Source organism: Amphiura filiformis, chromosome 18, assembly GCF_039555335.1.
Source record: "Amphiura filiformis chromosome 18, Afil_fr2py, whole genome shotgun sequence".
NCBI lineage: Eukaryota > Metazoa > Echinodermata > Ophiuroidea > Amphilepidida > Amphiuridae > Amphiura > Amphiura filiformis.
In genome coordinates this window covers 27,801,472-27,865,373 of record NC_092645.1, presented here as the reverse complement: position 1 = coordinate 27,865,373, position 63,902 = coordinate 27,801,472, and the positions used below count along the sequence as shown (strand labels likewise).

At 36.8% G+C, this 63,902-nt stretch overlaps 2 protein-coding genes across 2 annotated transcripts; both read right to left on the bottom strand.

The window, feature by feature from the left end:
* Nucleotides 1-10,923: 10,923 nt before the first annotated feature.
* LOC140140082 (protein EFR3 homolog B-like) lies at nucleotides 10,924-45,706 on the bottom strand. Its single transcript, XM_072161901.1, has 21 exons — nucleotides 45,567-45,706; nucleotides 40,034-40,203; nucleotides 38,826-38,953; nucleotides 38,219-38,369; nucleotides 37,073-37,194; nucleotides 35,399-35,542; nucleotides 32,828-32,953; nucleotides 31,788-31,866; nucleotides 30,690-30,825; nucleotides 28,758-28,913; nucleotides 27,471-27,603; nucleotides 25,766-25,908; nucleotides 24,936-25,093; nucleotides 24,146-24,307; nucleotides 16,492-16,623; nucleotides 15,841-15,923; nucleotides 15,033-15,157; nucleotides 13,676-13,761; nucleotides 11,885-12,049; nucleotides 11,470-11,519; nucleotides 10,924-11,313 (listed from the first exon to the last, which is right to left on the bottom strand). Exons 2-21 carry the CDS (start codon nucleotides 40,130-40,132, stop codon nucleotides 11,202-11,204), a joined length of 2,490 nt encoding a protein of 829 aa, XP_072018002.1. The 5' UTR covers nucleotides 40,133-40,203; nucleotides 45,567-45,706; the 3' UTR covers nucleotides 10,924-11,201.
* A 5,570-nt stretch (nucleotides 45,707-51,276) lies between these two features.
* Nucleotides 51,277-52,137, bottom strand: LOC140139422 (uncharacterized). Its single transcript, XM_072161182.1, has 2 exons — nucleotides 51,878-52,137; nucleotides 51,277-51,497 (listed from the first exon to the last, which is right to left on the bottom strand). Exons 1-2 carry the CDS (start codon nucleotides 52,041-52,043, stop codon nucleotides 51,361-51,363), a joined length of 303 nt encoding a protein of 100 aa, XP_072017283.1. The 5' UTR covers nucleotides 52,044-52,137; the 3' UTR covers nucleotides 51,277-51,360.
* Between the last annotated feature and the right edge of the window lie 11,765 nt (nucleotides 52,138-63,902).

Genomic DNA, 63,902 nt, shown 5'->3' with positions numbered 1-63,902 from the left:
TAGGCCCCGAGTACCGGCCCTGTATTGGCCCATGTTGCATTAATGTGGGCGTGGTCTTGAAACTCTGACATTTTTTACCATCAAAATACAATATTTGATCATTATCATCTTCATTTTGAAGGGCCACATGTTATTATTATTATAAAGAAGAGGCAGCGAGTTTGCGCTTGTTCCGAATATTTCATTTAATGCCTTGTAAAGAATCTACGTGAGCAAGGCATAATTGTTATCTGATGACACCATAGAATATATATTTCCTTTATCAATGGTACAGTTTTGTGAGCTTAGTTTGTTATCGAACTTTAATACTTTGCACATCAGGTAATACCAATTCACTTATGCTGAGTGCAAGTAAGTTTCCTTTTCAAAGGAAATATCTGGTTGAACAGGTGAAACTGACCAATAATGCCTGAACCGGGTAAAAAAGGAATAGAAGAACACTGCACAGCTAGACGTGGACCAAAAAAAAATAAAATAAAATAAAAAGGACCAAAATTGGACCATTGCCGTTTACTTACGGTTTCATAATGGGAATATATTGGCAATATTATATTGGCCCCGTACAGTATTGAATAAATTGGACCTGTAATGGGCCAATTTCAACCCATTTTGGCCCAGTGCTGGCAATATCTATTGGGCCAGTCGAATGCCCGTGTGCACGACCGTACCGGACCAATACAGGCTGCCATCCTTGGTCCATTATAGCAGCTTTTATAGAGCCAGTATCGGGCCGATTGTATAATGTTTGCTGGGATGTGTTTCCTTTTTGTTATTCATTTTCTAAAACCGCCCTTTTTTGTTTTTAAACTTTACGATGCTTTTCAGCCTGATACGCGCGAGCCTAGTCAATGCGAAGTAGGCCAAGGCCTGTCCTTTTTTTAAATGGAAAACGCATAGGTTTTATTTTGGTTATAAGAATAAATTGTTTTAATTCTTTCTAAATTGGCCTACATTTTCTAAAAATGGGGTTTTTTTGCACGAAGGCGCTTATAGCGGCCCGCCGCGCGGGATAGGCCCAGCAAAGAAACTCAAGTAAATTTTAAAAAGATTCTTAATGTCTCATTACTTATAAACATGCATCACATTGGTTTGCCGTTTTTGTTATTATTGTAATTGTTTGATTTGTCCTTATTTTATTTTTAGCCTAAATTTGTATTTTTAATTAGGCCTATAGGCCTATTACTATCAAACATTAAAAAAATTACGATCGCAATAAAAACACTTTGTAGGCATAGCCTACCGCATAAAAATAACATTTATTTTTTGTTAATATTTCAATTTGAGACTTTAATGCATAAGTTCAATAATACCTCATAGAGTTCTAGCATTATAATAAAGATGAAGAAAATTTCTAACTGCAAAAGACTACATGAATTTTAAAAGATCATTATTTTAAGGCATATCAAGAAAATATGCATTAAAAACTTCATAACTTTAGAACCAAGTATGTCTGAGCCGCCAGCCCCCGGTTCATAAGCCTATGTAATTTGGTTGACAGAATTGCACCACGAGAGTTTATTTTAAAAATTAACAGGTTGATTTGTTTAGTGCAAGTATATATTTTCTCCCGACATTATACATTGGGGACCGTAAAAGTGTTTTGTTTACAGGGCTATAAGAAGGAAATGGCTTCTAAATTTACGACCTTTCGTGATCATACAGTAGGCCTACATCATGCTACAAAGAGCGTTTCAAAACGTCATCCCGGAACGTCACACGAAAAATGCTTTAAAACAATTCATTCATATCTATTCAAGTTTGTAAAAAGGTTATAAATGTAAAACATCTAGGCTAGGCCTATAAAAATAAGACAAGCGTTCAAAACATTTACATGATTTATGAAAACCAAAAGCTTTTATCTTAATCATGTATCACGCATGGTAATAATTATGGGAAAAGATATCCAAACAAGAAATAAAAAAAGGCACGAATTTGCGTTTTAGATTTAATTTCCTGTTTGAAATTGTCTTGCATCAAAAGCATTTGCTTTTATAGGCCTACCCAAATTCGAAAATTGACATTTTGACATCGGGTTTATAGGCCTAGATGGTCGATCAGAGACATCAACATTTTTGACATCGAGTTTTAACCGTAGATGGTTGACTAGGAATAGAGTAGGCCCTACATTTGAAATAATATTCGAAAACGTTTTAATCGTAGGCCTATTAAACAAAATATGCTTTACGCTGTCCATGCTGTTAAAATATGTATTGAATATTTCGTTATTCTAAATATTGAGGATTAGGCCTACTTTACTTTAAACAAACAAGGTTTAAAATTGGGGTTTTTTGTAAAGGATATATTCATGGGTTTAAGTAGGCCTATCCCCAATCATGTTTTTCAGTGTTTTCTTTTCTTGTAAACGAGAGCCTAAAGTATTGTCCCAAGCGCCTCGGATCGGGTTCGGAAAAGTTTGAAAATAAGGGTTTAATGCCCATTATTTTGTCTGGGAATAGGCCTAACACTCTGAACATTCACAGAGGTAGGCCTAAACCATAACTGTCGAAATTAACTTTAAAAAGGAGGCAGAAAAAAAAACTTTCCGCTGTCCATGCTGTTAAAATATGCATTGAATACTAGTATTTCGTTATTCTAAATATTGAGAATTAGGCCTACCTTAAACAAACAAGGTTTAAAAATTCAAGTCTATTAGTATTATAGGCCTACTTACAACAAAGCTTAAAGACCTGAAAGTGTTTTCTTTTTTTGTAAACGAGAGCCTAAAGTAGGCTATTTTCCCAAGCGCCTCGGAAAGCCGGTCGATGGTTAACATCGTCGACGCGCCATGGATGTCGACTTTTACCCATGATGCTCTGCGCGAAGTAGATCAGCCAGGCGTGATCGTAGGTGGCGCGCTGTATTTGGAATCGCGTCAATTAATTAAACAAATTTCGCGTCATCAGACATCCAGTCACGTGTGAGTTTGTAGTAAGCGCGAGAGCGCGAGTCATCGGACACGCGGTGCGCACTGACCTCGCAGTACGGTGTGCGCGACAAGAATACCAAAAATGTGGCCCGATTTCAGCACACAATGCATAAAGTGAGAAGATCCAAAGTTACCGTACGCATGATTTGTAAGCATCTAAATCTTGCTCTGATGTTCTTTGTCGGTAATAAATCAGCAGAAGCTTCGTCGGCCAGCTATGATGAAGTAGCCTACAATGATATCAGTATTGAGGCGCAACTACCAATTGAAAAACCACAGGGGAATACTGGAAGATGTAAATTAAGTGTCGAACCGGGTGTCGAGCCGCCTGATCTTACCAAGCCTGAAAAAGAGGCTTCATTTTGGAGTCTTTGTGAGTGTGATCCTAGTTGGGGATCGAACCCGGGTCTTTCACAAGACGACGACGACGGTGACTTGACAACGGAGTATTCGTAAGTTCGTCTACCGTTTGATGATAATGAAAAGTTAGCGAGCCTCGCTACATGTATAGCCTACTGGCCATGCTATGCAGATTGTGACTCAATTGTGTTTTCAATTCTTTAAACTACCCGCACTTTCAATATTTCGAAAGTATTCATTATTCAGTGTCTTGATAAAGAAATGATAAACATTTAACAATTAACAATTTTTGCATCGATTATATACTTCTCTTGATAATACCTATATTGAAAGACAGAGATAAAAAGACTAGTTCGCGTCTGACGTCAGGGCAAAGGCGCGCCGTGATTGGTTGCCGACCTGCGTAGTACGACATTTTCTGTCTAGTTGTCAGAATTTTAGACGCGATTTAGTCTTTTTATCTCTATCTTAGTTAATACTACTGATATTGGTATTGTTGAAGTAGCTAACTACTGCTGATATTGGTATTGATGAAGTAGCCATTTACTGCTGATATTGGCATTGATGAAGTAGCTGTATATCTACTGCTGATATTGGTATTGATGAAGTAGCTATCTGCTCATTGTATTGATGAAGTAGCTGTCTACTACTGATATTGGTATAGATGAAGTATCTATCTACTGCTGATATTGGTATTGACGAAGTAGCTATCTACTGCTGATATTGTTATTGATGAAGTATTTATCTAGGCTAGTAATTGCTATTGATGAAGTAGCTGTCTACGGCTGATAGTGGCATTATTATTAATGAAGTAGCTATCTTCTGCTGATATTGGTATTGATGAAGTAGGTATCTACTGCTGATATTGACATTGATGAAGTAGATATAGATACTGATATTGGTATTGATGAAGTAGCTATAATATTGCTGACATTGGTATTGAAGAAGTAGCTATCTACTGCTGATATTGGTATTGATGAAGTAGCTATCTACTGTTGATATTGGTATTGATGAAGTAGCTATCCATTGCTGATATTGGCATTGATGAACTAGCTATCTACTGTTGATATTGGCATTATTGATGAAGTAGCTAACTACTGCTGATATTGGTATTGATGAAGTAGCTAACTACTGCTGATATTGGTATTGATGAAGTAGCTATCTACTGCTGATAGTGGTATTGATGAAGTAGCTATCTACTGCTGATAGTAGTATTGATGAAGTAGCTATCTACTGCTGATAGTGGCATTGATGAAGTAGCTATCTACTGTTGATATTGGTATTGATGAAGTAGCTATCTACTGCTGATATTGGTATTGATGAAGTAGCTATCTACTGCTGATATTGGTATTGATGAAGTAGCTATCTACGGCTGATATTGGTATTGATGAAGCAGCTATCTACTACTGATATTGGTATTGATGAAATAGCTATCTACTGCTGATATTGGTATTGATGAAGTAGTTATCTAGGCTTACTGCTGATTTTGTGTATTGATGACGTAGTTGTCTACTGCTGATACCGGTCTTGATGAAGTAGCTATCTAAGGCTGAGTGATAGTGGTATTGATGAAGTAGCTATCTACTGCTGATAGTGGTATTGATGAAGTAACTACCAAGGCCTACGGCGCGGCTGACAGTGGTATTGATGAAGTAGCTATCTACGACTGATATTGGTATTGATGAAGTAGCTACCCAGCAAAATACAGAAAACGTTTAAATATCGGATTATATGAAGGGTATAAAACGGTTTAATAACATTTGAAACTTGAAGTAAAACATTTTAATATGTTATTCAGTATTGACAAAATGTTGTGCAAAAAGTCTTACCAGAAAACATTTTGCAAAAGCATTAATTTTTGGCAACATGTTTAAAATGTTGTTGTGGTGTTGTTTTGTATGAACATTTTTTTAAATATTTCCCTGACCTTTTTATAACCCGACATTTAAATGTTATTAAAACCAAATCGTGCTGTTGATACTGGTCTCGATGAAGTAGCTTTCTACTGCTGATAGTGGTATTGATGAAATAGCTATCTACTGCTGATAGTGGTATTGATGAAGTAGCTATCTACTGCTGATAGTGGTATTGATGAAGTAGCTATCTACTGCTGATAGTGGTATTGACGAAATAGCTATCTACTGCTGATAGTGGTATTGACAAAGTACAGGTAGCTATCTACTGCTGATATTGGTATTGATGAAGTAGTTACCTACTGCTGATAGTGGTATTGACGAAGTAGCTATCTACTGCTGATAGTGGTATTGACGAAGTAGCTATCTACTGATGATAGTGGTATTGATGTAGTAGCTGTACTGCAGGATACTGGTCTTGATGATGTAGCTATCCAGGCCTACTGCTGATACTGGTCTTGATGAAGTAGCTATCTATGGCTGATATTGGTATTGATGAAGTAGCTATCTACAGCTGATATTGGTATTGACGAAGTAGCTATCTACTGCTGATAGTGGTATTGATGAAGTAGCTATCTACTGCTGATAGTGTTATTGATGAAGTAGCTATCTACTGCTGATAGTGGTATTGATGAAGTAGCCATCTACTGCTGATAGTGGTATTGACGAAGTAGCTATCTACTGCTGATAGTGTTATTGATGAAGTAGCTATCTACTGCTGATAGTGGTATTGATGAAGTAGCCATCTACTGCTGATAGTGGTATTGACGAAGTAGCTATCTACTGCTGATAGTGGTATTGATGAAGTAGCTGTACTGCAGGATACTGGTCTTGATGAAGTAGCTATCTACAGCTGAACATGGCACTGAACATGAATTAGCTATCTACTGCTGATATTGGTATTGATGAAGTAGACATGTATTCCAATGCAGATGTTTCTTATTCATGAAATAGCTCCGCTGATACTGGTTTTTATGACGTAGCTGCTTAGATACTGCTGATCTTGGTATTGATGAAGCAGCCATCAATAAGGATGATCTTGGTATGATAGGCCTACTCGAGGGAAAAAGCTCTAATAAAGGCAGGTCCCAAAGATCTAATTGGAATGAAATAATGGATCTCAAGGATCTGACTGCCTGATGAACTGGAACAAAAGTTTTTAGAAATTAGGCCATGAAATGAATGATGGCCGTATAGTATATAAGCTAACAGATATAATATTTAAATCAAGAACATGTATGGAACTAAAAAGTTATGACATTATCATTTCAGCGTAATACATTTTCATAAACTTAAGATATTAATGCTAAATTCAACACAATGGATTGGACAATTTCTTGAAGTAATCCACTTGAATCTTTTTTCCAACAGATATCGCACTGCAAAAGAAACACAGAATGAAGACGACACTTTAAGCGTCGACAGCGGTAGCACCCTGCACGACTCGCACCACAAACCTCGCCCCTCCGTGGATCAGTTACTCAAACGAGTGGACCTGCTAACAAGCGATGTTGACCAAATGAGGAGTCGAGCTCGATGCTTAGCTAATGATATGGACACTATGAATAGGAAATTGGACTTGATGGAGGAGGAAGTGAAGGAGTGTCGATTATTAGATGACTTGATTAACAGACTAAGACTCGAAGGGCAGGTGGAGGATGATTGCATATTGAGAGACGGAGCAGTGACAAGTGCATGGACAGGGACAAGTGTATGACCAGACCCATAGGCAGAATTTGTAGGGGGAGGGTGTGTGTCGAATTTCCAAAATGTGGACCTTCACCCCCCCCCCAAGAAAAAAAATGCTTGAATGTAGAAAGTGGACTTCACCCCTAAACATGGACCTTCAGGGCTATATTGAACAGCTAAACATAAGAAAGTGGTCAGTTTGTTAAAAATGTTCTTTCTAATTTGGTCTTTCTTGGCTACTTTTACTCTGGAAAGTGGACTTCTTTTTTGCAGGGCTTTTGAGCTGTGTATGACAAACACTTTATGTGTACAATTAAATATGGACACCATCATTTATGGCTGGGTCAAATTTGTGTATAATATCCTAAGTCATAAAGGGTGTGATAGCTGTGTTTTTACAAACAACCAAGCAGCCATGCGGAACATGGACAGACTAAGATGTAACTTTTGATATTGTTTTGATTATTTGGCCCCTGCACTCTAAATTTTACAACGGTTAATGTAGCTGTGAACAAATAGTTGAACCGTTTGTTGCACTCTCTACATACTTTGAATAAACATGTGTACATGCAGTGCTTATCATAATAGTAAACATAGTGTCCATCCGTCCGCGCGCTATCGCGTATGCGCGGTGCGCGATATCGCGTACGCGCGGTGCGATATCGCGTGCTTGCGGTGTGCTGGGTACCGAATTTAGCGTCACAGCTACAAGCGTCACAGCTACAAAACAGAGTTGATTAAGTTGTGTCTTAATCATTGAGAGACGTATATATATCGCAGTTTAAAAGGTCAGGACAAGTATTATGGGTAACGGGTGTTGGGTAATTAGAGATAGGCCTATCACGAGAACCGCCCAACCCGAGAACCGTGAAATCTAGTATCACATAATTACCATTACATGGGCACATGAGTCAAATTAGTCTTTTAGTAAAGGGCTTGTGATTGTTAGAAGACAATTTATACAAATTACAACATGTATTTTCGGGACAAAGTGCACTAACACATACATGTAGTTGTACCAAAAGTATGCGTTTGTATTTTCGGGACAAGTATGTGTTAGTACAGTATAAATAACCAAGAAATTACTTTTACCAATTACGAGTCTTTTTCCAAAAGACAATTGACACCTATGGCTGCTTTATTGGATTTATATTGTAATATTATAGGCACTATATGTACACAGGTTTATTCAAAGTACGTAGCATCAAGACAGTGCAACAATCGGTTCAACCATTTGTCACAACTACATTATCCGTTGCAAAATTTAACGTGTAATCATGTTTAAAAAAATGATACTGAACGAAGTCTTTTCATATTCGCTCTGCAAAGGAATTTTCAAATTGAAATCACATGCATGTCAGCTACTAAATTTTCATATACCCTTGTACAAATTACAATAAAGGTGAGAATGGCTAGTAAAAATAAATTCCATGACCATTTAATAACTTTCTTCAGATGCACTATATATCATGATTATATACTGACGCAATTATATGTGTTTATAATAGAGGGTTCCTTCTGTTCTGTTGCACATTTACACCACAAGCATATCATATTTATCATAATTGCACTGATACTATAATATTTTAATCAATATTTATTCATATACGTCACATCAAAATCATGGACTTAGCTGGAAAATGAAATATTGAGATATATTTTCATGTTAACCCCCTGAGCACTACCTGCCGGTCTAACATTGCCTCTGATTGGTCGATTACATGATATCTTTACTTTAATCACCAATCAGAATGGAGCTCTGCAAATAATTCACCCCAATTTTGAAATTATTCTAACAATGTTGCTGATTGGTCCAATTGAAAATGAAAACTTCTTTTTGGCCAATCGGCAGGTAGTTCTCATGGGGTTAAGTAAAATTTGATCACCTTGATTTTGAGACATCACTTGTTAAAATGAGCTATTCTAGTTGAAATCCATACACCCCCTATGGAAGACATGACCTTAATCTCCCACACATGTACAGGGGTGTAGATTTCAAATGGGAGTCACCCATTCAGGTAACCCTGGTCTGGATTTTAACTGGAATAGCCCAATTGATCAAGGTTTTCAGATTTTATAAGTGAAAATAATGATTTCTTTTTTTGTTCTTTTTTTATCACAATTTCATCCATAATCTGAAAAACAGTTTGCTGCAAAGTCTACTCTTTTGATGTGACTGGTCACATACATAATTCTGTAAACTCATACTTTACAATTAAAAATTCTCATATGTGAGTCTACACTACAAGATATAATAGACTAGAAACACATGTGACAATTTCAAAGGAAATAAATAATCTACACAAAACCTTCAATAGTGTTCACTAAATAATATGTGCTGTACCATTTTTCACTGCGACGTGGCAGTGATGTCTGCGCGCATTTCATTGAGTGCAGCCTCAAATCGCTAGCATTCCCTCAAAGCGCTGGTGTACACACACATAAAGACCCCACATACATGTAGATGCATGAGCGAAACAGATGTTTCAACACATTGACGTTGTCACTACCACATCAGAATGCAAAATGGTATAGCCTCATACCATGGGAATGTTAGAAAATCATCAAAAGAATGCACTTGTCGGTTGCTACATGTGTCTCATTTTACATAATAGCTAGGAATAAATACCAGACTCATCTCAAGTGGGGGTCACTTCAACTTATACCCATGTCATATGATTCAGGAAAACAGAGAACATGCCTGAAACCATTTGATTTGGTGACGATTTGAAGTGACCTCCACTCTAAATGAGTCAAGTATTTATTCCTAGCTATCATGTAAAATGAGACACATGTAGCAGCCGACAAGTGCATCCTTTTGATATGGATGCACACAAATAACATGTGTATCAAAATGTAATAACTTTGGTGCAGGTACGCATAATGGAAATATAAAATCTTGCGGACTCCCAATCCACCCTGTACAATAACACCGCAAGGCTCGGGGGAAATTAGGCTTGAGTCTTGGCTAAAAACAAATCAAAACAATTTCACATCAAATGTTTTGATATAAATCTTGCTTGTTTACATCCCTTTTTATGCAAGTTGTGCCTCGCCCCATGAAACAGTCAGTGGTGTACCTATGCCTGGCATTATGTCAATCATGCGCGTGCGTAGCTCACAGAAACTCGGACCTCAGTGACAAGCTGCTTAGTATCATTGCGTAACATTATTGGATTTTTTTTTTGAGTTGTGCGTAATTTACATCATCCGCTTATGGGGTGCACACCTTGCTTTGAAATGTATTATGTTAATTGAGAGAAATATAGGATTAGTAGACCCTTACATCAGGGCAGTACTTTCACTTTGTGGGTAGTCATTGGGGGAAACATTTTGCATCCACTAAAAAGTTTGTAGTGGCCACATAATTAGAGAAGGAGAAGCGGGACTTGACTGCTATCTTGATATACAGACATGGAGCTAAAACTGGGGGTATTCGGTTTCCCATAGAATGCGTTCAAGGCATTCGTTGTCATGCAAGCACAACATAGATGATGGGCTCATTTGAGAGATGCACTTGATGTGACTTGCACGTGAGTACCAAGACGCTTCAGATGAGACGCAGGCTTGTTTTGGTTAGTCTCCACGCACCGTCGGCAAGGACCCGAATACCCCAGATTTTATATCCATAGCTGCCGGCGCGATTGTATGTGGCAGTATAGGGAGTCCCTGTTCTCCTTCTCTGTGGTAGTGGCCCATAAGGGATGGCTTCATAATACAACTGGTAGAATTGGCTTTTTGCAGATGGGTTTTGAAGCCGTCCGTAACATAAGTACATGTACAGCCAAGATTTTTGTGCTTTACCTTCAGAACTTTAGAACTTCTTCTTCATGACTACACTGCCTTAAATGTTGATTGATCAAACAACAAGCATACGTCTACTCATTTTACATTCACTGTACTATCTTTGGTAGCTGACACGTTTTGGTAAATATATAATTCACTATTAACCACTGTAAGACCACCTACAAGTTATTGGATCTCAGTAACATTTACAGCAGTTCATTGCTGTCTTGACACTCACATCTAATTTGCAGTAAATTAGTAGTTGTGTAGTAAATTGGATTGGGTTAACAAAACTAAGTTTTAAATACATCACAGTTAACATTAAATAAATGATAGCACATAAGATCATATGAAACAAACTGACCTAAAGAATGGGGCATTGTTATACCAGAGAGCCATATTTGCAACACATCTTAGTGTAGTAATTTGTACGGAGTCTGTGGGAGCTAGCTAGCGGACTAACAGCAAGCTGAAAAAACTCCTGAGACTTGACCTAATAAGTTAATATAAATCTTGCACCTCGCTTATTAGAAGACACAAAGTTCAGGGAATTTCATTTCATATGTTGGTACTGACTGAAGCTGCAATGGAGCGGTTGGATCTGGTCTTGTTGGGCTACCGGCTGGCGTGACTGGAGTGCTGTATAGGAGAGAAAATATCAACAAAATGGTATTATACAACCACTTATTGGTTTTAACAGAGTTCAAATTACTATAATTGAGAAATAAATAGAGAATCCAGATATACATGTAAGCCTTTTAAACCCCTGGTCACTAGAATATTGCTTTTACTTACTTGATAACCATATCCAAGATTTCATTCAATTTCTTCTGCCACCTCTCATTCTAATAAACAAAGCAAACACAAATGATACATTATAATGACAGTTGAATAGCGATTATTGAATTGATGATTGTACATGTTATACTACTTTCTTTCTTGGCCAGGCAGTGAATATGCATTTCAATGGGCGCAGCTTCAAATCGCAAGTACACAGTCACACATTTAAAGACCTTTAGAACTACTTCTCTTAAATGTTGAATGATTAAACAATGTGCATTAAGTCTAATCATGATTACATTCATTCAGACTTCAAAATACATTTGCGGGGCAATTTTTTGAAAAGACCACTTATGAGTTATTGGATCACTTGGACATACTGCATGAGACATCTTAGCCAACACACTGGCCATCTTTATTCACAATGTACCTTTTGTTCCGCAGCAGATGCCAATTCTTCCAAAGTTGAGTTCTGGAAACTATGCAGTATGTCCAACCGTTTGTCCCTGTCGTCTTCTGGCTCATTCCCGTCGATGGCATTGGATATCAGGATCCTCTTGAGAGACTCAAATGTGATTTGTTCCTGCATTTGTTTCTGTTTTGGAAAAGTTGTATATATTTGAAAAGTTAGCTAATCGGATACTGGTAACAAAGTGATGTAATTGCTAACTCACTTTGATACGATCAGAGGGCACAGGCTCAGCACCCCTCAATCTACAATCTATGTGTTATGGGTCACCTTTATATTTTTTTCCTTCCAGACAGTAGGATCTGGCAGACTTCTAGAATTTAGGGGCATTACGGTTAGTAAAGATCACAGGTTGAGCCAGGTTGTGAGGCTCTGCCCCCATGCCTGGACACAGGACAAAAATAAAGAGTGCCCATGTGATCAGGAGCACTCATGAGAGCCAATTCATTGCAGGACAGGGTTGGTGAACGTCATAAGTGGGAAGCAGGGGCCCAGTGTAGGCCTCTCCCTGTGAATATAGCTCAGGGCGCATTGTGCTAGCCCTATTATATAGCCCATCCTTCTAGATGCATTACAAAATGGTAGACATCTTATATGGCCATGGATTAGGACAAGCAAGCAGAATGGCAGCTACCGTACTGTTTATAATAAATGTTCCCCCTCTAATAAACACCCCCCCTCCAATATTTCTGTGAAAAATTGACAAAAATGCAAACATTTCTATGTCATATTGTGTGAGTGAGCTTAAAAAAAAATTACATGTACAAACCCTATTATGGCTCGCCAGAAACCTTCTGGATTTCTCAAAGCGATTGATGTTGTTATTGATCTATCTGCTTGGAGGGGGAATCTCGGCCGGATGTTATTGAAGATTTCTAGCGAAACTGTCAGCAGAAAAACGTAAGTTTTTGCCTACTAATGGTAGAATTTCACCATCTTGCTTGATGATGCACTTACAGATGTAATTCTTTTGTATTTACCACAAAAATGTCATTTTCCACTCAATTTCTGTATGTGGGCAGCGCCATGAAAATAGCATTAGTATAGTACTAAATCCCTCCTGTCTACAGGAGCACCATCGGGAAATTGAACCAGATTTTCAAGTTTGTTCATTGACAACTCACTTGCAATAAATGCCCCCCCCCCTTTGGAAAAATGCAATGCCCCCGGGGCATTTATTACAAACAATACAGTATATGTAAATAAGGACATTGATGTTTACATCTGTGATGTCATTTCCCCACAGAAGAGATGGTTAAATATGTAATATCAGCCAGTTTCACTCTCTTATCTCATATCTTGATTTCACCTTTTTACAAAATCCATGTTCAGCAGATGTTAATGATAGGCCTAAAATTAACCTACTGTAGCTGAGACTTAGGGAAGCTTGTGGATTACAAGTCGATATGAATATAATAATATATTTCAAGCCTGCTTCAATGTGTCTATGAGGGTTGTGCGCCAGCCCCATAGAATTAGAGAAGGAGAGGCGGTACTCCCTATACCGATACGTTCAATCGCATCATCAGCTATGGGCAGAAGATTGGGGGTTAGGGTCTTTGCCGACAGTGCGCGGAGATCAACAAAAACAATTCTCATCTCATCTTTAACGTCCTGGTATCGCATGCATGTCGCATCAAATGCGCCCACCATCCATGTCGCTTTTGCATGACAACCATTGCCTCGAGCGCATTCCAAGGGAAACCGAATACCCCTAAGCCCTCACACACCACCCATGAGGATGCAACTTACCCTTGCAGCAGTTGGGGAAGACTGTGCAGACTCTGCTAAGTCAATATGAATAGATCCCAAGTCGGCTGCACTGTGTGGACGAGGCTCTGAAAAAGAAAATAACCTCAATGAAGTAAAAAATAGGGAAACAACAGCTTCATAAAGGCTATCTGCTTGCTTTGCAATATTATGAAGAATAGGAGTTCAAATGGAAAGTCGATGAATGCCATTTTCAACCTTTTAAGTTGAAGACCATCAACATCTGCGCTATAATGCTAGCTTAACTGACACCCTACTTTAAAAATTCTGAAGTAGATTAATAAAACTATGATCAAAAGTAACACATATTTTTTTATCATTATCTTTATATTTCATCAGTTATATTTTCCTATAATATTTCAAATTGAGAAAAATGGATATATTGGTTTTTGCATCAGAACTTTTCATGTGAATTCACATTTTTGTAGAAAAATATGATATTTCAGCACCATTAATTGTTTTGAACAACAAGATGATATTAAATCATAATAATAATAATAAACCATCATTTTATACAGTATAAATTGGGCTAATGCAGTTGAAATCCATACTCACCATCCCCCCCCCCCATGGAAGACATGGCCTTTAAAATCTTCCACACAGGGAGTGTGAATTTCAAATGAGGTTACCTGAATGAACGGGTGACTCCATCGAGTAAGTACATAATGCAATGCACTACAGTAAGCCAAATAATTAAGGTACCAGTTATGTTCATCACTTGTATATCCTAAACAAAGACAGATATGTCATAATGGAACCAACAGCCAATAGCTACATCTTTTAGCTCTAATTTAAGAACTCATTTGTTGAAATAGTTCAAGAAATATCCACACGACGATCCAAAAACTCAAGGAAGATGCTAATTTAAAAGTTTGCTCCATATGATGCCCTATTGATTTGTACACAACGTGTTCGCGAACTGGCGCCATGCTTCCATTGATTAGCATGTTAAAACTAGTGTCATGCTTTCATTGATTAGAACACAAAATTGCAACTTTTGATTTTGATTCTTCATTAGTTTTAGATCACCGTTTCTTTAATTCTCAACCAAATTGAACAAATAAAGTCTTAAATCAGAGCTAAAGAGTACAGGTATTGGCTGCTTGTTTTATAATCTTACATATTTTTCTTTATTTAGGATATACAGGGGTGAACACAACTGGTACCTTAATTTTTGGCTAACTGTATTTTTCGAGGGGCAGGGGTATACAAATTATTTTCTTTATGTATTGAATGTCCCTGGCATGTAGATGGTCTTTTCAAAATAAAAAGTCCCAAAGGTCTGTAACAGGGGGTGGATGGATTTCACCTGGAATAGCCCATTAGTAAATCTACTTACCATTATGTTCATGTACATATGGCATTGCTAGCCTTGAAGCATCTAATCCACTACTACTAAGGGCTTCAGTGATCACCTCATATGAGAATAGGTATTCCTCTGGCAGATTATCAAGATTCAAGGAGCTGTAAAAAATACCATATCAAAGTTATGAATGCACACCAATAAATGTGACCTGCTATGAAATGAGCGTAAAGTCGCAAGTTGGTAGTTTTGAGACGTCCTGACGGCTGCATTGGTGTTGTTTCACATGCACCTGTTCAAGCCAATAATATGTCTGTATATCCTTTGTGAATAGGGGCACAATGGGCCATTCACAAAGGACATACTTCTGGCTTGTACAGGTGCATGGCAAACAATGAACATCAGCACCCAGGATGTCTCGAAACTACTAACTTGCGACTTTACGCTCATAAGTTCAAGTAGGAAGTCACAAATAGGAATCCTTCTGTATGGAGACTACATGTACTCCAACAATGAATAACATGACCTTTTGTACGCCTTTCAAATTAAAGTCGGGTTCATTTTTATTACTTCCAGGGTATGTTAGAGCACATAAATTCTTTACAAAACTGCACAAATCTGGTTTACGATGATATTTTAGATTCTCTGATTTAGCAAATTCACTTACATAGTACCTTTAATAATACATCCATCATTACACATATTTTTCACATTTCACCCACTTTGAAACTGATAATCACAATAAAAATTAGGATTTGAAGCACATCAATTTAGCATGAATACGGATACACAACATTTTTTTTAACATTAAAAGGCAGCACGCATCTCGCATCTTGGTTCTTACCTTCCTAAAGTCTGTTTGTTACTTGTCTGAATGTTGATTGGTGGCAGCAACTCTGGAGCTGACTTCTGTCTGGCTTCTATGACCTGCATATGGGCATAACAAAAATTAGAATATAAGCTGCCACCTTAATTAAATCCCCAAGTCTCAAAATTCCCATTTGATTTCAAGTTTTCAACACAGAGAAGAATTATTTTGCAGCAGTGACTTTATTTGCCTACTATTTCAACATTTGCAACAGACATTGGATACTTTTTGCACAAAATGCTTGTCCCAGAGCTAGAGCCTGTATTGACACATCGTCTGCACCCCTATGCAAATCATCCACCCTTAGGGATAAAGTATTTCTCAGAAGAAAATGAAAAAATAAATGCTGTATGCGCATTAAATAAATGCCGCAATGCAATTATTAAATAAATGCATTTTTGTTCTATTTTGATGGCAGAAATTTCTGACTTCTTACCCCTTTTTTTCCTTGGGCCTAAAAATTGATCAAACATTAAGAAAAAAAAAAGTGGGTAGGTAGGTCAGGATTTAAAAAAAAATTGAAATTACCTTTTAAAAATAAAAATATTTAAGGTCGGCAGTACTATATGTAGCAGGATAGGTTAGGTTAATAGGTAACACAACATTAGTTAACACAACATTACTTACAGTCCACACGTGTTGACACAATGCAGGGATGGCAGTCAGCTGACCAATTAGGTTAAAATATCGTCCTATCGTTGCATGGAGGGCGCACTTGTGTGCCGATGGAAGCTTGGATTCAGAGTCGCTTGCCAAACTCTGTAACACAGAAAATGAGGAAACAATATTGTCAAATTGCACGCATGATTTGATCCATGAATCAGACCAAAATCAGAAATTTTGAAAATTGAGTTATTACAGTACATCAACCTGCAACGTTTAGGGTTGTAATTTCATCTAGTCTTCGACATTAAGGGTCACTTATTCGCAGAGTGTTCGTCATCTGATTTCCCAGTACTAAACCAAAAGAAACAAAAAATGAGTTCCATTGTATTCTCTTTATTAGTACCCATACTGAGAAAATTGTCATTACACATTACGCCATTGAAGGGTCCGTTTTAGTGTCTTACGCCATTTGGCGGGTAAACTGTCTAATATCTTACGTCAATAAGGGGTGAAAATTTAGGATCTAACTTTGAGATGCTGTGACAAGCATGGGTATGCACTTTAGTATGCCAGTGACCCCCCCCCCCAAGTAGGCCTATGTAACAAAGATATCTTACCTGTAATGCCAGTGACAATCTGATCAAATCCACTAATATATCCTCTATTCCTAACTCTACAACAAGCAGCGCTATGTATAAAGCTACAGTTCTGTGACTGCTACTCAGTAACAAAGATATCTTACCTGCAATGCCAGTGACAATCTGATCAAGTCCACTAATATATCCTCTATTCCTAACTCTACAACAAGCAGCGCTATGTATAAAGCTACAGTTCTGTGACTGCTACTCAGTAACAAAGATATCTTACCTGCAATGCCAGTGACAATCTGATCAAGTCCACTAATATATCCTCTATTCCTAACTCTACAACAAGCAGCGCTAGTGTACAGTATAAAGCTACAGTTCTGTGACTGCTACTCAGTAACAAAGATATCTTACCTGCAATGCCAGTGACAATCTGATCAAGTCCACTAATATATCCTCTATTCCTAACTCTACAACAAGAAGTGCCAGTGTACAATATAAAGCTACAGTTCTGTGACTGCTACTCAGTAACAAAGATATCTTACCTGCAATGCCAGTGACAATCTGATCAAATCCACTAATATATCCTCTATTCCTAACTCTACAACAAGCAGCGCTAGTGTACAGTATAAAGCTACAGTTCTGTGACTGCTACTCAGTAACAAAGATATCTTACCTGCAATGCCAGTGACAATCTGATCAAGTCCACTAATATATCCTCTATTCCTAACTCTACAACAAGAAGTGTCAGTGTACAGTATAAAGCTACAGTTCTGTGACTGCTACTCAGTAACAAAGATATCTTACCTGCAATGCCAGTGACAATCTGATCAAATCCACTAATATATCCTCTATTCCTAACTCTACAACAAGAAGTGTCAGTGTACAATATAAAGCTACAGTTCTGTGACTGCTACTCAGTAACAAAGATATCTTACCTGCAATGCCAGTGACAATCTGATCAAGTCCACTAATATATCCTCTATTCCTAACTCTACAACAAGAAGTGCCAGTGTACAATATAAAGCTACAGTTCTGTGACTGCTACTCAGTAACAAAGATATCTTACCTGCAATGCCAGTGACAATCTGATCAAATCCACTAATATATCCTCTATTCCTAACTCTACAACAAGCAGCGCTAGTGTACAGTATAAAGCTACAGTTCTGTGACTGCTACTCAGTAACAAAGATATCTTACCTGCAATGCCAGTGACAATCTGATCAAATCCACTAATATATCCTCTATTCCTAACTCTACAACAAGAAGTGTCAGTGTACAATATAAAGCTACAGTTCTGTGACTGCTACTCAGTAACAAAGATATCTTACCTGCAATGCCAGTGACAATCTGATCAAATCCACTAATATATCCTCTATTCCTAACTCTACAACAAGCAGCGCTAGTGTACAGTATAAAGCTAGTTCTGTGACTGCTACTCAGTAACAAAGATATCTTACCTGCAATGCCAGTGACAATCTGATCAAGTCCACTAATATATCCTCTATTCCTAACTCTACAACAAGAAGTGTCAGTGTACAATATAAAGCTACAGTTCTGTGACTGCTACTCAGTAACAAAGATATCTTACCTGCAATGCCAGTGACAATCTGATCAAATCCACTAATATATCCTCTATTCCTAACTCTACAACAAGCAGCGCTAGTGTACAGTATAAAGCTACAGTTCTGTGACTGCTACTCAGTAACAAAGATATCTTACCTGCAATGCCAGTGACAATCTGATCAAGTCCACTAATATATCCTCTATTCCTAACTCTACAACAAGCAGTGTCAGTGTACAATATAAAGCTACAGTTCTGTGACTGCTACTCAGTAACAAAGATATCTTACCTGCAATGCCAGTGACAATCTGATCAAGTCCACTAATATATCCTCTATTCCTAACTCTACAACAAGAAGTGTCAGTGTACAATATAAAGCTACAGTTCTGTGACTGCTACTCAGTAACAAAGATATCTTACCTGCAATGCCAGTGACAATCTGATCAAGTCCACTAATATATCCTCTATTCCTAACTCTACAACAAGAAGTGTCAGTGTACAATATAAAGCTACAGTTCTGTGACTGCTACTCAGTAACAAAGATATCTTACCTGTAATGCCAGTGACAATCTGATCAAGTCCACTAATATATCCTCTATTCCTAACTCTACAACAAGCAGCGCTAGTGTACAGTATAAAGCTACAGTTCTGTGACTGCTACTCAGTAACAAAGATATCTTACCTGCAATGCCAGTGACAATCTGATCAAGTCCACTAATATATCCTCTATTCCTAACTCTACAACAAGAAGTGTCAGTGTACAATATAAAGCTACAGTTCTGTGACTGCTACTCAGTAACAAAGATATCTTACCTGCAATGCCAGTGACAATCTGATCAAATCCACTAATATATCCTCTATTCCTAACTCTACAACAAGCAGCGCCAGTGTACAGTATAAAGCTACAGTTCTGTGACTGCTACTCAGTAACAAAGATATCTTACCTGCAATGCCAGTGACAATCTGATCAAGTCCACTAATATATCCTCTATTCCTAACTCTACAACAAGCAGCGCTAGTGTACAATATAAAGCTACAGTTCTGTGACTGCTACTCAGTAACAAAGATATCTTACCTGCAATGCCAGTGACAATCTGATCAAGTCCACTAATATATCCTCTATTCCTAACTCTACAACAAGAAGTGTCAGTGTACAATATAAAGCTACAGTTCTGTGACTGCTACTCAGTAACAAAGATATCTTACCTGTAATGCCAGTGACAATCTGATCAAGTCCACTAATATATCCTCTATTCCTAACTCTACAACAAGCAGCGCTAGTGTACAGTATAAAGCTACAGTTCTGTGACTGCTACTCAGTAACAAAGATATCTTACCTGCAATGCCAGTGACAATCTGATCAAGTCCACTAATATATCCTCTATTCCTAACTCTACAACAAGAAGTGTCAGTGTACAATATAAAGCTACAGTTCTGTGACTGCTACTCAGTAACAAAGATATCTTACCTGCAATGCCAGTGACAATCTGATCAAGTCCACTAATATATCCTCTATTCCTAACTCTACAACAAGCAGCGCTAGTGTACAGTATAAAGCTACAGTTCTGTGACTGCTACTCAGTAACAAAGATATCTTACCTGTAATGCCAGTGACAATCTGATCAAATCCACTAATATATCCTCTATTCCTAACTCTACAACAAGCAGCGCTATGTATAATATAAAGCTACAGTTCTGTGACTGCTACTCAGTAACACAGATATCTTACCTGTAATGCCAGTGACAATCTGATCAAGTCCACTAATATATCCTCTATTCCTAACTCTACAACAAGCAGCGCTAGTGTACAGTATAAAGCTACAGTTCTGTGACTGCTACTCAGTAACAAAGATATCTTACCTGCAATGCCAGTGACAATCTGATCAAGTCCACTAATATATCCTCTATTCCTAACTCTACAACAAGCAGCGCTAGTGTACAGTATAAAGCTACAGTTCTGTGACTGCTACTCAGTAACACAGATATCTTACCTGTAATGCCAGTGACAATCTGATCAAGTCCACTAATATATCCTCTATTCCTAACTCTACAACAAGCAGCGCTAGTGTACAGTATAAAGCTACAGTTCTGTGACTGCTACTCAGTAACAAAGATATCTTACCTGCAATGCCAGTGACAATCTGATCAAATCCACTAATATATCCTCTATTCCTAACTCTACAACAAGAAGTGCCAGTGTACAATATAAAGCTACAGTTCTGTGACTGCTACTCAGTAACAAAGATATCTTACCTGTAATGCCAGTGACAATCTGATCAAATCCACTAATATATCCTCTATTCCTAACTCTACAACAAGCAGCGCTAGTGTACAATATAAAGCTACAGTTCTGTGACTGCTACTCAGTAACAAAGATATCTTACCTGCAATGCCAGTGACAATCTGATCAAGTCCACTAATATATCCTCTATTCCTAACTCTACAACAAGAAGTGTCAGTGTACAATATAAAGCTACAGTTCTGTGACTGCTACTCAGTAACAAAGATATCTTACCTGCAATGCCAGTGACAATCTGATCAAATCCACTAATATATCCTCTATTCCTAACTCTACAACAAGCAGCGCCAGTGTACAGTATAAAGCTACAGTTCTGTGACTGCTACTCAGTAACAAAGATATCTTACCTGCAATGCCAGTGACAATCTGATCAAGTCCACTAATATATCCTCTATTCCTAACTCTACAACAAGCAGCGCTAGTGTACAATATAAAGCTACAGTTCTGTGACTGCTACTCAGTAACAAAGATATCTTACCTGCAATGCCAGTGACAATCTGATCAAGTCCACTAATATATCCTCTATTCCTAACTCTACAACAAGAAGTGTCAGTGTACAATATAAAGCTACAGTTCTGTGACTGCTACTCAGTAACAAAGATATCTTACCTGTAATGCCAGTGACAATCTGATCAAGTCCACTAATATATCCTCTATTCCTAACTCTACAACAAGCAGCGCTAGTGTACAGTATAAAGCTACAGTTCTGTGACTGCTACTCAGTAACAAAGATATCTTACCTGCAATGCCAGTGACAATCTGATCAAGTCCACTAATATATCCTCTATTCCTAACTCTACAACAAGAAGTGTCAGTGTACAATATAAAGCTACAGTTCTGTGACTGCTACTCAGTAACAAAGATATCTTACCTGCAATGCCAGTGACAATCTGATCAAGTCCACTAATATATCCTCTATTCCTAACTCTACAACAAGAAGTGCCAGTGTACAATATAAAGCTACAGTTCTGTGACTGCTACTCAGTAACAAAGATATCTTACCTGCAATGCCAGTGACAATCTGATCAAATCCACTAATATATCCTCTATTCCTAACTCTACAACAAGAAGTGTCAGTGTACAATATAAAGCTACAGTTCTGTGACTGCTACTCAGTAACAAAGATATCTTACCTGTAATGCCAGTGACAATCTGATCAAATCCACTAATATATCCTCTATTCCTAACTCTACAACAAGCAGCGCTATGTATAATATAAAGCTACAGTTCTGTGACTGCTACTCAGTAACAAAGATATCTTACCTGCAATGCCAGTGACAATCTGATCAAGTCCACTAATATATCCTCTATTCCTAACTCTACAACAAGAAGTGTCAGTGTACAATATAAAGCTACAGTTCTGTGACTGCTACTCAGTAACAAAGATATCTTACCTGCAATGCCAGTGACAATCTGATCAAGTCCACTAATATATCCTCTATTCCTAACTCTACAACAAGAAGTGTCAGTGTACAATATAAAGCTACAGTTCTGTGACTGCTACTCAGTAACAAAGATATCTTACCTGTAATGCCAGTGACAATCTGATCAAGTCCACTAATATATCCTCTATTCCTAACTCTACAACAAGCAGCGCTAGTGTACAGTATAAAGCTACAGTTCTGTGACTGCTACTCAGTAACAAAGATATCTTACCTGCAATGCCAGTGACAATCTGATCAAGTCCACTAATATATCCTCTATTCCTAACTCTACAACAAGCAGCGCTAGTGTACAGTATAAAGCTACAGTTCTGTGACTGCTACTCAGTAACAAAGATATCTTACCTGCAATGCCAGTGACAATCTGATCAAGTCCACTAATATATCCTCTATTCCTAACTCTACAACAAGCAGCGCTAGTGTACAGTATAAAGCTACAGTTCTGTGACTGCTACTCAGTAACACAGATATCTTACCTGTAATGCCAGTGACAATCTGATCAAGTCCACTAATATATCCTCTATTCCTAACTCTACAACAAGCAGCGCTAGTGTACAGTATAAAGCTACAGTTCTGTGACTGCTACTCAGTAACAAAGATATCTTACCTGCAATGCCAGTGACAATCTGATCAAATCCACTAATATATCCTCTATTCCTAACTCTACAACAAGAAGTGCCAGTGTACAATATAAAGCTACAGTTCTGTGACTGCTACTCAGTAACAAAGATATCTTACCTGCAATGCCAGTGACAATCTGATCAAGTCCACTAATATATCCTCTATTCCTAACTCTACAACAAGCAGCGCTAGTGTACAGTATAAAGCTACAGTTCTGTGACTGCTACTCAGTAACAAAGATATCTTACCTGCAATGCCAGTGACAATCTGATCAAGTCCACTAATATATCCTCTATTCCTAACTCTACAACAAGAAGTGCCAGTGTACAATATAAAGCTACAGTTCTGTGACTGCTACTCAGTAACAAAGATATCTTACCTGCAATGCCAGTGACAATCTGATCAAGTCCACTAATATATCCTCTATTCCTAACTCTACAACAAGCAGCGCTAGTGTACAATATAAAGCTACAGTTCTGTGACTGCTACTCAGTAACAAAGATATCTTACCTGCAATGCCAGTGACAATCTGATCAAGTCCACTAATATATCCTCTATTCCTAACTCTACAACAAGCAGTGCCAGTGTACAATATAAAGCTACAGTTCTGTGACTGCTACTCAGTAACAAAGATATCTTACCTGTAATGCCAGTGACAATCTGATCAAGTCCACTAATATATCCTCTATTCCTAACTCTACAACAAGCAGCGCTAGTGTACAATATAAAGCTACAGTTCTGTGACTGCTACTCAGTAACAAAGATATCTTACCTGCAATGCCAGTGACAATCTGATCAAATCCACTAATATATCCTCTATTCCTAACTCTACAACAAGCAGCGCTAGTGTACAGTATAAAGCTACAGTTCTGTGACTGCTACTCAGTAACAAAGATATCTTACCTGCAATGCCAGTGACAATCTGATCAAATCCACCAATATATCCTCTATTCCTAACTCTACAACAAGCAGCGCTAGTGTACAGTATAAAGCTACAGTTCTGTGACTGCTACTCAGTAACAAAGATATCTTACCTGCAATGCCAGTGACAATCTGATCAAGTCCACTAATATATCCTCTATTCCTAACTCTACAACAAGAAGTGTCAGTGTACAGTATAAAGCTACAGTTCTGTGACTGCTACTCAGTAACAAAGATATCTTACCTGCAATGCCAGTGACAATCTGATCAAGTCCACTAATATATCCTCTATTCCTAACTCTACAACAAGAAGTGCCAGTGTACAATATAAAGCTACAAAGTTCTCTGTAGAGTTTTGTGGCCTGGTGAGATTCTCATATATGTGCCATTGTATATCAGCTCCATTCTGTAAGAAATATAGGAAAGCACATTGTATTTAAGTCATGATATGTGATTTGCTCTGAGTCCACATGAACGTACTCCATTTTCCTTGAATTGGTGCATGATTGTAATACTCCATGGTGTACTAAAATACCATGTAAAACACTAAGCCTAAAGTGGCTTATTCCTTGGGTTAGTGTTAGCTATAGTAAATCCTTGGGTTAGGGTTAGCTGTAGTACAAATGTCCCCCAGTCAGAACTCTTACCCCCTACCCAGTAAAAAAACCCAAATTATGGAAATTTCCACTTTTTGCTGCAATTTTGTGCAACATTTCTTGATTTTGCCCCTCCTGAAATTCACTTTGCCCCCACCCCAATGCCCACGAAAAAATTCCTGGCACCGCAGCTGCCCTTGGCCAGATGGGCGAGTGCCTGTGCACGGCATCGAACAATTATGGGAGCTTTTACAGTGCTACACATGTATAGGGGTATCACCCCTCTTCTTTTAACATTTACAGATTTTTTATTTTCATATGGCCAAATTTCTGGATAAATATTGATTGATATAGTTCTAATAAGCAGACAACTTCTCTGAAACTTGACCACTTCAGTTGCAAAAAACAAAAACAAATTTCTCACTACCGCATGCATACCTTTCTCATAAATAATATATCTTGTCTAGAAGCCTTCTCAACAGTCAACCCTACTTCGGTGATGTCTTTGGAAATCTCACAATTACGATGCAGTTTCTTTGTGTTGGAATGACGATCCAGTAAAGTGTGGAAAATTTCTTGAACAACTAGCCGAATTTCTGAAAGAATGCAAGAAGAGATTATTATAAGATATATCGCAGAGAAATTCACCAGCATCGGCGGATCGTGCTGTTTTTTTTCACTTACGTTCTTACCCGATGCCCAATAAACTTAGATCCAAAAGTCCACCTATCACCCAAAAGCCCCCATTTTTGTTATATTTTCCTCTCACCTAAGCAAAGTTCCCTTACTTTGAAAGAATCCACCTTAGACCTGATGAGAGTGTCCCCCCCCACGGTAGCATATTTGTCAGTATGTGGTGAGCAAAACGATATGTTTGTAACATGGTTCATAATCAAGCTACTAATGCAATTGGCTATTAATTAGAGATATGCAAAATAAATATAGTGGTTTGTAACCACAAGGCTCTACTGGCCGTTATGATAAAATCTAAGAATATTTACTTACTTGACCAGAGACGGCCTCTTGACCTTAAAATTAATTACCTTGCAAAATTATGCCTTTCAATTTCAAGAAAAAAATAATTGGAACTTAACTTTTCTGACCTGATGACCTTAATATTACCACGATAAAAATTAACTTATAATGCCGACCAATTTTACCAAGTTTCATGACAATCCATTTATCTTTACTTATTTGATCCCAGATAACCTATAATGACCTTGACAAAATCCAACTTCTAACTTGATTTGTCTTCAATGTTAATTTACCTGAACTGCGTACAATGGACATGTTCAGCAATGGCTGCAGAAATGATGCCGGGAATGTTGTTGCCAATGAAACTGTGGAATATTGATTAGCGACTTCCAGCAAACTTTTCAGTAGTCTGTTTTGAAGAAGGATATCTCCTTCCCTATCAAATAAACACAACAAAATATTTTTAGCAACAAAATCGAAATCAAAATTGTCCTCTACCTATAGACGAATCCGACGAGCCAAGTGATGGTCAGGGTTAAGTCGGCCATAGCTGGGGGCCATACGCGCCAAACTAGCTTAGTTCGTTTGGATTGCGATCCAATATGCCCACTATCGCAAGCGCATTGGAGTGCGTCGCACTTGCGCAGCATCATGGGAGCCTGTGGTACTGGCGTGGCGTAAAATGGATGGAAGCCCCCAGCTTTGGCCGCCATTGAGGTGTAGGAATGTGTCAAGTCGGATTCGTGAATATTATACAAATACTACATACTTTGAAGGGAAATAGGGAAAACTATTTTTCCAGAGGTACCCTAAACCAGGAGGGTGACAGGAGATAGGCTCAAAGCCAGTACCTCATGAAAAACAATTGCCATAATTCCCCAATATAAAACATGTTCTATTTGTTTTATTACTCTGAACTTAGGCTATGGGGATGAGGTTGTCATGTAGATAGGGAAAACTATCACACATGGTTATGTCGTTTGCGATTGACCAATAAAGTGGCATGATTTACTCATGAATATTTATGAGGTGTAATCATTTAAGGTATCACTAGGATCTCAAACATCATCATCAGTCAGTACACAGTACTTTAACCTCAGTATGATTGTACATTCATAGAATGACCTTTGAATGTGTTGGGTACTGAAACTCATACTCCAAGAGTTGAGGTCAGATTTTGAGTTTAGGTTACTGAATTGTGTAACTGTAAATGAGACTTTTACAGCTCATAGTGTATATATCGAATAACAGACTACTACAGACCATGTATCAACAGCCAAAGTCCCTGTGCATTGTATGCTGTAAATTCTTGCATATTCATGAGGGCCGTTTGTTCTATCGTGCCGTGTCTAGTCACACCAGCGTTGCGTGCCTTCACGTATATGCTCTAGAGTGTTGTGTGCCATCGCGATTCGCGATAGACCGTAAAAATATGCGGTGAGTACGTAGAGGTTTTGCCTGTCGCATTTTGTAGAACAATCGGCCCTCATTATTGGGTGATGCCGAGACTTTGACTGCTTGTACGCAGTCTGTTATCTTTTTCGTCCATGATCGGTATGCTGTCAAGGTTTGCCAACACAGAGAGGGATCCTGAACATTGCTGCTGACTTTCAACAGCAAGCCATTCAGTTTATTTATTCCTAGCTATTATGTTAAAAGGGAACACCGACAAGCGATTCCTTTTGATATAAGGCATGAGAATGGCTTTTTTTGAAAACTGCCTGAGAAAGCATGTGAATTTGGCCTTAAAAGGCCCAAAACGTGTTGCAAAAAATAAAAATGCGTAAATTTGGACAATAAAGCTGCCTGAATTCAGGCAAAAACCTGAAAATTCTCAGGCCTGTGATATGGATGTACACATACCAAACATGTGTACATGTGTTTTTCAGTGTTCACTGGCCGACCTGACAGTATTCTTTTATTGTTCCCCATTTATAATTTAAGAAGCAAGATAAGTAAGGAACCAAATTCAAGTTGCACCTTCCATGCTATACTTACTCATTCATTTCTACGACAGTATCATTGTCATCCTCTTCACGGATACTCCTCCTATTGGGTAATGGTACCTTGCCCATGATGAACATCATGATTTCTATCTTCTGGTAATCTGGTAAGATACTGGCAAATACACCTGATAATACAAAAAAATAAAAAAATAAAAATAAATTCAAATAATGACAAATTGGTATCATTTATGTACCAGCAAAGATTCCGCTTATATTTTTTTTTACATTATTATGTGACCTGCTACCACGAAATCGGAGTAAAGTCGCCGCGACTTTATACTCATTTTGTTGAGTTTGTAGTTTCGAGATATTTGGTCTGACTAAGTTGATGTTCTTTGTTTGCCGCCACCTGTACAAGCCAGTAGTATCATCTTTCGTGAATAGCCCATAATTGTGCCCCCATTCACAAAGGACATACAGACATACTTAGTGGCTTTAACAGGTGAGTGAACACCAACGCAGTAGCCAGCATTTTGAGTGACTAACACCTTGCGACTTTATGGTAATTATGTGCTAGCAGGTCACATATAAATCAGAGCAAAGATTCATAGAGCTCAATGCATATAAATGTCTACAGGCAACCTGCCAAATGGATTAATTATTATCACAAAGGCGACCTAAAAAAATGTCACACTGGCATTCTCCTCAAATTGAACAAAAAATATATGTGTTGTTGTCCACCAAAATATTTTGGTGGAAGCAAGAGGAATAAAATGCACGCTACAAGTTGTTGTTTTTTCACTCACATTTTATAATTAAATCAATCCACTTCCGAGCTTTAAAAAAACACAGATTTTACAAGCTTACAGAAAGAAATGGCAAAATGGTCCACCAGATATAGGTTTAATTTGGGCTGTCGCCTATCTCCATTCATTTGTGTTATCCAACCCATCAGACAATGTAGGGCAACCCAGCATTGTTGCAGGTGCCCATTGTCAATGTGGCAACAACCCAGGTCGGCAATGATACGGTATCGTCATGTTTGATGTCGCTATTGAGTTAGCACATAATCATGAAATCTTCACAAACAATTCTAAATGTGAAAATTATTAAATTAAACTTCTAAAAATTAAACTTCTAATTAAATTCTAAATGTGTTATGTGTTGCTAAAGCAAAATTTTGTTTTCTAAATCGTTGGGGTTCAACATCCCAATATATGTAAGTATGTTGTTTTTCAATTTCTAATTACTTTTAAGTGGCATGTCAGCCTTGTAGTTTCCTCAGCCCTGTATGTCATGTGGTGTGTGTTCTATATACTGCCTGATGTGACTATCTTACCTATAGTGTCAATAATCCCCTCCTCAAATAGCATTTCTTCGCTATACATCATCATCTGACTGGATCGTTGTTCACCGTTCTGATTCGACAACCTCTGATCAACAGATGATCTCAGATGGCGCAATAAGGAGTTGAAAATCTCTAAGACAGATGGACCTGTAATAGGAAATATAAAATAATGCAGGAGGCAATATTACAAATATTTGTGAAATGTGACCCGATTTATTAGTCCACTCAGGGTAATGTCGGCAAATACAAAACTGAGATATTAGCCAGAGATAGGTTAGGCTTATATTTATTAGATTACAAACATGTAAAAATGTTGTAACATTAATTACAAACATGGGGTATGGACCATGCACATAAATCCTGGGGTGGGGGACAGGAGGGACATGTCCACCTACCTTTTGGCAAATGACCCATTTTTTGTTCTTTTCGGCCACTTTTTAACAATTCAGGCCGAATGTCCCTCCACACATTTCAAGATGGATTGACGGATGCTAATTTTATTCATTTTTAATTTTTATTAATTGATAGTATCATTAACAACTCTGGTTACCTATCCCACACAAAGCAAATTTTCCATAATTTTAAAACACTAAATATCTTTGACATAAATAAATTACAAACAGGTCTCTTTATGTACCGCTATGAGAACAAAACCCTTCCAAAATCATTCTCCAACTTTCTTTTAAAACACAGTGACATTCACAACTACAACACTAGACATGCTGAGCATTTTACTACAGTTAAACACACATCTAATTTAATCAAATACTCGATTAAAGTATCTGGACCTAAAACCTGGAATGGATTAAACAAAGATATAATAAACTCAAAGAATATATTAAGCTTCAAAACTAGCTTGAAGGACCGCCTGATTAAAAAGTACTTATCTAAATAAAATAAACCTATTATATAATTTTCAAGTATCATATATCATTTTCTTTCATCTTATAAATAGTTCAATATGTTTTAAACAAATACTGCCGTCAAATCCCGATGTTGGTTTTGGCTATAGGCCTCGGTACCGTGCACGCATGCGCTTATTTTAAATAGGCCTATTTGAAATCGATCCACTACATTGTCAACTTTTTTGGTTTTTGACTGCTACTGCATTGTATTATCCCTGTCCTGATTGATCCTTTCGCGCCCTGCCCTGTCTCGTCTTGTCCTGTCTTGTACTGTTCTGTCTTGTCATGTTCACCCCCTCCCTATTCTAATATTTCACTTTCAAATTTGCTAAGGTGGGACCAGCCTTAAAGCCCTTTGGGCTTATTTGGCCTCTCCTTCACATGTTTTTTTTTTTCACCCTTTCATATTATTCTCTTTCGCTTTCAAAATCTACTGAGTTACTGGTACTTTAATTAACTTTTTGTACAAATTAAATTTGTATCATTAATTGAATTGCTATTTAATCATAATCTTATGTGTAAATATTTTTATATAAATTTGTCCTACTATATATAATTTCGGAAATTGCGATTGTGATTTGTAATATAACCATTTAATTCTGTACTATCCTTCAGATACATTTCATTATGTTACCAACTTAATTAAATTTGTTTTTGTTATTGATGCTTAAATTTTGTATATAATACATATTATATATATGATTTTGGAAATATTGTTATCTATATATATGTGAAATCATGTGTGAATAAATTGAATGAATGAATGAATGAATGAATAGTAGAGTTTTATATCAGTTTACATGCTGCTAGGGTTTTCTCGTTGCCTAATATACATCTTCAGGGGTCTCACAGATTTTCAATTTTAAAATTCCATATAGTGACTTCAAAATGACCTAATCACACAATTCCAGTTGATAATAAAACAACATATTTAAAAGTGGCTCCAACCACCCTTTATTGAGCCCATTTAACTTTGGTCCTTACACTAATGTACATGTGGCAACTACATGTAACTTACCAACAGCTCCATCTGCTGCAATGGCAACAGTCTCCTTCAACACTCCCACCATGCTGCGCTTTATTTGCGGTGTATTCTTCATATTTTCATCCAGATGCAGCAACAAGAAATGCGGAGTGACGTAACGGTACTGAGACTGTAGATGGAATGCGTAACGGAATGTAAATTAGTCAGTAAAAATAGTCATTAACTTGTGGACAGTCACAAAACTGCCAAAACCGCAGCAAATCAAGATACCGTCATGGCTTCTGAGGAAGTACAGGTTCTCATGGCAAAAGACATTTACATTTTAGAACATTAGGCTATTCTGTTGATATCTATATAATACACTCCCTATAAAAGACATCTTAACCATTATTGCTAAATCTAACAAAAACTAACACAGAAAACCAATGAACACGCATGCCTCCCACATGATCTCATGCCACAATCACTCCTAGTACAGAATCGAAACTCTTGTGGCTACTGATCGTGTGCTTGTCACGCAAGGGGTCTAAGTGACTTCTTTGTTCACCTACACTCCTTTTTCCACTCTTCTTTCCCTTCAGATAGGATAAAAAACCCATGAGGGTGATACGGTTAATCTCCCACGCAGATAGGGGATGTAATTTTCAAATGAAGTCACCTGCAGGTAATTATCCCCATTTTGAAAACTGCACTACCTGCATTGACATTTCAGGGGGGGGGTACTCAGTACAAATGACCAGCCAAACAGGGATGTGCCGCAAACAGGGGTTGCATTTTGGGCCTTTTGGTGTATCAGTTGGGTTAAATTTAAGAGTGTTTGATTGAAACTAGGTATCCCCAGTTAAAAAAAATAGACTGTATAACATTATTTTTTGAGCTACTAACATACAGTGATCACTCTGAGGCTATACAATGTGATTTGGATTAAATTCCCAATGAAAAGATGAATACTTTTGCTAAAATTGCACATTTTTGAGGAAAAAAAAAGATCATTTGGCACCTTGCAGGGAAACTTACTTTCCCTTATTTCTCAGGACCGGACAACCTTTTATCAATTTTACAGTCCGGTCCAATCCTGGAATTATGGCACACCTAAATTCCACAGAGTAAGGCTGCTACATATATACTTACCTGTATAGAGTACATGATAACTTTGAAAGCTTTGATGGCAAAATCATTAGGAACCCACATCTCATGAAGATCCAAATGCCTGCAAAAATAAATCATCAAAAACAGGACAACTTAAAAGCGATGAACAATGGGAACATTGGGCTATTCCAATTGAAATCCATACAACCCCTATGGAGGAGATGACCTTAATCTTCCACATAGGGGGTGTGAATTTCAAATAGAAGTACCTGAATTTGAAATCTACACCACCTGTGTGGAAAATTAAGGTCATGTCTTCCATACAGACATGAGAATGGCTTTTTTGAAAACGCCTGAAAAAAGTGTGCGAATACAGGCTGAAGAAAAATGCATAAATTTGGACAACAAAACTGCCTGAATTCAGGCAAAAGCCTGAAAATTCTCATGTCTGTCAATAGGAGGTGAATTGATTAATGGTATAGACAATCTTCATCAGACACATTGAAACGTAAGACCAATCTCTGCAATCCCCTTCAAAGTAAAAATATTTAAACCTGGAAGGAATAGCTTAAAGTTCTTTGACCTGATCGACAGCCTCATCCCCCATTTTAATTTATCAAAACTGAGATTTTAGTATCAGAAGAAAGCTCATAGTTTCTCATTACCCCAGTGAAATTACCCCAGATATATTTTTCGTTTAAATGGTGTGAACAAAGACATAGTGATTTGTGGTAACCACACTGGAAGTGTATGTACTATCCTATGTTAACTCTACATTTTTTTTTCAAATCCATCTGACATTTACATTTTCAAAAAAAATTGTTTTTTAGCCTTATCAGTTGCAGAGTATGTTAGCACACCTGTACTGTTTTTCATTATATTTTAGATTTTTCATTTTATTTTAGAAAAATGTTCCTTTTATCTTTTCACTAATATAAGGCAGTAAATTTCTTCAGCAATAAGTTTAATGACTGTAAAGGTATTCACACTCGGTGTATTTTTTTGTGCTTTGCTGACTTTGGACAACTTTTTTTTATTAGAATGTTTTTGGGTATCCTTTTCAAATGTTTTCTGTTCTATACCTGAGTACTGGCTTAAGGACAGCATGTATGTTAGCATAGGCAGCTCGTCTCATTACATCTCGTAAACATGTCTCAGCAAGGACCTCTGGTTTTCCTTCTGCCTGCTCCTGGACTGGTGAATCTCTCCTGGAAGAAATTGAAATAAAATAACATTAAGAGAAAGGTTTTTAACACAAGTCTCCACATACCTACATAAATGACAGTCAGTGACAAAATTCACTGAGCATCCAGGATTTGAACCTAGGACCTTCGTTCACCGGACCGATGCTCTACCAACTGAGCTAATGAGTCAGATGGAGAAGAGCAGTGATCTTATTATCTACAGGCCTTCAGTTCAATACCCTAGTTAACTGGTTAGCTAGCTGTTACCTAGTTAACTGCTCACCTAGTTAATTGGTTACCTAGTTAACTGGTTACCTAGTTAACTGGTTACCTAGTTAACTGGTTACCTAGTTAACTGGTTACCTAGTTAACTGGTTACCTAGTTAACTGGTTACCTAGTTAACTGGTTACCTAGTTAACTGGTTACCTAGTTAACTGGTTACCTAGTTAACTGGTTACCTAGTTAACTGGTTACCTAGTTAACTGGTTACCTAGTTAACTGGTTACCTAGTTAACTGATTACCTAGTTAAAACTGGTTACCTAGGTAACTGGTTACCTAGGTAACTGGTTACCTAGTTCACTGATTTCCTAGTAAACTGGTTTCCCAGTAAATTATTAGTTAGCAATTCTGGCTGGCTAGCTAGCTAGTGAATGTTAAAATATCAACATTTACTTATGTGAATTCTGTTATGTATTATATTACAACAAACCTATTCATTGCAACAAAAGATGACAATGGCAGCAAACGGGCTTCAAGCCAGCCCTTGAAAATATATAGAAATAGAACATTCTGAATGAAAATATAGGTCAAATATAGGACAGGAGAAGTCAAATATCAGAAACCAGTAACTATTGGGCTATTCCATTTAAAGGCCGCTATAAATATCTGGAAAACATATTAAGTTGGGAGCTGTACAAAGTTTGGTGGTATAGAGGTGAACATTGACTTGATTTTATTTTAAGCCTACTTAATTGGGTTGTCCTTGAAAGTTTGCCTGGTCAACTGGATCCCCCTTTAAAGTCCACGCTACCCCTGTGGAAGATTTAGCTAAAGTTTTCCATAGAGGGAGCATGAGTTTTGCATAGAATAGACAATTGGGTAACTTCCATTTGAAATACTCACTCCAGTTGTGGAAGATATAGGTAAAGCCATAATACAGATGAATAGTATGAGTTTCAAAACGATTACCAATTACATTTGAAAAAACATAATCCCCCTGTGGAAGATATTTCCAAAATCTCCCCCAGGGGCAATCCCGGGGGCAGTGTGGATTTTAAATAGAATAGCCCATTATAAATGAAGAGAAAGGTCTCAAAGATAAAGTAAGGTTTGTATTATGAGTGCATTATTTATGTCTATAAATAATATATTAGGTAAAAAATAGAGGCCAGTAAAATCTACCAACCGACCTGTTGAAAATTTTTTGCACACAGCAATTTTCACTATACATAACATTCACTTGGGTGTGTAGAAAACATGTTAATCTGCTAAATATAGAAAAAATATATGAATTATTTTTACAGGAAATTTTGTAACAACATAGGAAAATATAGGAAGAGTTAAAAAATATAGGAAAAACAGGAGCACTTGAACCTTGAAACATTCACCCAGGCAAGTAAGGCAATTTTTAATTAGTAAATAAAGAAATATTAATGAAAAAAATAGAGAAAGAGAGCAGAAGAAAAAAAGTTAACATTCCTTAATACTGACTCAACTTCTCATATTCATAATATACAGACCTGTTTATTGTTCCACTGTATGACCCAAAGTTGGGCCAGCATGTTGAGATATTGTCCCAAAGGAATTGGAGAAAATGAAATGACAACATAAATATAATACAGGTATTTAATTGTCCTTGGGCCAATTGACAGCCTCATCCCCCGTTTCACTTCATCAAAACTGAGATTTTAGTATCAGAGGAAAGCTGATATTTTTCTCATTATCCCAGTAAAATTTAACGCCAGAGATATTTTTCGTTTAAATGTTGTGAACAAAAATGTGGTGAATTGTGGTAAACCACTTTCTTTTCTCTTCATATAGGCCAGCATGCTATAAGGCTTGGCTTAAGCAGTTTGCTTGAGCCTGGTCCTATCAGGACCAAAGTGTGTGTCCACCCAGATCGACCGGTTAAACAAACAAACCACAACCATAAGTATGTAGTATCCAATGGGGTATTGTTATACATGTCACAACAATAATTGTAGAATATAATATTGATTAATAATTACATCATAATTTGCCATTTTGGGGTTCTGTAAAATGAAGTATAAATATGAGTTAAAACTTGGTATATCTCTTTTTCTTTCTGCATTACTGTCAATGTGTATGCGAATCAACATGGATTCAACTGGTCAACGTTTTACGAGAACCTTTGCACAAATCGTTTTTGCATCAAATTTCTGAGCCTGTAGATATCCAATCTGAAAGAATTTTACAGTAATGATCACCTTTATAGCTTTATACTTACATATCAAATCCTTCATGCATATTAAAAAGGAACGATGGGATTATTTTGTCCATGTGAGTCTTGTCCCATATGTTGACCTGTAGGTCATCACTGACTGTCTTACGCACAACACCCTGTAATCCTTTTAATCCTGCAAGTCGAATCCTTCAACAAGACAATGAGACAAGAAAAATTAATGGCATATTTTCTTCACTGGGGTATACATGTATGTTCCTTAATGCTAGAATATTTCACTGGGGAAATAATTCTGCTACAATAGGGCTATCTATAGACCACTTGGCATGTGATGTCATTGCCCGGCAGTATGCACGCGCATTATGGCCATTTCCATTGTTCTTTGCCCTGCAGTGTGCGTATGCATCGTAGTTTGCTAAGGGCACATGCATTTTAAATCGCCCGCCACATTTCATATAGTACAAGAAAGCCATTGAACAGTGTAGCGGCTCGTTCAAGCATATCGACAGACGAGTCCCTCGCCTTTGTTGATAAACAGTGATGTCAAGTGGTCTATACCCTCTGCAAATTTCATATTGAAATAATGTTGTAGAGCATTGACACTGTGTGGACAAAACTACCTCCTTGCATTTAAACTACATGGCCATCACATTTTGCCACTTATCTCGAAATGTGACTTTTTAAACCCCCATTATTTCTGAGGCAATTCCATTAATTCAACATTCAGTTAACTAAGTGTTGATGGGTTAAACTAAATGATTGGAATTGAACTACACTACTCAAAAAATGAGAAAATAAATTTTAAAAATTAAGTATCAAACTTATAAATAGCTTTTTTCAAAAATAGCATTAATTAACATTGCAAATCAGATGAGTGTCACTTCATTCAGTATTATTATTTATATCAGGCTTTTGAGTGATACAATAAAACTGTATATATATTGTACAATATTTGCAAAATACCCGGATGCAATACAATATTTTTTTAATATTGTAAGCATATCTCGTACACGTCACGTGTTACCATGCACCAACACGCGTCATGATACAAACGGCACAACAATACAGACACCGTAACGGCTCACAGGAGATTTCGAACTGTATAAACAAGTAAAATCACAAACTTAATTTGCGGCAATTCTGGATGATGATAACTTTAGGAAATATAATCCACATCTATAAATAAACCGATGTTCCTATATTGTCTTTGGAGAGTAAAGAGCAGAAAACAAGAAGGTCAAAAGGTAAGCTTGAATGCACATTGGTTAAACCCGGTGGCTAGGTAAGCTTAAATTTTCATTTTACCGCATAGCAAAAGCCTGATATAAATAATAATAATATTGAATGGCTTATTTTCGTGTGATACAAGAATATATTGCACCATGGACGTACGTCCATGATTGCACACATTTGCACTTGATAGAAAAATATGTTCTTGTATCACACTCAAAGCCATTCAATATTATATAAATGTTCAGGCAACATTACTGTCAACACTTGCACTATACCAGTACCAAGTTCTAAAGTAAAGTCATAATCTTCCACACAGAGAGTACTTATGAATATCAAATGAGTTAACCTGAATGGGTGACTCCATTTGAACTCTACAACCCCTGTGTGGGGATTAAATTAAATTAAGGTCCTGTCTTCCAAAGGGCATATGGATTTCAACTGGAATAGCCCAATGCCATAGGGTCCAGCAAAGAAGACTTAACTTACTTTCTTCTTGTCTCCATATTTTCACTGTTGTTATGACACATAGAACTAAATTTTGAAATGAAGAAATCATATCTGCGGTGGTAGGATGGTGTGTCTTCTTCAATGTTGGAGAACTTCACAAACTGTTGGTTTAGAAAAAAGAAATAAAAGTATTTAGAGTTTATCCACATACAATGGTACATGTTGTACTGTAAAGATTTGACTTATGGCGCATATAGCAAAAACTTGGTGCCCTCTAGCAAATAAGGGCACAGACCCTTAATTCGTGTTGACATCTTCAGAGGAGAGAGCTCTCTTATTTATAAGTGAAATTTAATGTTTCAAGGCAAACATAGGGCGCCATTAGGCAAATCTTTACAGCAAATGTGTCCAGTGCACCAAAGGACCTATCAATGGCGCAGATTTCTTTCTTTAGCACATTAGAGGGATGGAGGTTGGTGTAAAATTTGTGAAGTGGATCCAAAGCAGCGGCTTTCACTCCCAAATTAAATTGTCCATGAAGTGTGCGCAAAATTGTCACTTTGGATCTAAAATGGTAAAATACAACATTAAAACTGGACAAACATGCACAAAGACCATATTTGTTACCAATCGGATAATAATGAGAAAAAATGTTATAAAGTGTTAAAATCCTTCAATGTGTCCAATTCTACAAAAAAATATAAATAAATAAATATTCTGATGGAAAGCCATCTCCATCACCCAAAGACTCAATTTTCTTTAATTAGCTAGGGCATGGCTTAAATATACCTGCTTTTTTACACTGTAACCTGTTGCAGGAAGACCTAACCAAAGATAAAAGAAAAGTTAACCCAATATAAACAACTTGTACTATGCCACTTCCATGTACAAATACCTCTGAATCCATGGATATGACTCAATTGTTTAAATATGGTATTCCAAACCTTTTTCACAGGTCAACAATCTTACAAACTCTTTCAAACCATCACCTTGTACAATTATTGTATTAGTATTATTTGTCAATTCCTCATCATAACTTTGCTTTGGGTTCCTGTTTTGTATGTAATGCAATTTGATCGATGATGTGATCACAAAATCATAGCGCTTTAATTTGAAAAGACTTTTCAACAACTTGTGAAATGGACTCCCATGTTCCCTAAAATCACTACATGCTATCATCCATACCGAATTGGTCCCTAGGATCTGCAGGTCTGTGTTGTTAGATTCCAGTAGCTTATGTACCATCTTGAGGAAACTCTCCACAAACAAGTTTAAACTCTGGGCATGGCATGCTAATAGTAGCTCATCTAAAGCCTGCATAGCTATGAACACATAGCTATAGAAATATAAAAAGAAAGGTACCTCAAGTTTAAAATTCAGTGATGTACAAGAAAGAAACATTGAAGACAATGGTAACATTAATGATGAAGACTGTAATAATGATAATTTTAATTACAACTATAGCAGCAATTTGATATTAATTAAGTTTAAGATTTACAGAGGCGATGTTTATTTGTTTGTTAGTTTTGTCACTTATTTTAGGGTTTCAAGCCCAGTTTTGGCTTCTATCTCCTTCCCATGCATGGATTTTTTTTGCATTCCATTGTTTTTAATGTTTTTCTGTAAACTAACCTGGTTTTGTAAGGGAGAGAATTAATACAATTAACATGTTATTATTAGACCCACTTCTACATGGTTTCATTGGATGGGAAGTAGTTACATTTGCAGGACATCATTGATATTTTGGATTGTTCCCTAAATAAATGAGCTATAAAGTGTGCATTCTTCTTACCCAACTCTCTGCCTGTATACATCCCTATCCAATCTTTTAGACAAGTAGCCTCCAATACGGTCAAGCTTCTCATTATGAGAGACTGCGTAGAAGGTCAACTTTGCCATGTTGCTACGGACCAAGCCATCCTGAAAAGAGTAAACAAACAAATTGATGACTGAAGAGTGTGTGTACTGGCAACATACTACAAAATATTTGAAAATAAAGTAGATCAAAGTTGTTTTACATGTATACATGTAAATTACATTCATTGGAAATGAGATTTGTCTCTTTTAATGCAAAACAATGTTCATAATATATGTTTAAAGCCATATTATAACCTTTTCTGTAAAAATAGATTAGTATTATTTTCCATAAAATGTTAGCTTTTACTGTCAGATACATGTACATGTATGTCTCCTTTTTATTTTGAGCCGAACAAGTGAGGTAAAGCAAAGAAAACTGGAATTTACTACTAGCGCCAATGCATGTTACTCCCGTGGTTGAAATACGGTGTTCGGACTAATATTTCCATCATAATGCGTTTATTCATAATCTCGGATTTTGACAAAACAACAGCACCTAAAGTCTTGATTTTTGTAGAGTATCTTTATTGACTAAATAAAGTACATTACACTCGTGTAAAAACTAGAATTTAACTTTTTTTTGAGGGCATTCTCCGCAAATGTTATAACATGGCTTTAAATACTTGCTATACAAGGTGAAATCTGTGCAGCAGGTTGTCCCTTTTGGGATCATTATGCTCTGCTTCACCAGATAAATCAACGCTGCCCCTCTAAGGCCTGGTCTTTCTATTCCATTTTCAAAAACAGGCCTGAACAATATGGTGTATTAGCTTTGCTGGTAATACGAGCAGCAAAACAAAGTACAAAACAAGTACTTATTCCATCCAAACCAAAGTAGCCAAGGTACAAAAACAAGTACTTATTGAACCCAATGTTAGGTATTTTGCCAACTAGCATTAATAATGAAACAATGCTCCATTACAAATCAGTGGCCTGAATATCTCAAATTAGTACCATACTCATATTATTACTTGTTTGGAGTGGAATGTCAAGAGCTAGTTTTCAATTGCTACTCATTTTGAAGGGGATTGTGTAACTAATAAAACGGAGAGACAAATGATAATTCCTCATTGTTGCAGCGAATTAAAAACAAGGTGGTTTGTTTAATACAACATATGTTTTTTAACATTGTTATAAGCTTACCTCCGACTCTGTTGGGAAGATGTTGTCCACCAGTCTCTTCCATCTTGGCTTGCAAGCCGACAAACACGTACAACAACCTGCATAAATATCATGAGCCATGCTTTCTAATAATCAAAGCTATAGGACTAGTGTCACTAAACCCTGGACCTTCGCATTACGAACGTATCAGTCTATTGGTCCAGGATAAAATAAATAGGGTATCGATGGGAGGAACATGGATAGGGGTATGTATAATGCAGATTCAAATGGGCAAATATATGGTGGAGCAAATCAAATTCAATGCAAAGACAGAATATTCATCCATGTTCAGGGGCACAGTGATGAGCAAATCAAAAGTAATGCACAGATCATATTCAGGGGCACACGAAATTGTATAGTAGATAAAAGACGACAATTTTACATTAATTTTGAAGTCATGTACATGTATAAGGCACCACAGAGCAATTTACGATTTATGGTGATTCGTAATTATAGAATAAGTGATCAATGTACATTGTACATGCATAGTTGAAAAGATAAAGACCATTATCATGAATCGTTTTAGTAATTTAAAGCATTAACAACATGTGTCCAAGGGTCATACACAAATTTACAGTTGTTATTTATTTTATTTTATACAAATTTAATAAAAAATCATAACCGAAAGCAAACAAGAAAAAGTGAGACATCGTTGTTTTTCAGAGAGAAAGACAGTCAATGTTCAAGTAAACATATGTGATACCAGGTATTTGATCAAAATTGATATTATAATAAAAGTATTTATAAAGCAATTTTAATGCAGACATACATTGTGTACCATGAATATTCAATGTACATTGTAAAAGCACGTACATAGGAAGGAAGGTGTTCAGGTTTGATTATGCAAAATGCCATCATGGCATTGTAATTGTAATTTGTATCATCAACGGACACAAATGAACAAACATTTTTCAACATTAGAAACAAATAACAGAACAAAGGGTGCATAATACATATATCAGAAAACACAAACACAATCAAGCAAACATCATCAAAGCAAATCATATTGAAATTGCAACAATGCCAAAGGTCCATCAAAGGGACAAATTATTGAAAAACATGCAAAAAGAAAGAAACAAAATGCATTGTGAGTTTTAATTCAATACAAAGCAAGTGCACATACAATTAATCATTATTATTTTTTATGCAAGGAGGGGTAGAAATTAAACCTGGACCCAACATTTACTTTCAAACCTGTTGATGCAAGTTAGCAGCTTTAATAGCACAATCTCCCACACAGGGCGTGCATGTATATCAGAGTCACCCATTCAGGTATCCTCATTTGAAATTCATATTCCCTGTGTGGAAGGTGGTTAAGGTGATACAATGCATGTCTTCCATAAGGGTGTATGGATTTCAACCAGGGGTAGCGCTGGCATGTTAAAACTAGGGGTCACAGATGACCCCTTAACTGACTTATAATCAAAAACTTAGGGATCAAAAGATTTTTTAAGGGTCAAGTGAACAATTCTCATGACGTAATTTCTATGCTTAAATGCTCCCCCAACCTCTGGACAGTGATGTTAATTTTACCGGTAAATTAAAAATGGCGGTAAATTACCAGTAAATTACCGGTAAAAAATGGTAAAACAAGTAAATTAAGTAAATTATAAAAGAGTTATATTGAACAATAAAAATTTAATTCTATTCATATTAAGAGCTACATAGATACTTGAACAGAGTCCTGTTTTGTTGAATAGTAGGCCTACTTTCCAGATGAAAATCAGCTTCATAAATAAAGCTGAAGTTCTAAGAAGTGAAACAAAAGTCATGTAGTATTTACGTACATTTTTAACAAGTATTTCAATGTTTTCTCTCATATTAAACAACACACGGACACATAGACCCTCCCTTGGGTCCATGGAGAACGACTGGTAATGTAGATTACATAGCATTAAAAATCAACCCAATACATCCCGCTGAACAGGGGGGCTGGCCAAGATTGACTGAATTTTGACGTCGTCATTGGTTTTACATGTAAACACAAAAATGTTTCAAATTATTCCAAAACTGCCACGCATAGTGTCCCGAGATCGAGTCCCACTCACTCCCGGCTACAAATTTTTTTTTTCTTCACATTCATTTTGAATCATATTTATTTTTATGTGAAAATGTATACATTCACTGAGAAATATATTTTGTGCATTTTTTTTTTTTTTTGTAACGGGCAAATAGAGCTAAAAACACAACTCGGCACAGGGCGTCCAATGTCCAGGCAGTGTTGCTGTCATATTGTCTGTTTTGTTTACGATATTGGCTGTTGCCACATGTATGAATAATAATGTCGTCCACCATCGTCTGGCGGCTGGCGCTCAATGTACTTTCGCGTTCACTAATAATACGAGTATGTTTCTATATTGCTGCACTGACTGTGTGTGTAATCAGTGGCGTCGATTTGTGGATGAAGAGGAATGGGTTTTGGCATTGAGAAAACTGAGGGGGGGGGTTACAGGAATAGGGCATTATGTAATTATTTATTGTTACATTATTCAGAGATGGAACTGAACCGAGACGGACACAGAGCCTATGTAGCCACTTTGCACAGGAGTCCTGGACTATAACATCAGAGAAAACTACATTCCGTTTTCACTTTCATGGAAGTATGTTCCACGATGACGTACATGGGTCTAATCTAAAAATAATTTTTCTATTATATTAAATTATTTTTCTATGACTGTTTTGTGGGAAACAGCCAAACTTCAAAATAAAAAAATCGCAGAATCGCGATGTGATGTTATGTGACCCGTCAGGGGAGAGAGAAAACAGTCGGACTCGGAGCCCGTACCACACCAGTCAGAGTCTCTGCATCATCCGATAATGAGGGCCGATTGTTCCATGAAATGCGACAGGCGAGACTGCCAGTGTTCGATTTAGAGGGGTTTTACATGCACAAATGCATGTAACTTTGGCTCTGTGCATGTAGAATTTTGCCTGTGCATGCAAAATTTTTTGTTATTCAGCCCATTTTTTGAGGAAAAAAATCAGTGTTGTGCATGTAAATTTTACTTTCTAAATCAAACCCTGGAGACTGCTATGCAATTTCCGCATATTTTCACGCCACGGTCTGTCGCGTAATTGCGGAAGCACACAACGCTCTAGACTATCGGCTTGCGTATCATGGGATGACACTGTCACTGCTGTATGTACAGAGCGCTGGTGTGAATGTTAGACATTGATCGAAAAATCTATCTTTTATGCACGACGACACAAGAGTTATGTGTGCATAAGATAGAACTTACGGCTATTTGAAAACGCGTCTGCATAGCGTTGATACTTTTTATAACGTTAGTAAAAACATTCTTCCTAATGTCACTTTTGGCTACAATTTTCCTGGACTAACATAATGTATCTTCGGATTCAAGGTTGCTTACTTTTAGAGAAAAATACATCTTTGAAGTACATTCTGGAGATGTTTTAGGTCACAGCAGTGCGATGCTCCGAGCAATGATCATGGCCGATTTACTGTCACCGATGTACACGCTAGAGACGACCTTTTTCAATTGGGTACATCCGGGTCATAAATCAGTCACAGTCACTGATCAGTGGTCACAGTACATGCGCAGTGTAGACGGCTGGTGGAATAAGCACGTGCGGAGTTCAGGATTGGCAAAGCAGCGACTTAGTAGCCCAAAAGGATGACTTTTGAAGATTTTCCACACTACAGTTTCCTGTCCAATAGACACCAATTGATGGTTAAGAAAGTAATTGAGTAACTTTTCAAATCTGGCGTAGGCAATTTATGGTATTTTGCTATCCCATAGATACCAATGTATGAATTTTAAAAACAATCGATCGACTTTTAATTTATTTGACTCGCGATTTGGGCTAACATTTTTGGCAACACTGCTGCAGAAACACGGCGTTGATCGAAGCCGTTCGGAGAACGAATATTGACGTTTTTCGTAAGTACATGTATGAAAATTTAAGAAAATATTATAGTGGTCATGTGTCATATGGTGGGGCACATTTGCGTTACAAGCACTGATTTTGATAATTTGTCCTCCTTTTCACTTAAATTGTTACATGTCTAAAACTATACATCTCACACCAACAAAACTATACATTTTTGGAAAGCTTATGTTCCAAGGAATCCAACTATGACAAAATAAAGTTGGTACATACAGGGTGCGTAAGAAAATATATAGGGTGATATCATGAAAAAATAATAATTTTACTAGTAAATTCATAATTTATTGCAATTGCTACTGATATGGAATACCTCAAATGTAATCTAATTTTGTGGCAGGCAACACTATGAGCTTGAATAAAATTTATACTTTTGCTATATTATGAATGACCAAAGTGGTGATACAGGGTGTGAAAATATACATAACTTCACACACAAAATGTTGATTACATTTTTGAAAATATTTTCTTTAGAGTGTATCCTAAATTTATTTTAACTGCATATTTGGATTCCTGGGGTAAAATGCTTTCCAAAAATGTATACATTTCCTATCTTAGGGTGTATAATTCTCAAGATACAACAATTGAAAGCCAAAACGCATGTTGTGACTGAAAATCTTGACATTGGTGTGTAAGTGAATAGGAAAAATTGAGGTTCTTGTGACTTGCGGTTCTCAGTGAATACTTGTAAACACGATTAGATCAAATTAATAGCTGAATAAGAGGAATGAATGATTAAGCTTTCATTTGAGGTATGATTTGCAAATTTAGCACACAATTTGGCAATGATATAATTTAAAATTAAAAAAGATGCCATGTCTCCCATAGAGAATGCACATACTCCTCCACCACTTATCCTCCACCGCTTATCCACCAGGTTTATCTTCGTTAACATTTTGGTATTGTTTACTAATTAAACAAAGTGGCATTCCAAATTGAGAAACATATTTGAAAATTAGAATAATCAGGCTGTATTAATAATACTATTATGAGCCCAAACTTGATGCAATTGGACCAAGAATAGCCCTGTGACAACAAGTTAAATCAGAAAGAGGAGAGAAAAATGTAACGTCACCAGGTATTTTGGTGTCCCACCATAAGACACACGACCTAGTACAGTGTGTCGGTAATATGTCACGAACTATTTCATGATATTTTGGAGACAACAACTAACTTGAGGAAGAAGTTTTTATTCATATGCATGAAATTGTACTCTGTATGGCAACTGCGTACATGTATCACACGTACATGTAAACAAGTACGTTACATACGATAACATCCTTGCAAGTTCTAACTTTCGTATCACAAGCTATCGTATCGGTTGTTCATACGAAAGTTAGAACATTTCGAACAAGTTAGACATGGCACGATCGAACAATCGGCCCTCATAAATAAGCGAGAAATCACACTATACAATACACAGGGACTTTGACTGTTGATACATGGTCTGTAGTAGTCTGTGCATATACATGAATGCCATCATCGATGGTACCCATGTACCCGCCGAATTCGACAGCCTGGCTTGCCTGTCCACGTCCATTTTTACAAGTCCAAGACAACAAAATAGCATTTCCCTTGTAAGGAATGACATGTATGTTCTATTACCTACCTGGCATAGTGAAATCAATACCAAATCATGACTCAGGCCAAGGTAATGGAAAAAACAACAGTATTTTGGGGCCTTTCTCAGTTTCTGAACCCGGCTAAATTTTTCAGTCATTCGACGGTGAATTTTTTTTGGGCGATGTTAAAAACAATGTTGCCAGCCTATTTTGCCCATCCATATCCCTGAAATAGATTTTCAAAATTGCATTTCGGGTGCGAGCGCCGGGAAGGAGGGGGGGGCTTTGGGTTTGTGCCGCTGATAATTATTTAGATCAAAGCATTTGCATTACAAACCGTTCAAACCCAAGGGAACGTCCATTATATATGAGCCTTATATGGAAGTCACCACTTGACTTCGATTTAGTATCAAAAGCCACAAGTACTTGAGTACCATCACCCACGGTCAGCTGACATTATTTTAGCAGATTTAAAAATAAATAAAAATACATTTATTATAAATGAAAATGAATCATGATATTATGATTTAAAAATAAATAAAAAATACAGGAATTATTAGTACTAGAGATTTATCATGTAAAATAATAAACAAAGTCGTCGTTTTAATAAATCATGACAAACTTATAAAATTAAAAGCATGCTACTATGCTACAAGTAGCCTACAGTACCATCTAAATAAATTTAAATTAATTCATGAATGATAAATAAATGAAAGTTACCTGAAGAAATTAACAAAAATAATAACTTAAACAAATAATATATTATATTTAGCTGTACAAATAAACGAAAAGGCCTATAAAAAGATAAAGAAAAAATCTGAAATGAATTCAGTGTAGGCCTACTTTTTAATTGTATTTTTACAAATTTAAAAATAAGATAGTGATATTAAATAATAAAATAGTAATAATAGGTCTAGTAATAATAATAATAAAATAATGATTAATATTTATAATAATAATTTAATAATATAATAGTAATAAATAAAAATAACAATAATAGATAATATAAATAAATAATAAATAATAATAAATAATAGTAATATAATATTTAAAAATAATATTGATTACCAAAAAACATTAAAAAAAACCATTCATCCCATTCATTTACATCGTGTTTATATTTTTAATAATATTATCAAACTTATCTCCACTGAAAATTATAAATAACTGTAAACAATTATAACTAAATATATTATAAATAAATAAGTGACAGCCAATCGATCAAAACCCATCATAAACATCCAGGCATCCATTGCCAAGACGGCGTAAGAGGATTAGGTAAATAATAACAAAGAACTAGTATTATAATAAAGGACGTTCCCTTGGGTTTGAACGGTTTGTAAAGCACAAAAAGCATTGGCGGCGGAACTGGGGGAGGGGGGAGGTCAGTGGCCCTCCACTTTTTTCGACCGGGGGCCTACCCACTCCATTTTAATCAAACTAGACTGTCAGGTCACTATAATGTCAAGGAGGGAGGTAAAAGTTATTTTATTTCAGTTCATGTTATGTTGTAAAGATTGAAAATTCTATTACAAGACTATTAGGCCCTACATTTCACTTTGGAGATTTAAAAATCTTAACAATTATCACTCGCCATTAAGGGAAAAAGCAAGTTAGATGGGAAGGGTAATGTTTTTATTTGGTATCATAACAGTGAAATATGAATGTTTTGACTTTTACGCTATCAGAGATGCACACATCCCTCACTGATTAAAGAAATATGAATTTAATCATTATCTGATTTGGACGAGTGGCATTTTAAATATTTGATTAGAAATTATGAAAACGGTGTTAAAAGCATGAACAAAACTATATTTGACGAGCTTGTTTCACAAAGTTCACAATCACAAACACATGTTTCTGATTTACCCCGTGGATTTACCTGTGCGATATTGCAATGGGTTGTGATGCTATATAGCCTATAGTAATTTCAGTTGGGTGCACCATAATACAACTTGAGCAAACAGTGGAATGGATGCACAGTGAGGCCTTTGATTCCCAAATGAGTTATAGTCTGCATATTGTTCCGGGATATTGTTATGCAGCATTGTTGTGGTAAATAATGGCTTGTTGATGGTATAACTCATTGTTGCCAATGTCAAAATGGTCAATAATTGTGATATACTGATCACACAAGTAAATGAGAAACATGTGGTTGTGGACTAAACATGGTTTGGAAACAAGCTCTTCATTTCTAAAATTTAAAAAAAAAGCCAAACCAGTATTTGACCTGGTATGGTATTCACTAGTAATTTCAATCTTTACAAGTATTTCCCAGTAATTTCCGGTATATGCCACTTTTCCTTTCATGCCTGAATTCACCATTTTAAGTTATGCACAAAGCGTGCGTAAGAAAAAAAAAATTGGCATGTGTGCATAAGAAGAACCGGGAAGAAGAATGACGAATGTCAACAATGATTTTCTCTTTAATGTTTTATTTCGAGTCTATTACGCACACCGGTGCTATACGCCGTAGAAGTGACGTCATAATCGGATTAACTACCATAGCAATAGATGAATACAATTTTTGAATATATACCGCGCTGCACTGCAGCAGGTTGCACTCATCACCTGTCTTCAATCATATAATAGATTTAATACAATACCTCTCTTTTCAAATAGACTAATCTTACAGGTGCAATCTATGGTTCAATGCATCGGTACCGCATGAACGTTGTAGTGCGGGGCGATATAGCCAAAATTGTATTCATCTATTGCTATGGTAGTTAATCCGATTAACTACGTCACTTCTACGGCGTATAGGCACGGAATAGGCCTGGAAGCGGCGCTAGAAATTAGCATGAAGCCGCATTCATATGTAAATAGCGTATTGTTATTTAAATTTGCGCCCAGACGTATTGAGGGCGACAGTCATGTTATCCAGACAGAGAATGTCTTGATGCGCCAGGCATGTCAAATTGCTGAGTGAATGTGTATAAATCCCTTTCTGTATAGGTAATAAGCTAGTATATTTCGTGTTCCAGTTTGTTATAACAAAAAAATAAGTATTATATTAAATATATTAAGTGTATAAACTTTAAAATTGACGTGAATTTGAAATGCAGAGCTCCAAATCTAGCTAAATCGTGTAGTGTGAAATTATGCTGTGTGACCCCCTCTGCGTGGTAGAATTATATTCATAAAACATTGAATTTAACATATAATATGGGCAGCCAACCACGATTTATCAGCATTTAAAAGATATATTAATTAATATTATTTAACAAAGATAAATAATCAATAGTACAAATGACAATTTAACTAGTAAACAGGTCTGAAATCTTAAAATGTTGCCACGTGATTTCCCGAACACGTGATATGTCTACATGTGACCATTATTCAGATTTATTGAAGTATTTAGAGTATGGTGCACGGCTTGCAGGCAACTGTGTATTTCTTTACCTCCGTATAAAATCAATAATTCATGCTGGGAGCCAAGTAACATTCTGTCTGCTTTGTGCAGTTTGGTATTTTATTTTACTTGAGAGCATATAGAAATACATAAAAACGAATAAGGCGCCATGATGGAAAGCTATGAGCTGCTATGGAAGGTCAGGTCGGGTATCAAAGGTTATTTTAACTTCAAATACTACAGTGTTTCACACCTTGCCTCTGTCACGTATTTCCTTCATATTATTGACCGCAAGTCCTAATTTTGACTTTGCTATTGCAAAATGTCATTTCATATCAAATTAGTAGACTTTCTTTGAAAAAACATATCACTGGTGCCCGATGGGAATATCCGTCCGCCATTTCATTAAACTGGATCGTTTTCGCCTGGTTTGTGCCCAGATGTATTGGGGGCGCGCTATACTCTCATTGAACAGGCAAAGTTCGCAAAACTAACAACGTTGTTATTGCCAATATCAATTAACATGATCCAAGTGGTCGAACATGAATTATTCATAACGGATCGATAACTGGCCTCACTTTCTAGATAGTAAACCAGCGGAATTTTTCATAGGTTTTGCGTTGCTAATAGAACAACCGTGAATTTAGTGTCACCCCTTGGTATAGGCATACCGTTTGCTCAATTTATTTCATACCAGAATAGACCTTACATAAAGAGCGTTTCCTATCCTCGATTAATAGCAGCAAAGGGAAGTTGTCAATGTTCTGCAATTTTCGGCATTAGTTGTACGCATGTTATTGCCAACCAAATAGCTTCAACTGGGCCTTCATTTTGTAAAAGTTTCTCATTCCTGAGGGGGCACATCATCCTCAGACATCCCCCTGTGAAACTGTTTTTTGCAATCATTTTTGTCAAATATTTTGATAACACTTAAATGCCATTATGTTAAAATATTTGCAGTATGTTATGAAAACGTTTTAAACCCTTTATATAACCCGACATTTAAACGTTTTCTGGCAACCTTTTACGAATGATGTCGAAAACGTCTATTATGATAACAATGCATACACATTAAAACGTTACACACACTTTATTGTGAATGTAAATATGGAAATGTTTCTTTTACAATGCGATGTCAATGACCGAAAAGAATTGGCATGCCTCACTTAAGCAATAAATTGCTTAGCTCATGAAAATATCTCGCCCAAAAAGCAATTGCTTAATTATTGCTTATAGGCTTCGTTTGCTTAAAATCTGCATGGGGCCGGTAGGCCTACTCTATTGAGAAAATTAAGGCATCAAAGCCCTTGATTGCTTATGTGATTGCCTTATTATTGCTTGTTTTTTTAGTATGGGTTCTCAATCTTTTGGAGAGTGAGTTATTCACTCTTTTTATGAGAGTATTGTATTATTAGGATATTATTATTGATATTATTATTAGGGTAGGGCCTATTATTATAGACGAATCCAACGAGCCAAGTGATGGTCAGAATTCAGTCAGCCATAACTGGGTCCCGATCCCGTCTGCATGGTGTTGTTACTGCCCAATATTGGGTGGATTAAATCCGCTTAAAAATCGATGTTGAATTGTATTGTGTTGTAAACTTTCATCATTCTTTTGTATGGGATAGAATGCAGTTGAATATCCCCGCCAAGGCCACATCTCACATTTTAGGTGGGATAGACCTATAGGGGGGATTCGTCTATAGGCTATTATTATTTTTATTATTATTATTATCATTATCATTATCATTATTATTATCATTATCATTATCATTATCATTATCATTATCATCATTATTATTATTATTATTAAGCTCAACGCAACAATTTATTGTGGCAAATAAATGATGATTGGACATGTTGAAAGGCCTTAAATAGGCCGGACCCCGGGGGGCACTTCAATATGAAATGGATATAGGTGTAGGGCTGGCACTTTCGCACTAAGGGCATTCGGTGAGAGCAAAATGTAAAAAATATGGGGTCATTGGGTGAGAGCATGATTTTTGGCATTCGGTGAGAGCAAAATGTGAAAATATGGGGTCATTGGGTGAGAACATGACCTTTTTTAAATGGAATCTTTGGGTGAGAGCCGAAAAGCGCCACAGAAACCTCGAAAATTGAGTATTTAGTTCTAAATGGCTTCAAATTTCCTTGTTTTTTTTTTTTCAAAATAAGTAACAAAATCCATGATAAATGAAAGTTGCTGTTCAAATTGGACTTGCAAGGGTCTTTGGGTGACAGATCAAATGGAAAAATAGGGGTCTTTGGGTGACAGAGCATGGACAGAGCATGTGTTCGTACAAAAATATGGGGTCTTTGGGTGACAGCGATGCTGAAAAAGGGGTCTTAACAGCCCTACATACGCGTCACCTCCAAAGTTGGAGTGCCCCCCTGGGGGCCGGACTCGAGCTGAGTCCTAGAACCCGAGTCCCCGCTGGCCGAGTTCGAATCCTACACAACCGAGACTACTGTACCGAGTACAAGTCCTACACAACCGAGTCCGAGTCCCAATCTGAGTCTGGACTCGAGTCCGAGTCTAGGACTTGAGTCCTCCAGCACTGATCCTTGATTTCAGTCAGGTCACTCATGGCAGCAACAGGTGGTGGTGTCTGTTTGGGATTGACTGTAACAAAGAAAGAAAGCAGAAATATATAAAAAATAATTAGTTTATAGGCCCCCTATACTTGATTTAGAATCACCCTGTATAATTATGCCAAAATGCTGTATGTTGTATTTAATTGTAATTCCTACGATCACAGTATGGGTAGTAAACTTTTGGCACCATTTGTGCATCTCAGCTTCTGTAAATACCAACGGGTGGGGGTGGGGCTTCGCCCCTGAAGCGAGTCACTGGACCCCTCGCCGAAAGGTGAATTTGGGGTCTCTCCTAATTTTAGGCTGGCCCAGGCCCCCACCAACAACAAAATGTGCTCGGCAGGTATTTAGTCGACGAAAATCATTATGATAATCATTTATTATATAGCTACTATATTTTATGTATACCTCCTGGGATCATCAGAGTTTGAACTGCATTAGTTAATGCCCCAGCTGCATCCCGAAGATCGTCAGCAAAGTCTCTGAATTTTTTTTCAATATTGGTCTTACTCAAAAACTTATCCACCCTCCCTCTTCGTGCATATTTCTCAAGGTATTGATTAGCATCTTGCATATGTTGCCGTAAATAGTATGCTGCAGTTCCAACTGGTGTCAAATCAGAACTCCACTCTTCTTGGAATCTAATCTTGCCTTCTTTTTCAAGTTTATTATACCAGTTCGGGGGCACTCGTAATAACCGGACGTCTCTGATTTCAAAGACGGGTCAGTGATTTCACATACGGGGGTCTGTGATATCACATACGTCGAGCTTTGTTGACAGCTCGGCACTCGATGCAGCACATCGGAACGAAGCTGAGTGTATTACAATAAGCTTTCCTATGTTTAGCAAATATCTACCTGTGCAAAAATTATATCTATCTGTGCAAATTCTGACAAATGGTCCCAGAACACACTTAGATTGCAATGGCTGTAAAATCAAATATTTTGAGGTAAAAAAAATCCCAATTTTACTATCCAATTCATGAATTGGATAGTAAAATTAGCAGGCACTCAACGCTCAACTTGGGCTAGCTACAACTGGCAGCTGGCACGTTCATCAAAATTACTTATATCGTTTGCGACTGGGTTTTGAAACTAGGGAGTATGTGATTTATGAGACGTCTCTGAAATATGATACTGTAGGTGACATGACGCTTCAAGAGTATTTGATATCAGAGACGTCTTTGAATTAGCAGTGCCCCCGAACTGATACGATTGAAGGGTTGATGATATAATCTGAAGTCGCTCGTTGAGCCGTTTTTTGCTATCTCCAAAATCATTTTCAATCGCCGTGCATCTGTCACGCACATCTATGCAAATATATAAAATGCCTTTGATTATTCCTGCTGCGGGTCCTACTACTTCAGCCATATTGATTATTCCTGCTTCTTCAGCCATCTTGATTGAACCTTTAAGAAGTGAATAAAAAAGTCAAACTGACTTGAGTCAGGATCAAGCGGGGTGGGGTCAAGTCATTTTTAAAAAATGACTCGGGAGTTCTTAATTGAGGCAAGTCACACTGATTTATTAACTTGAGTCAATTATATAGGATGAGTCTAACTATATACGTCCTCCATGGTCTAACAGAGCTGAATCTATAGATCGCTGTAGATATCACAATTTATACTAATCACGACGACAACAAAATATTCAAAACAGAATAAAATATATTTTTAAGACATCCATTGATAGGCCTATTGATAATTATTGTTTTGAATTAATTCACTTACGAATGGTGATGATCAAGTCAAGAAGACTAAACTGATTAGCAAAATAATCGTTGGCAGGCACTGAATGGTTGATGCATTCACGTAATAAGCGACGTTTGGGAGCCCCCCTTTTTTTTCAAATCGTAAAAGCAACTTCGTTTTTGAAAACGCGATGGGTATCGATCGTGGATTTGAGCCAGGATTTGAGGAGGCAAGATACTGTTGAGTTGTATTGTTCTAATTATGTAACCCCCCCTACCAAATTTATGCTAATTACATAGTTGTGATTACAAGAGTCATGTAGGCTATTTTTACACTTATGTTAATGTGATATATAGCAATTCAATCAATACACTGCCAATGGATCTTTTCATTCCATAGTTAATGCTCTACCAATAGATCTTTTGTCAGGGTACTTTCCTTTTGACAGCATCTATTGGTAGAGTGATTGTCTCTGCCAATGGCCCTTTGACACACTCTTTTGACAGCACCTCATTGTCTCTGCCAATGGCCTTTTGACAGCACCTATTGGTAAGGTGAATGGGCCTTGCTAAAGGATCTTTTGACAGTGCCTATTGACAACACTTAATAATAGCCTATTGGTAGAGTGATTGTCTCTACCAATGGCCTTTTGACACGCTCTTTTGACAGCACCTATTGTCTCTGCCAATGGCCTTTTGACACGCTCTTTTGACAGCACCTATTGTCTCTGCCAATGGCCCTTTGACACGCTCTTTTGACAGCACCTATTGGTAAGGTGAATGGACCTTGCTAAAGGATCTTTTGACAGTGCCTATTGACAACACTTAGCCTATTGGTAGAGTAATTATCTCTACCAATAGCCTTTGACAGGGTGAGTACACACATGTTGCACAAGAGTCCTTTGACAGGGTGAGTACACAAGAGCCCTTTGACAGGGTGAGTACACAAGAGCCCTTTGACAGGGTATTAACTCTACCAAAGGATTCTTTTGACAACCCATGAGATAATCACTTCTAAGAGCTGATGATTGCATAAATAAATCTAGGTCAATGATAAGTGGAGCCTGCCAATAGGGTCTTTTGACACACTATTTGCAGGGCCTACTAAATCTGTGCTAACCATTGTTACAAATGTGTATAAATACAGGAAGAAATCCCATGTTGAGTCACTCTTGGTTGAAGCTTGATGATGATAACATTATACTAGTACATGTAGTAATAAAGATCTATAGTAACACAATATACTGTTTTCCAGTCTCTGTGTCCAGTCTTCCTAAGGTTTATAGAAACCCAACACTGGTGGCAAGCGATGGGATTAATTATGGACTTTAACATGCCTTATTCGAACATGACTAGCTTCATGTTGCCAGTTGCTCACATGGTGATATTTATAGCAATGATATTGATGAGTAGCGTTAATGGAGTTAGCAATATTGTCTAAACATGGATCCAGCTATCTCAAATGTTGGTATGGCCACACAAAAAACTACTGAGGATCAGAGTGATTATGAACTTTGCTGTAAAAATTCTATGGATCTATACATGAATATAACTGAAGGATGCTTAGGACATGTTTTAATTTCAATCACAGATAGTTATGAACTACCCCATAAACCTTTACATGTGCTTTAACATGATATTGTTATCATGGGTATGTCACACAGGTTGCACTAACAATCATAAATTTTCAGTACATTTAAATTGATAAATTGGAACCATGGATTTTGGATATATTTGCCACAACAAAGTGAACTACTGCGAGAAAGTGGAATCTTTCTCGGATACCTTGTAACTTCAGATGGAGAAAATCTGACCCCCCCCCTGTAAAAAAAAAAAAAAAAAGAAGAAAAGGTAGAGGTAGCCGGCAGTGCAGGATTGGTCAACTCCAAAGAACGTCAGAGGAGTATATGTGGTTTCCTAGAACTCTGTTCATAATTGTTATCAAGGGCTTGCACACATAGCTGGACCACTTCATCGTTTGCTGGACAGACATTGAGTGGAGTGAGAGGTGCCAAGTAAGTAGCAGTTGATACCCAGAAAACCAAGTTAACTGAAGAAGAGGTATGACGTATCTAGCCGACGATGGGCTGTTCAATTTGGACACAGATGCATCAGACACGGGGATATGTGCCACTCTCAGTCAGGTACAATGGTGTGAACAGAGTCAGCGAAACAAGGGCGGCCAATCATGCCAGCCAATACATAATGAGCTGCAATCTAGGGTTAATCACAAATTAGTGATTCTTTTAGTTCAATCATCATGTTGTTGACTTTGACTTTTGCGGTAGTGTTTTCTCTACTTAGCAGAACCAATGAAGAGATGCGAATCTGTTGCAGTTCACATACTGGACAGTACTCGCAAGCTGGCAGACAAGCAAGTCTGAACGCAGCAATGGCGCCAATCATCTGCTTCATGAAAAACTACCCAGGGTATGTGAGATATCCGAAGTCAACCAGACATCGAGTAGTATGTCAGCAAGAGATAGAAATGAGGGTAATATTTTGACTGACCATACAAATCATCTTAAGATCCTATCAAGCAGCACAGTTGAGAAAAAAAAATGTTTTTGCCTCTCCAATGGCCACCACACTATTGGTTACTGCTTCTTGGATAGATGGTTACATGGCAGATGAAATTATGTGAAACTGCGACATGATGATTTGAACCTATATGCTATTCATTAATTAGTTAAAAGAAGTCTTACGCATCCTGGTAGAGACACTGTTGAGTTGGGACGCAAGAGTCCATACGTACACATAATTTGTATTGCTATAGAAACAGTGGTGAAGGATGATGTGCTAAGTTGGAGACCAATGACAAAACACAGTCTTATCTCCAAGTTGCAGTGCCTAAATCACTACAGAACACAGTTCTATTCGCAATGCACAACGCAGTGACATCTGGTCATCTCGGGTTCAAGAAAACATATCAGAAGAGAAGAAAAAAAAACCGCTGTTTCCTGCAGTTATTATGATTTGAGCTTGATCATGCATGAAGATAAGGGTCAAGTTGACCAGTTATTGAGTTCTGTTTAATATAAACTTAGTGATGATGATTCTTATTGATTATGACAATGACTCTCAAGAGGATTATGATGCAACCCACTTGAACCGGTGTTCAAGAACTGTTTGCAAGATTTCTGACATTATTATAAGTCATCCCAGGTGTGTTTACTTTAAACTAAACATAATTACCTGCCATTGACAAGGTAATTTCTTTTGGCAGAATTCTTTTGGTAGAAACATATTTACCTACCATTGACAAGATAATTTCCTTTGGCCCTTTTCCTGTGTGTCATGGAGACGCTTGGGAGTGCAATTAGGATTAATTCCAATATTAAAGGTATTTTGGTTAACAGGAAAGAATTGAAAGTGTCCATGCTTGCTGATGACACTACATGTTACATTGATGGTTCAAAGGAATCATTTCAAAGTCTGTTTGATATCCTCAACACTTTTGGTAAATGCTCTGGTTGTAAGGTAAACATGTCTAAATCCAAATCAATTTGGATAGGCTCTAAAAAAGGCAACCAAGAGTTTCCATTTCAAGATAAGGGGCTTTGCTGGGTTCAAGACAAATTCAGTTACCTTGGTATTAATTTTTCCCTCAATCTGAGTTTGTTGTTTGACTTAAATTATAAGGTGAAACTGAAGCAAATTGAACAAACCTTAAATTGTTGGAAAGCTAGAAGTTTGTCACTCATTGGTAAAATTTGTGTCATAAAATCTCTTTTGCTTCCACAGTTGTTGTATCTTTTTTCTGTGCTCTGTATAAAAATTCCAGAAACTTTTTTCAAAAATTTAAATAAATTATTTTTAATTTCATCTGGAATGGGGAAATGACAGAGTGAAGAGGATTTTGTATGTCTTGATTATTCTTTGGGTGGTTTACGTATGGTTAATGTAAAGTGTTTTGCGGAGGCTCAAAAATTGATTTGGGTAAAATATTTACTTGATGACAACTATGAGTGCATGTGGAAATCTCTTGAGGTTTCCTTTTTTTTTCAAAAATTTCATTCTGATGTTAAAATTCTGTGGAAATCTCATGCACCTGAAAGTGTTCTTTCGCGTCTGAAGAATGTGCAGCTGGCTGATTCAATAAGATCGTGGTATTCTTTTAGAGATAAAGCCACTGAAGACCTTGGTTATGAGATCCGAGAAATGAGGAGTCAGAATAGCACTTGTATTTGGTTCAATAGAAGTATTAGATCCAAATCAAAACAGTATTTTTATTACGATTCTTGGTATACTAAAGGGATTTGTACTCTATCTGATGTTCTCTATGATAATCTTCCCACACCAGTCTTAAAATCTTTTGACGACTTAATAATTGAATTTGATATCTCTTACAGAGATAGGAGAAAATATAATGTGTTGATGGATAGCATTGTTCATTATTGTGGGATGCTGGATGATTTTGAGGACCAGGATTTTGACACTTTCGACATTTTCTCTAATAATCTTATCCTGGTCCCCAGGGTCCCTCGCTACACCTACAGTATAATGTTAAACAAGCTTCCCCTGAAAGAATTCAAAAATTCTGGGAAGATATCTTTGAAGATTTTTTTTTTTTTTTTAATGTAGGGTGGGAAGAAATTCATATCCGGAATTTCAAATGTACCATTGAGACTCAATTAAGATCATTTTATTTTAAACTATTCCATAAGGCAATTGCTTTCAACAGCTTTCTCCACAAAATTGGAAGAAAAGATTCTCCTCTTTGTTTCTTTTGTGACAAATTTCCCGAAACTGTGGTTCATGTTTTTTTGTGAATGTGATAAAGTTAAATGTATCTGGAATGAGTTATTTAACATGTTAAATGACAAACTTCACCTGAATATTCAGTTTAATAGTTTTGACCTTATGTTTGGTATTGCCAATGATAATTTACTTTCCTTTTAATATTATGCAGTAAATACTACATTTACAGATGTAGATTTCAGGAAGTGAACCCAAACTTTACTGCTTTGAAAAACTTCATTTTGATGAAAAGAAAATGGAATATGATATTGCTTATAAAAGGGTAAATTAAGTAATCACTTTAAAAAGTGGTGCTTTGACATTTGATGTACAAGGTGCATCAGCACTGTAATATTGGTTTGCCATTATGTCACATGTACATGTATGTTGACTCTGTATGATATACTAATTGTATCTCATTATTCATTATTTGTGCATTATGTAGTACACTATGCCATGTATGTATACACACATTTGCAGCTGTAATTGTGATTCTCTGTGATTATATTATTCTTATGTTTGCTTTTTCCAATAAAAATATGACAAAAAAAAAAAAAAAAAAAAAAAAAAAAAAAAAAAAGATAATTTCCTTTGGCAGCATTCCTTTGGTAGGAATATTCTATTGACACCAACATGCTAATCCCATTTTACAAGTGAACCAGACTTTTAAATTGGATAAAGAACCATGGACATATATTACTAGGGGCTTCACATTGATACATCACTTTTGCTTTTGCAACCATACAGTCCACATCAACTTCTACACTAACTTGCACTCTACATATCATATTGCAACCATGGCATCTTTCCAGTGTCATCTTTGTTCTTCATCTTTAGGCGATCGACATTCACTATATCGTCACATGTTTCAACACTGGCCCTGGCAGATATGTCAGTTTACTTGTGAATATTGCAAGAGAGGATTTTATAACCGTTCAGCATTTGAATCACACCTCCTTTCTGAGGCACATAAGCAGCACCTTGAATGGGCGGTGAGGAATTAAAGTTCCCAAATACTATGTCAGAGCTTTCACTTCCAATTGGATACAGAACTCACTGCGTCGACAGGAGATCTTACCTGAACATTTTCACAGGCTGAAAAATCAAGTTCAAGTAACTGCAGATGACATTGACATATCACAGCTGGAGTATGATTCCAATGCACCTGGCATGACAAGGGCACACAAACTAGTTCAAGATGAACTTGCTGCAAGCCATTCTGTTAACCCATTAGCTTTGACCATAACTGGTCTACCAAAATTAACATCTCCTCTTTCTCCACCACAGAAAGATGTTTACTCCCAGCAACAGACAGGATCAGCTACCCCTGTATCTAATGGGATACCCCCGCCGCAGTCCCCTTTTTATTCTGTTCAGAAATTACACAACCAGCAGTACCAGCATCAGGGAGTGTCAGCAGCAACCCCTTCATCTAATGAAGTACCCCCGCCGCAATCCACAGTTGGACTTTTACGAATGGTAGCTCCAGACTGCGCTAATGGTAAAGCAGAACATGCTTCTCAATCAACACGAGCTTCCACGATTATGTTAACCCCAGCAACCTTACACCACAAGGAGCAGCAGGCAAAAGCACACCCCTACCTCAACCTGGTGCTTCTCGTTCATCGATTCGTCCTAGACACTCTTCTCAGTCTTCTGTGTCAGTAGAAACACAGGTCAGAAATGCCCCTACTACATTCCACCAGAACATTGTCATTGCTAAGAGTCTGGACTTTCTGCTGGAACGTGTCACAGACATGGAATTTAAGGTACAACAGAAGACAACGCAGGTGTGTGAAGCACAGACGGAGGATATGATTAAACGAAATAGTCATCAGCTGCAACAGGAATTACAGCATGCCAATATGTATACCAGGGACTTAATTGCCACATTCCAAGGGAACATTTTGAGCAAATGAATCAATGTATGACTTTTAATTGTGTGTAAATTTCACCAAGGACCATCATAAGAATAATGAGCCATGCTTTGGAAGTAAGTAAATATAATGTTAAAAAAAAAAAAAATTAAAAAAAAACTGTGACCCTTGTCACATGTTTATTTTTGGAAAGATTATATCTGATATCTTAAATATAGGATCCAGCAGTGAGTGCTTGATATCCTTGTTTTGGTCCTAAGATTGATTTAGTTGAATAATTGCTGTCGTTTTATTGTTGTCATTGTCTCAATGTAAATTCGTCATCGACATGCTTACCTTGGTTGGTCGCCATTGCCGATTATGAATTTTCATTGTGACATATGAAGCTCCATTTATTTTAATGGTGATTATATGCTTACCCCAATTGGTTGCCATAATACTTAATTACTAGTCAATTGTATATGAATGGTGACTTTGGATATGTATTATTTTTTTGGTTTTTCATACATATCAGTTATTTACTAATTGTTCCACTGTTCCAATCTGTTCATATGATTCCTGGTCATGACAAATTAGAATTCTTGGTTGGATATTCATGGCCATGTCATGTGTTCATATTTAACTTTAGTTTAGACTTGTGTTTTGCTAAAAATTTAACTTGCTCCATATTTAACTTTAGTTTAGACTTGTGTTTTGCTACAAACTTAACTTTGCTCCATATTTAACTTTAGTTAGACTTGTGTTTTGCTAAAAATTTAACTTTGCTCCATATTTAACTTTAGTTTAGACATGAGTTTTGCAACAAATTTAAGTTTGCTCCATATTTAACTTTAGTTTAGACTTGTGTTTTGCTACAAATTTAACTTTGCTCCATATTTAACTTTAGTTAGACTTGTGTTTTGCTAAAAATTTAACTTTGCTCCATATTTAACTTTAGTTTAGACATGCGTTTTGCTCAAAAATTTAACTTTGCTCAAGATTTAACTTAGTTTAGACATGTGTTTTGCTCAAGATTTAACTTTGCTCAAGATTTAACTTAGTTTAGACAAGTGTTTTGCTCAAGATTTAACTTTGCTCAAGATTTAACTTAGTTTAGACATGTGTTTTGCTCAAGATTTAACTTTAATGTCGTAAAGGTTAACAATTTATATTGTAATACTCATATTTTGAATTTTATATTGGTGATTGTTTTTTTAACTAATGCATGCAATGATGACGCTATTATGTAAGGATTCAAGTACCTCTTCAAATTTGATACACAATTGATTTCAACTATCTAAATTACTGAGGGTACTACAAATTGTGTGACTTTTTAAGTTCTGAGTTCTGTATGCCTATCTGTTCTCAGACCAGGTAATTGCTGCACTGAAGTGCAAACATTGGGAAGCTCTTGTCTCCTTACTTAAGGCTATACAGTGTTAATCAATTATCAATCTCATGTCTCCTTACTTAAGGCTATACAGTGTTAATCAATTATCAATCTCATGGTTTTTTTCTTCTTTTCAAGAACTTGCAAATTGTATAAAGTATCTCTCATGTATTTCACAGAACATTACATTGTTCTCGTAAAATTGCAAGTTACATACAGGATTGATGACTGATATTGTTAATTGGGTAACAATCTTAGTTTCTTACTTATCCATTTCAGTAGTAATAAAGATCTATAGTAACACAATATACTGTTTTCCAGTCTCTGTGTCCAGTCTTCCTAAGGTTTATAGAAACCCAACAATACACACACCCACCCACTGCCAAATCGTCAGCCTCCCATGCAGCAAACACAAAACGTTAATTGCAAAACATTCTAAATGTTTAAGTGTGGACAAAATATTTTGCAAAAATGTTTGCCCAAAATATTTTACAACTACGTTTTAAAAACATTTTCATGACCTTTATATAACCAGACATTAAAATGTTATTAAAACGTTCTGAATAAACGTTGTAAGAACATTTTTGTGTTTGCTGGGCTACAACGAAAGCTAACGAAGTCCTTTTTTGTAATTTTGAGAACAAAATACAAAATAATGGTTCATCAGTTTCGTACTTACCTTAATTATTTATGATTATTTCCTTTAACTTGTTTCATTATCACTGCTACATGACAAAGGGAACAAAAGTATATTATTCCAGCAAACAATATAAAAAAAATCTCATAAAATATAGCATAAAAATTAAGAACACTATACCTGTGTATATAACTCTAATATGCCAATCTTATAATAATGTGTTTTTACGTTGAAGTAGGTTGGATGGTACATTCCCAGAGCTTCTTGTTCACTTTGTTCTGGTTTAGAATCTTTAAATAACCCTGATGTGCATTACTAAAACGGTCCCAACACAAATCGATTTTGAGCTCAGGGTCAAGTGCATATCCTGCACCGGTCCTGGCTTCCGACAGAAACGCCACTTCATTGACCGACCGCAGAAAGTGGAATAGCACGTCACTTACACATGTGCACCGGCTTTACCCAGTGCCCATACCTTGCACACAGAATTGGGGTCAAAGGTCATTAAGGGGGTAAAATCTTACAATTGCATTATCTGTAAGGAGTATGGGGCTCAAACTCGATACAATAAATCTCATGACCAGGGGAACATTTTGCGGGGTCAGGTCAAAGGTCATGCAGAGGTCAAATTTTAGAAACGCATTTCCTGGACATCTGTATTGGGTATACGGGGCTCAAACCTGGTGACAACAAACTTAATGATCAGGGGAACATGTTGGAACACTTTGCAGGGGTCAGGTGAAAGGTTATCTGGGTCAAATCTTTATAACTTCATTTTCTGGATATCTGCAAGGGGTATGGGGCTCAAACTCAGTGACAACAAATCTCATGACCAGGGGAACATTTTGCAGGGGCCAGGTCAAAGGTCATGTAGAGGTCAAATTTTCTAAATGCATTTTCTGGACATCTGTTAGGGGTACGGGGCTCAAACTCCACAACAACAAACTTACTGACCTGAGGAACATTTTGGAACACTGTGCAAGGGTCATGTCAAAGGTCATCTGGGGTCAAATCGTAGAATTTCATTTTCTGGATATCTGTAAGAGGTACGGGGCTCAAACATGGTGACAACAAACCTCAAAACCAGGGGAACATTATGGAACATCATGCATAGGTCAGGTCAAAGGTCATCTGGGGTCAAATCTTACAATTGAATTTTTGGACATCTGTTAGGAGTACAGGACTCAAACTCGGTGAAAACAAACCCCATGACCAGGGGAGCATTTTGGAACATTTTGTAGGGGTCAGATACCTCCACAACACCAACATGCCCCAGCTAGGTTTGTGGTCTATGACCACCATTTGCCACTAGTTTTCTTTCATTTTCATTTCATTTCAAATTTATTATTTCTAATTAGCTCTTACCGTACAGCATGTACAGAGTGAGCATATACTAGATACTAGGCATGCAGAATATATATGCAGAATATAGACTGGTATTATTAAAGGGATCTAAAATGAGCGTTTATTGCGTTTCGACAGTATTTTTTGTGGGACATGAGAGCACCTCAGACCTATCCATTTTTTGAAAATCACAATATAATACAAATTTTATGACAAATTATAAAAATTGATATTTTTCAAATTTTGATATAGAACAGTCCTCGAAGTAAATTATATAAATCTAATGACATATTCTTAAAGTGTATGTAGCAGGAGGAAAAGCCGATGGTCAATTGAAAATTTTGACCTTTCATATTGAAGATATGGATTTTTTTCCCAAAAAGACCTAATTTTTGTTGGTGTTTTGGGGGAAAAAGTCCATATCTTCAATACGAAAGGTCAAAATTTTCAATTGATCGTCAGCTTTTCATCCCACCTACATACACTTTAAGTATAAATCATCAGATTTATAAAGTTTACTTCAAGTACTGTTAAATATCAATTTTTAATGATTTGCCATAAAATGTGTATTACATTGCGAATTTCAAAAATCTAAATTATTTGATATAGAATGACATTCTTCGTATTCAGAATGCAATTCGATATGTCTGATGTGCTCTAATGTCCCACAATATATACTGTCCAAACGTTCATACCCCAGCCCTTAAATTCTGACCAGGGTTCGGTTTTTTGCCGGCAAAAACTTGTTTCTGCCGGCAAAGTGGCCAGTTTTTGCT

Coding starts and splice junctions, on each gene's coding strand:
- LOC140140082 (XM_072161901.1), bottom strand. CDS start 40,132: ATGGCTCATGATATTTATGCAGGTTGTTGTACGTGTTTGTCGGCTTGC. Junction 13,762..15,032: donor ATATGTACATGAACATAATG/GTAAGTAGATTT, acceptor TTTCTTTTTCAG/AGCCTCGTCCACACAGTGCA. Junction 11,314..11,469: donor ATCTTGGATATGGTTATCAA/GTAAGTAAAAGC, acceptor TCTCCTATACAG/CACTCCAGTCACGCCAGCCG.
- LOC140139422 (XM_072161182.1), bottom strand. CDS start 52,043: ATGCAAGATGCTAATCAATACCTTGAGAAATATGCACGAAGAGGGAGG. Junction 51,498..51,877: donor AACTCTGATGATCCCAGGAG/GTATACATAAAA, acceptor TCTTTGTTACAG/TCAATCCCAAACAGACACCA.